Genomic DNA, 72,089 nt, shown 5'->3' on the forward strand with positions numbered 1-72,089 from the left:
GTACTGTGCTAAGAACTGAGGGAGCAGTGACAAAGACAAAAATGAAACAGTCTCTGTGCTCAGAGAATTTACATTTTATTGTGGGGGAGGGAAACATAAAATGTTCACAAATAAATAGACAGCATATACGACTCAATACAAGGTGAGTCCTAGTGGAAGAGAGTGTTAACAACTAAGGGGATCAGGCATGGCCTTATGTAGGATGTAGCACCATAAACTTGCAGAGAACCTAGGCTGGGTGCGTCCACACGGCCTAGGAGAAGCATTCCTACTGTCCCGTGCACCAGGAGAAATAGGAATACTCCCCCAGGGTGTACCAAAACACCCAACCTTGCCCTGTGGCTGGTACTTGAGTTGCATTTCCAAGAAAAAGTAAAGATTCCAAGAAGAGAAGGAAGGAAGACATGAAGATAGTGTGCTTCATAAACGTGGCTAACTGCCTGTCAGTGACATGGAGACAAGAGACAGCACTTGAACCAGTTCACCCCACTGAGGATTTTGTGTTTTGTTCCAGAAGAGATATGAAACCACTGACACTTCATGAACAGAGAAAGTGACATGATCAGGGCCCAAACTGAGACCTTTGCCCCTTATCCCAAGAATTCCCATTTGTTCGAGGGGGGAATGATGGGTTACAGGCTCTGGAAACCCTTATCTTGAACTCCATGAATTTTCCCACTTGATCAAGTAAATCTCATTATCACCTATGCCCAATTTCCCAAATCTCTGTAATCCTTAATCTAGCCCAGCCCTCCATTGTCTATTACCTTGGGATGGCCCCTGGCTACTTCCAATCCTTGATCCTATCTAGACCCCATTCTCTTGGTTCAGGTCCCTGGCATCAAGATCTTCCCTAGACCCCTCCACCAGTCACCCCAAACTACTTGACCACTTCTAGATCCCTCCCATAATCTTTCTGTATATAAGATCTATCTTCTCTCCATTAAGGGGCTCAGATTCAATCTGGCCAGTTTGCTGAGATTCAATGTGGCCCATGGCTCAGATTCAATCTAACCCTCTTATCAATACGAGCAACACAAATGTTCAGATTCCTTAAGAGTTTGGCCAATATGGTGGATCTTTAATAAACCTCATCTTTGGCTGAAAGAAGGCTTGAGTCTATTTCATTCAGGCAGGACCCATGTGTAAGTACTTCAGGATCCCAGCACCCCTAAAGCTCAACAAGACCTGTGCTTTAGAAATATCAATTTGACAATTGTTTGGAGGGCAGAGTAGAGAAGAAAGACAGTAGAAATCCTGAGATATTTCAGGAGCTACTACAATAGATCAGATGAGAAAGTGATGAGGCCCTGAATTAAAGTAGAGACCTCAGTGAAAAGAAAGTAACAGATACTAGAGGTGTTATGCATATAAAATCTACAAAACCATTGTTGTTGATAAACACTAGGTCATGACTTAGTTGTTGGGAGAGTTTATCTAAAAATCTTTTCTCTTCTTACAAGAAGATCAAGAGAAGTACAAGATGAGATGAATATCAGACCTGTTCAGATATGTGCTTAAAGACTACCATTATGATAATTATGAAGACTGAGGAACAATGAGAAACTTTTCAATCAGATAGGACTGGCACCATGCCGTGGTCAGATTTTGTCAACTACCTTGGGAGTACTAATTAACGAGTTTGGCCAAAATATTAACAGAAAACAAACACCTCAATCTTGACCATAGTGTGAGAAAACATTGTTGGTTGTATATAATTTGTTCATTTCTTGTTAAGACACTCTCTGGTAACCAAAAATACCATTTAATTTCTCTTAAAATATTATTTTATTTTCTTCTGCCACATAGACATGTGCAGAGAGATTTTCTTTGGTTTCCTTCTGCCAGCAGTTGCTAATTGGAACAGTCTCTGCCAACATAACTGCCTCCCTTCCTCTACTCAGTGGCTTAACAAGCAAGAATTAATTATGACTCCTTTTCTTTACATCCCATATTGTAACCATTTTAATTCAGTTATAAATAGATATCCGTGCTGTGGCTAATTGTTTTCAGCAGCAATTTCTCTGGAAGGCGTTTAGATAAATCCCTGTGTTGGAAGTCAGCTGTGATTGGTCCACCTCATACTTCTGGTGCACTGTTAGCAAGTCAGATGTTGGAAACCAAAACATTGATCCACCAGGAAAGAAGCTGTTTTTGTATGCCTACCCTACCTTTGCCAATCAGGTTATACTTTCCCACAAAGGAGAATAATATATCTACATACATTTCCATTCAATTGTCAATGCTCTGCAGGCTATAAATGCAATGGGTCCTTGTACTAGAATAGCTATTTATATTTATCTCATTCTAAAATTTGTAATATCCCTCATTCAAAGTCACATACAAATTTTTTTTTTTAAATCAGATCCTATCTTTCTAGTTTCTCTGGAAATATCACCCAAGCAGCCCCTGAATTTGTTAGGGGCCCCCTTTTTACTCAAGTTCTGTTTCTTTTTTGGCGGGGGGAGGCCAGAAGTGCCTGGGAAGGGGAAGAAGTGGGGCAGAAGGGCAGGTCATTGAACTCAGTTGTTAGCCTGTGACAAGCTTTAATTAGAACCGAAAACCACAGGTCTGAAAAAGAGAGCTTCCTCATTTTGAACAAAGGCTTTGGAACAACTTTGAGTCAGGGAGACAGTGTCATCAATAGTGACACTTGGGACGGTTGCCATGGTAACAAATCAAAGGAGAGACTTCACACATCTTCAGTTTGAAAAACAACTGTTGGCTCCACATTGGGCTTTTTTTCAACTTGCAGACCCACCCAGAGATCATAATTAACTGGTAAGTAGCATCAGCTTTGCAAATGCAAAGCAAGCAAAATGATAGTGACCAAGCTTGGCCCCCAAAAAGAGATAGAAGGCACCAACCTCCCTTCTTTGCAAAAGTCTAACACTCCAGGTAATGTCAGACATTTTCAATGTATTGGTTAGTTTTTATAAACTGTTGGGGTTTTTTTCCTCTCTCTTTTTTTTTTTTTGCTCAGAGAGAGGGAGGAGGTAAATATGTAAGTGCTGTAAACTCAGAAGATAGAATTTTTTTTTTAAAGGGAAAGAAATAGAGATCAATATAACGAAATTTGAACTAGGACTTAAGATAGGGGTGCAGTGAAGGGAGGAGAGTGCTACACACACACACACACACACACACACACACACACACACACACACACACACACACACACGCACTCCTAGTCCAGCCCTTCTGGAAAGTAATTTGGAACTATGCTCAAAAAGCTATTAAACTGTATATATCCCTTGACACAGTGATACCACCATTAGGTCTATACCCCAAAGAGATCAAAGAAGGATGAGCTCCTTGTCCTTCCCCCACCCATGGAGATGACAACCTCTGAGTTCTCACTAAGCTCTAAATCATAGGACCTAAAGGTCAAAGGAGAAAAAGTCAAGAAATCCCTTCACATAGCAAATTATTTATGACTTTGTCAGATAAGTCTATGGAGTTGTGTGAGGCATGGGATAGAAGTGCCACGGTAAATGGCCCAAAAAGTAAGGCATAAGCCGAAAGCAGGTTTTGGAAGGTTCTAGACAGCTGTTCTCCACTTATACTCTATTAATTTGATGGCACATTTTCCGCTCTAAAAGCAAACAATAACAATAAAACTGTCCTTTCTTTTTTTCTTCTTCTTCTTCTCCTTCTTCTCCTTCTCCTTCTTCTCCTTCTCCTTCTCCTTCTCCTTCTCCTTCTCCTTCTCCTTCTTCTTCTTCTTCTTCTTCTTCTTCTTCTTCTTCTTCTTCTTCTTCTTCTTCTTCTTCTGTCTGTTAGGGACATAATTTACCTAGACTCCCACATTCAAAAGTCTGGTGTTATAGGATCACAGACTTAGTGTTGGAAGGGTTGATTTCAGAGATCACTTTGTCCAAATCTTTTGTTTTATAAATGAGAAAATGGGTGGTCTCAGAGAAAGGAAGTGTCTGATACCTCTTAGCTTATGAGTAGCAGAGCTCAGATTCAACACTAGGTCTTTTTTGTTGTTGTTGGTTTGTTTTGTTTTTCTTATTTTAAACTTTATTTTTATTCCAAACTTAATAAATTTGAATTTAAATAAAATTAAATGTAATTTCCAAATACACAACAGAAAAAAAAAGATTGTACATGAAACTGCTGATCTCTATTATGTATAACTTATGTATATAAATTCAATCTCTAGGTTTCAAAGCTGTCCTGTTTGTCTGTGCTTCCTTCTGGCCTTCCTTCTGTTCTTTTTTTTGCATTTTGATTTTTAAAATTTTTTTTAAAGTTCAAATTCAATTCAATTAAAGTTCAATTTTATTTTCAAATTTATTTTAAAATTCTTACCCTCCTCCCTTTTCCTCCCCTATTCACTGAGAAGACAAGAAAAAATAAAATCCATTGAATATGAATAATAATAGATTTGCATTTCATGTGCTATCATTTTAAAAATTCTACTCATAAATTAAAAATAAAATAATATATAGAGACATGCAAAACAAATTTCTGCATTAGCCATGCTCCAAGAAAAAAGGAAAAAATTGAAGAAAATATTCTTCAGTCTGCATCAGTTCTCTATCTGGAGGCAGATAGCCTGTTTCATCAAGTATCCTTTGGAATTGTGTTGAGCATAGTTACTAAATATTTCAGAGGTGATAATCTTTACAATATTGTTGTTGCTGAATAAATTATTCTCCTGGTTCTGCTCACTTCACCTTGTATCGGTTCATATAAGTCTTCCCAGATATTTCTAAAATCACCTCTCTTGTTTCTTATAGAACAATAATATTCTCTCACATTCATATACCATAACTTGTTCAGCCATTCATTCTCCAATTGATGGTACCCCCTCAGTCACCAGCATAAAAAGAGATGCCGTATTTTTTATATGTATAGGGTCATTTCCCTCTTTCTATGATCACTTTGTGGTTTAGACCTAACAGTAGTTTAACTGGGTCAAAGGGTCAAACTGTTTAATAGCTTTTTGGTCATAGTTTGAAAGTGCTTCCCAGAATGGTTGGGCTAATTCAAAGCTCCACCAACAGTGCGTTAGTATCCCACATCCCCACAACCCCTCTAGCATTTATTATTTTCTTTTTTTGTCATCTTTGCCAATGTGGTAAGTGTGAGGTAACACAAACCTAAGTCTTTCAACTCTAGATTCTATATTCTTTTCACTACACCATATTGCCTTCATCTGCAATTCTGCCCACTCCCTGCCCCCTACCGGCACTTCCCACATTCAATTAGTAGCAATGACCTATCAATTTCTTGTCTACAGTATCCATCCCTTCTTTTCTATTCTCACTATACTATTCTTAGTACAAATATAACCTCCCTATACCTAACCTGGACTACAGTGTTTGAGGAGAAAAGGGGGAAACAAGCATTTATTAAACTCTCCTACTAGGTGCCAGGCACTGTACTGAGCACTTCCAAACTTTGTTTTTGCTGGGCATAATGGTGCACACTTGAAATCCCTGCTACTGCGGAAGATTGAGACTGGTAATGATAAGAATGGGAGGCAGGCCACAAAAAGGAAAAAACCCTGGACTTTCTCACATGGCCAAATCTCTAGCATTTGCCTGAGGCTATAATCCCATCAACTGGCCTTTCTTTGTGGCTACACCCAATCTCCCAATTTTCTGTTACCCTTAACCTAGCCTAGCCCTCCATTGTTTTACCTCCCTATGTCCCCCACCACCACCACCACCACTTCCCACCCTTAATCCTATCTAGGCTCCATTCTCCCTTAGCCATGTGGTTCAGGTCCCTGGAGTTCTGTTACCTCACAGACTATGAGGTCACTCCTAGATCCCTTCCATAGTCTTTCTATATATATTGTCTCCATTAAGATGCTTGGATTCTTATAATCTAGCCATGGACTTAGATTCTTATAATCTAGCCATGGGCTTAGATTCTTAAAATCTAGCCACTGCTCAGATTCTTATAATCTAGCCACTGCTCAGATTTTTACAGTCTAGCCAATAGCCCACAGATGCTTAGATTCCTTAGGAGTCTGGCTAATATGGCAGATCTTTAACAAACCTTGTTTTTGGCTGAAAGAAGGCTTAGGTCGAATTCTTTTAGGCAAGACCCACATGTTGTGATCTCGGAGTCCCAGCACCCCTAAACCTCTAGACCTCATCAGTAGATCTCTTGAGTTCTGGGTTGTAATAAGGCTATAGTTAATTGAGTGTCCCTACAATGTCTAGAACCAATGTGGTGAATCCCCAAGAGTGGGGGCCATCAGGCTGCATCTCAGATCAATGAATATGGATACAAGGGGCTAGGGAACTCTTACAAAGAAGAAAAATCTGTTATCTTTTTTAAAAAAAGATAAATATGAAATTCCTTGTTTATACTCATTCCTAGAATGGCCATAAGGAAAAGAAGTCCTTCACAGCCAGTCTAGATCAAACCCAAGCTGGGGCCAGTTCATTAGAATCATTTCCATACTCCCCAGTTTCTTTGAGAGACTTATTGAATCCTGAGGAAAACCTCTTAATTTCAGAGAGTTTGGGTTTCATAAACAACCAAACACCCAACAAATTTGGGCAGTTGATGGGCCCCAATCTAAAAAATATATGCAAATCTCTAGCATAACACCCCATTTATGGATCAGGGGAATTTATTACATATTAGATCCTCTCCAAAACTTGACATGTATTGCATGTCAGTTTTTTTGGAGAGGATCAGTATATGGGCTAAACCATGTTAAGAATAACCTACAGGCCTCAAACCTGTCAGTGAGTTAGGGGGATGTCTACCCCAAGCACGTGAAGATGTCCCCCAGCTTACTGGGCAGATGAGAACAATTTGTTCCAATGGCTGTGAAGGCAGCTAAAGCAGGAGCTTCAGCTATAATGAGCTGTGGAGCGCCTAGAGTTTGGTCAGCCATCAAAAACACCAAGGTCATTTGTTTTATCCAGGGCCGTCACCAATTATCCTGACTTTTATCTTACCACTGGACTTCAATGATTCTGGAAGAGAAAGTGTGACTGACAACTTTGTGCTACTCTGCCTCACTTAAATCCAATTCATCACATCGAGACATCGCCCATGATGTCATTGGTCCTTTTCGATAACAAAAGACTAACAACAACATGTATTACAAGCTGGGATAAGCAAGCGTTTAATCACAGAACCAAAGTCAACATGACCTGAAAGTCTATTTGCACATCCAGTCTAACTATACGAAGATCTCTAGCTTTTCAAAGGGATGGTGTTTGGCTAGCTGTTTTTCTGGTTGAAATAGAAAATTGAGATTTTTGCTCTTCATTCTCTGAGTGACAGATCATTATTATTTTAAAAAAAAACACCAATAACAACAAAAAACTAGGTTCAACTATTTCTATGCCAGCTTGAAGAGGCCTGGGCTACTCTTCACCATAGGGCTAATATACTTAATGATATATGCAATGTAGTCTATTGGGTACAGTGATGGACTTTAAGCTAAGAACATCTGGATTCAGACACTAGCTACGTGACCTTGGGAAACCTCTTTGGACCCTTATTTTTCTCATCTGTAAAATGAGGGGCATGGATGAAATGGCTTCAAAGATCCCCTCAAGTTCTAAATCTATGACCCTATGATCCCAAACACCTCTTCTCATCTCATCTCTCTATCAAACTTAATGTCCCAATATTTACATTGCTGTACTTCTGATAAGTTGTTCCCCTTGGCTATCCAGCATTATCATACCACCCTAGGGTTTAGGACTGAAAGGGAACTGACTGAGTCCAACACTCTCATTTTACTGATGAGGGACCTGAGAATTCAGGGTGCCAAGGAATGGGTCAGCATTCTGTAGGCACAGATGACTCACTCTGATATTCATTAAAACCTTTAACTTCCTGATATATTGTAGAGAATAGACTAGACCTATATTCAGGAAAGACCTGTCATGTATACTGTGGAACCATGGGTGAATCACTTATGCTTGCTGACCTTGAGTTTCCTCATCACTAAAATTGGGATGATAACACCTACCATATATATTATAGTACCTACCATATATATTATAGAGTAGGAATCCAGTGGGATAATGTGCAGGAATTATTTTGTAAACTTTAACATCCTTTATAAATGGTCAGCTTGTAACAATCCTGTCTCACCCAGACTCTTCAAATTCATCCTAGCCTCCATCGCTTCAACCCTGAAGCAATCTCTTATATCTCTTATTATTCTTTGCCAGCAATCTGGGTTGGTTTTATAAGGGTGTTACCAGGTGATGCTGTTGCTGTTCAGTCATTTTTCAATTGTTTCCAACTCTTCATGACCCTGTTTGGAGTTTTCTTGGCAGAGATACTGAAGTGGTTTGCCACTTCCTTCTCCAGCTCATTTTACAGATGAAGAAACTGAGACAAACAGGGTTAAATGACTTATCCAAGGTCACACAGCTTGGAAGTGTCTGAGGCCAGATTTGAACTCAGGAAGAAGAGTGTTCCAGACTCCAGGCCTGGCACTCTAATCACTGTTCCACCTAGTTGCCCCTGGGAGTTCCAAGTACCAACTGTTTGTTTTAAATTTCAACTTCATTTGAAATCATTTGCCTCCCAATTTGCTTAGGCTTTCTCTTTCTTGTTGTTTGATAATGGTTGGCTGTGTTTTAGCAGCTTTCAGTAAAAAATGAATTAGCAGCTCCACTGTGTTTCAGGCCACAACATGAAGGCAATTCATTCCTTAACTATAGGGGAGAAACTTTCATTTCCTAGTGTCTGAAAACATCCACATATTAAGAATAAGTGCAAATGATTTTTACAAAGGTTTGCTAGAAGATCCCTTTTTCCCCCATCTCAGTTAGAAAAGAAACACATAGACTGCGATAAAAACTTTACAAATATTATCTCATTTGATCCTCACAATGACCCTGGGAGGTAAGTGCTATTATAATCCCCATTTTACAGTAGAGGAAACTGAGGCAGAGAGTGATGAAGTGACTTGATCAGGGTTGCACAGCTAGTAAGAGTCTGAAGATGAATTTGAACTCAGCTGTTCCTTACTCCAAATCTAGCCCTTTAGCCACTGTACCAGACCAACTACCTCTCATTAGAATCACAGACTATTGGAGCTAAAGAAAGGTCATTTGGTCCATCTCTATCATTCGATCAAGGACAAAACTGAAGTGATTTGTGCAAGATCAGGCTGGGAACAGAACCTGGGTCTCCTGACCTCCTTCTACAGGGTTTCCTCCACCACACCTTCTTCCCTCCAACTAGACATACTAATTCCCTTCATGTTGGATGCATTGCTGTTCAGTCATTTTTCAGTTGTGTCCACCTCTTTGTGACTTCACTGGGCTATTGAAATTTAATTTCACTTAATTGAATAAAAAATTATTGAGTATTTCTTCAGACTCTGTGGGAAACCAGAAAAAGTAAAAGACACAGCCTTTGTCCTCTGGGAGCTTACTGTCTGACTGGCTGAAGAGACCCAATGTCCAGCTAACAAAGAACACACAACCCAGTAGATTCTGGTCCAGACATCACTCAGCCCATGGTGCATAAGTTCCATTTTAACTGGTTTTAAGAAAAGAAAGCATATGTAGCAGGAGTTTCAACAATGGCATTTCTCCCTCATTGGGAGCAGAGGGCACATGCTTCCCTCTCTCACCCTAAGCCCTGAAATTCCCAAGGGAAAAGTGATTGGTGAGACACTGGAAAGTTGTGGGCTGTAAATACAAATGTACATATTTCTACAATTTATTTCCTCTTCTGTTGTCCTGGCCATTTTTCTCAGGGTTCAGGGATATAAAGCCAGCTTGAAGAGGCCTGGGAGAGCTGACTGTTACATTTTTAGTGTGAGTATTTACACCTGGGAAATTGGCAAATATTAATCAAATCAGGGCTTGATTTATTGCTTCGTTGATTGTCTAGACTTAAAAAAAGTGATGGAATAATGCAGAAGGAGCTTAAAAGTAGGTTGTTTTTACATTTTTTTTCCTGGTAAGCCGCTTGTTAAACATTTACCAGCCTGCCCTTGGATAGATGACAGCTTAACTGGGGTTTTCTTGTCTTTTCTGTAAGAAAGAAGCAATGGGATTTGGGAGCTGAACCCTGAGTTGATGGAGACAACAGTCTGTGGCTTTCTCTTCAGTAACTGGGTGATAGCACATAGAGGTGAGACTAGGCCAGAAAGTGAGGCAAAAAGAAACCGGCATTAGGAAGTCAGAAGGAAATAGTATCCAGAAAGTGGCAGCTTTTAAAAATCCTCTGATTTGGTGAGAAGGTGAGGAAAACTGTTCTTTGTCCCACATTCTGCTTATTTTCTCTGTTCTAGTCTGGACCTGAAACCAGGGACCCAGATTCAAGCACTTTATGTTTACGATCCCAACACCGAGGCAGAGTTCAGGATACCAACCCCTCCCTTAAGCCTTCTCATGACCTACAGGGGCCAAGTGTTGGGAGATAGATAGGCAGAAACTTCCTATGTGGGGAACCTTGAAAATCATCCTCTAATTTTTACTATATCTAATAAACTATGTGACCATAGTGAATTTAGTGATTGTATCCCATGAGTGTGTGGGATAAGTGATTGAAAAGGGAAGTTCCAAGTAGAGAATTAGAGCAGAGCCATCAATTGCCTTTTTTATAAGTCTCTGATAATCATGAGCTGTATTTTGCTATCCTCTATTTCAGCACTTCTTAAACTGTGGTCACAACCCTAGATGAGGTCATGAAAAATTTGGCAAGAGTAAAAGGTTTCTGAATGTGCAAGAACCAAAATTAATTAAAAGTCAAATTTGTAATGACTCCTAGGTGTTTCTGGCAGTACTTGCCCATGTTGCATCATGCAATGCAACTTCACTGCAGCCTTGGTTCTGAACACAAATCATGCGAACTTTGCACTGTGCATGCCCTCAGGCCACGGAACACCAAGGAAGGCTGCCAGAAATGTCAAAAGGGGTGCTGAGGGGAAAAAGTTTAAGAAGCCTGAATCTAAGTTTATATTCACAATCTGATTTGAAGAGGTGGGAAACCTGTAGCCTCAATGCCACATGTGGAACTCTGTGTCCTCCAGTGAGGCCCTTTGACTAAATCCAAACTTCACAGAACAAATCCCCTTAATAAAAGGATTTTTTCTGCAAAACTTGTTCTCAGTCAAAAGGCCACACCCAAGGACCTAGAAGACCAGATATGGCCTCAAGGCCACAGGTTCCCCTACCAGAACCAACAACAAAGGAAATCAATCTTTATGCAGTTCTAGGTGACTAGAAATATGGTGATATCCTTGACAAAAATAGAGAGGTTAGGAATAGAAGTGAGTTTGGGAGAAAAAAATAATGAGTTTGGTCTTCTTGCATAGTTGAGTTTGAGATGTCTACAGTGTCTATAGTGGGATAAAAAAAAATCAGCAGCAATTTATATCCAGGACAATCTTGGAGCAGGTTGAGGCTGTATGCTCAGTTGGTCTTCATTAGTTGGCCCAGGATGCATTTTATCAGTGCCTTTTACCTGTTAACATGATAAGACTTAAAGCTGAATCTTCTACCACAAAGGTGCATTATCTATAATGGAAAATATAGTAACCTTTGATGGGACTTAAAGTTGAATCTTCAGCCATGAAAATGCATTATCTGTAATGGACAATACAATAATCTTTGTTCAGGTAGCTTGTGGCACAGTAGATAAAGTGCTGGCCTGGAGACAGTAAGCCCTGGGTTCAAATTTAGCTCAGATATTTACTAGCTGTGTAACCCTGAGCAAGTCACTTAATCTCTGTCTGCTTTAGTTTCCTCGACTGTAAAGTGAAGGTCACGATCGCACCTACCTTCCAGGAGATTGTTGTGAGGATCAAATAAAATAATTGTAAAATGCTTAGCTCAATGTCTAGCATCTAACAGGCACTTAATAAATCCTTGTCCCCATGTCCTTCGTTTTTAGGCAAACTATATGTTTTAAGAGTTTATTTTCTGAAAGAATATCTTTGATATAGAAAGTTGATAGGATTGTCAATCTTTTTAAGTGTGAACCTAGGCATCTTTCATTTCCAGTGCAGCCCTAGATCAGAGCCAGAGGAGACAATTTAAATATTTAAAGTTCAGCATTTTTCCTACTTTCTTACTTATGAGATTCACAATAGGAACAGAATACCAACAAACCACTACCTTCTAAACCCCTAAACTGAGAGGGCAAACTTGCTGAATTTTTGCTTGAATTAAGCCAGACTTTGTCATCTCAATGTATGGGGTTGTTACAGACTCCTTAAGGACAAGACAGTGCTGGGTTTTTTTCTCATGAAGATGAGTCTCCTTGACTCTAGATCCAGTACTCTATCGATGGTACCACCTAGCTGACCACCTGTTACATGGTAGGGTCTTAACTGAACCAAATGAGATGTGATCTTCTCCATCAATCATGTCACCTATGTGAAAATGAGCCTTTACTGGGGACTAGATATTTATTTTCCTGTGCCTAATGATGAGTGTCCATTAACTCTTTATTCAGGTTCTTAATTTGAGATCCATGAACGTATTTTTAAAATATTTTGATGACAGTATTTCAGTATAATTTGTTTCCAAGAGCACAATATCCAACAAATTATGCAATTATAACTTACCTATTATTAAAATAACATAATTAACCTCTAATTTTTATTTATACATAACAATACACAATTGAGAGTGAATTTGAAAAATGTACCTAGATACAAACGAAATTTGGACTGTTATTTATCACTACATCCTAATTGCCATTCTTTTTAGATAAAGAAGAAATTTTCAACTATCCTTCCATTCTGGTGCTAAATGCTTTAAGCCTCATTTAGAGTCTTCCTGCTGTTCATAGCTAGTGATTAGTACACACTTACTATTCTCTCTATGGTTGAAGCATTCCTTTTTTCTTTCAATCAGAAATGGAGAAAAGTCATGATTAGTAATTTTCTAAAGTTCTCCTAAAAATTTCATAGTTTTTTCTGTTATTTTCTATTTTTTAAGTTATTGTGACAACCATACAACCACAGCCCCACTTTTGAAGTTCATCATTTGTGTAGGAGCTACTTTGTATAGAAAGGCTTACAATTATCCTTTAAGCCAACCTAGTAACTCTCAGTTCTTTCCAGATCTTTAAAAAAAGGACTATGCTTTCTTTTTTTTCTAAACAATTCAAGGTATCATTGAACAAAATAGACAAACTTTAAGATAAAATAGTAGAGAATTTCACACACACATAGAAAAAAAATCTAAAGAAAATTAGCACAATAAAAGACCTAAAAGTTAAAGGAAGTGAATTACTTTCCTTAAAATATGAGGTGGGATAATCAATGGCTATAGTAATCTATTATTTGATAAACCCAAAGACCCCAGCTTCTGGGATAAGAACTCACTATTTGACAAAAACTGCTGAGAAAACTGGAAAACAGTATGGCAGAAACTGGACATAGACCAACATCTTATACCACATACCAAAGTAAAGTCAAAACAGGTACATGATTTAGATATAAAGGCTGATATTATAAGCAAACTGGGAGAACAAGGAATAGTTTACCTATCAGATTTATGGAGAATGGAAGAATTTATTAACAAACAAGAGATTATGAAATGCAAAATGGATAATTTTGATTACATTAAATTGAAAAGTTTTTGCACAAACAAAGCCAATGCAACCAAGATTAGGAGGAAAGCAGAAAATTGAGAAAGAATTTTTATAACCAGTGTCTCTGATAAAGGCCTCATTTCTAAAATATATAGAGAACTGAATCAAATTTATAAGAATACAAGTCACTCCCCAATTGATAAATGGTCAAAGGATATGAATAGGCAATCTTCAGATGGAGAAATTAAAGCTATCTATAATCATATGAAAAAATGCTCTAAATCACTATTGATTAGAGAAATGCAAATTAAAACAACTTTTAGGTACCAGGTCATGCATATCAGATTGGCTAATATGACAAAACAGGAAAATGATAAATGCTGGAAAACATGTGGGAAAATGGAACACTAGTATATTGTTGGTGGAGTTGTGAACTGATCCAACCATTCTGGAGAGTAATTTGGAACTATGCCCAAAGGGCTATAAAGATGTTAATAACCTTTGACCCAATAATACCACTTTTAGGGTTGTATCCCAAAGAGATAATACAAATGGGAAAAGGACCCACATGTATAAAAATATTAATAGCAGTTCTTTTTGTGGTGGGCAAGCATTGGAAATTGAGGAGATGTCCATCAACTGCGGAATATGAATGTAATGGAATACTATTGTGCTATAAGAAGTGATGAGCAGGTGGATTTCAGAAAAACCTGGAAAGACTTACATGAACTGATAATGAGTGAAGTGAGCAGAATCAGGAGAACACTGCACACAGTAACAGCAGCATTGTGTGTTTTCTTTCTTCTTTCTTGTGGTTCCTCCCATTCGTTACAACATGACTAATGTGAAAATATGTTTAATAAGAATGTATATGTAGAGCCTATATCAGATTGCATATGATCTTGGGGAGGGGAAGGGAAGGGAGGTGGAGAAAATTTAAAACTCAAAAGCTTATGGAAGTGAATGTTGAAAACTAAAAAATAAATAAACTAATTTTAAAATTTAAAAAAATATAAGATGGGAGAGAAGGGCAGAATATCTCCAACTCAATAAGCATTTATTCAATATGTTCTCTGAGCTAAACACAGTGCTAGGCTCTGGGAATACAACACATACACAAATTTCTGCCTTTGAGGAGCTTATAGTCTACTGGAGGTTGGGGGAGGGGAGGAAAGAAGTGGGCAAGAATGTATACATATGAGGAGACAGAAAAGAAGAAAGAGACTATTATTTAATCATTAATGTTAGCAATTCCAATTTTTAAATATAGGAAATTTCACAAGGGCAAAAATTTCTTCATTTTCCGTGGAAAAATACTAATCATCGTAAAGTGATAGAACTTTCTTCTCACTTGTGTAAATTACGGTTTCAATTTGCTTCAGGAGACCCCTCTGACAATTGATGTGAGTCACTTTGCAGCTGGAGTTGAAGGAGCTGGACTCTATTGACATAATCAGTTTTCACTTTCCTTGCCTTCACTAAGAAATCCAAACCCTCCAATACCCAAGACATGAAGAATTTCACCACATTAGAGCTTCCACTGTTCTCTGGGATTCCTGAAATGTTCATGTTATTTTTTTTTAGGAGAACTTCACCAGACTATTTTCTCTAGGAGAAAAATGATTTCCCTTTCTAGGTCATGCACTTGTCTGCTCCAGGGAGAATTTTCCAAGCCCACGCAGCAATGGGCTTCCTGGGTATGCTTTCCTTTACATTTGGGGCTCTCTACTCTCGGGATGTGCCACCTGCCCTTAGCGTCAGCATTTCTGCTGCTGACTGCACTGCCAGGATACCCTGGCTCATGATCACCCACATCTGTTCCAGTGGTGTAGAGTCAGGGTGGTAAGCTTCTCTGCCTAGCTAACTCATTTGGTTAGAAGCTAGGCCTTTGGGTTTCATCTCTAAAGGGATATCCGTAGGCAGCAATTGTTTGAGTCAAGTGGTACGTTGGAAAGAGGGCTGAATTTGGAATCAGAGAATCTGTGTTCAAATCCTAGTTCTGGTAACCTATCCTGGGGGTCTCAATTTCCTCATCTGTTAAACTGAAGGAACTAGACTGGATGGTCTTTGAAGTCTTTGGTCCTATGATTTGGTCCTACAGGATTCCCAGGTAGGAAGGTACTCCACTTCTGATTATTACATCCAAGAGCATAAGAATTGCCACTGAGGCTTAAAATAGCATTCTATCCAGCACATCAGGTTGCTGGGCCTTAATATCTGGAGATTGTTTATGGGATATAATAACTACTTCCCCCCAATATTGTGTGTGAAAGGAAGGACACTGCACTTAGCATCAAAAAGTCCAGATTTTTTGAAGTCCTGGCTCTGACATTAAGTAGCTAAGTGACTGCCAGCAAGCCCTTTTACCTCTCTGATTTTCAGTTCCCTCGTCTGTGTGATGGGAGTGGATAGAGCGCCAGACTTGGAATAAGAAAGACTTATCTCCCTGAGTTCAAATCTGACCTCAGACGTTTCCTAGCTATTTGACCCTGGGCAAGTCATTCAACCCTGTTTGCCTCAATTTCCTCACCTGTCAAATGAGCTGGAGAAGGAAACGGCAAACCATTCGAGTATCTTTGCCAAGAAAACCCCAAATGAGGTCATGAAAAGTTAGACACCATTGAAGAAAATGGGAGTAATATTTTCATTGCCCTTTGAATGGGGTTGTTGTACATTTTGTAAACTGTAAAATATTATATAAGAGTGAACTACGATTATGGTAACACTATCCTCAAAAGATTGGGAATGTGACTCAAATACCTTTAACTTTATCTGAATGAATTTGTTATCAGCGTCTGGTATAGGTAAGTACTTAATAAAGGCTTTTTCATCCATACGTACATCCATACATCCATACATTTATCCATCTATCCATTCATCTGTTCTGATGGATAGCTTAACAATAATAATAATTGACATTTACGTAGTGCTTTAAGGTTTGCAAAACCCTTAATATAATAACAAGATATTTAAATAGACTTAATATTACATTTATATAGCTTTAAAATTTGAAAAGCACATATAATATTTATATGTATATGTAATATATGCCTATACATATTATGTCAATTTTGTGAGGTAGGTGCTACTAGTAGCATCCCCATTTTTCAGTTGAGAAAACTGAGGCATAGAGAGATTAAATGACTTGCCTATGGTCATACAACTATTGAAAGTCTAAGGTGGGGTCTTGGTTTCCAAATCTAGCTTTTTGCTCTTTACACCAGATAGCCTTTCTCCTACCTGCCCTAGGCTGAGTCTATTACCTTTCTCACTCTTCATGAAAAGAAATAATTCCTACAGAAGGAAAGTCTACTTACCTGGGTCCCAGACAACACCTCTCACCTCACCTCTACCTTAAGTGCTACATCACTAGTACCTCCCCCACCATCAACCACCAGCAGCTTTCCTATGGGACAGTTGTATCTGTAGCTAATGGGGGGAAAGTAAGAGAGGGGAATTGGACAGACGGCAATTCTCTTCATTTACTTTTCCTCTCTCAAAACTAAGGTTGAAGAGAGGACCACAAAGAGGAAAGACGCATGAATGAGTACAATATTCCTTGGCTATAATCCTTGTATAGACTTGGCTGTCTTTATTTGTCCATGCCAACCATTACCAGAACTGCTATCTGTAAGCAAGTGCTGTGATAGAAGCAGCATGACATAACAGATTGCGCATTGGACCTGGAGTCCAGAAGATGTGGCTCAGGCAGACACTGAATAACTGATTAACCCTGGACAAGTTAACTTTTCTGTGTCTCGATTTTCTTATCTGTGAAATAGGGATGTTGGACTCTACGGCCTCTAATAGCCCTTCCAGTTCTAAATTTTGTGAATCATAAGCTAAGGTTTTGTTAGCCATTTTGTTAGGCCACTTCCTTAAGGAACAGCTTCTAAATATTGTGGCCGGCTGGGTCTTTTGAACCAAGATAGTGGGAATTTTATTGTAGAGTTGGATTTCTTAGCAATCTGGTAAACAATGGCTATGTCTATATAATGTTGTGTCACTGAATGACAATTATGCAGATATTTGCATTAATATAGATAGCCAAACTGGATAAATGCTATCAAGAAGAAGAATAAAATAAAAACCTCAAACTCTCACTAGGTTGGTCAGATGACCAGATAACAGCAACCCCATCCCTACACACACCCGTACACACACACACACACACACACACACACACAGAGAGCTCTACGTGGTGTAGGTGCAGCCAGGATTTGTGGGACACTTAACATTCCCATGAGTCTATTTTGGAGCACTCCGTCGAAGTCTCGAGAGCCAAAGAAGCAGGATGCACATTCACCTCCACTTTGGAGCAGGTTTCTTCTGGCAAAGGGATGACTTCATTATAGAAATGGCACCTTTTTCATTTATTGGAATTTCCCGACAACAGGTTTCTCACTTGGACTTTTGTAAATGTTGGCTGAATTGGACACTGAGAAGGCTACGCTAGCTGTTGGCAATGGCAGAAAAATTACCCCTGATCAAATAAGTGGAGTCTTGTGAAAACATGAGATTTTATACAGGAATATACCCATGAAGCAAAAAGTGTTTGTGTCACATGGTCCTTTAATCTAGGGCCAAATTTATGGGGAAATAAACCCAATGCAAGCAGGTATGTTCTTGACTCTGCGGATGTGGCTTATGAAACACTCTCTGCTTCATAAATAAGACTGTTCGGATACTCAGCAACTTTAGCCTGCATTCGTTAAGCAGACATCAGGCTATGGACTGGTCCAACGCTCCAGTGCTGGTGCTCAACAATATGCTTCATTGTGAAACATCTTTGGCCCATGGTTATGACAGAGAGCCATGTGGCACTGTGTGCCATGGGCTTAAACCTCCCTTCATTCCCTTTCTTAATGTAAATAATAATAATCTGGGCAAAAGGTGTGATGATGTGTTGAGAAGCACCATCAAAATAGCTCCTCTGAGGAGAGACTGATCCAATACCCGTTGTCTGATTAATCTACACCCAATAGTTTACAAAGTGTGGTTTGTGGATTGGGGGGTTCTCCCAGTTTTAGGGGGGTCCACAAGGTCAAAACTATTTTCATAATAATGCCAAGAGATTATTTACCTATTAAAATACTCTTCTTCATTCCAACTACATACCTGGATGAGGCCAGGCTTTCTGCATGTATTTCAACCAAAACAACACATCATCAACAGATTGAATGCAGAAGCAGATATAAGCATCCATCTGTCTTCCATTATGTCAGACATAAAAGAGATTTGCAAAAGAGTGTAAAACAAGTACACTCTTCTCACTAATTTTTTTGCCTTTGGAAAATAGATTTCATTTATGAGAATACATTAGGTACTGAGAAGGCTACATTAACTGTTGGCAATGGCAAAAAGTCATCCTTGTATTTCATAAATAATATTTTATTTATATTGACACACAATGGATTTGTTATGGTTGTTTTAAATGAATGAATAAATAAGTAATTTAAAGTTATCAGTTTTAATTTATATTATGGTAAATGCTGACAGATACAACCCACATAAACAAAAGCTCTTTGGCGTCTTCAATCATTTTTAAGAGTATCAAGGGGTCCTGAGACCAAAAGTTTGAGAACTGCCTCTCTGTATTCATGAAAAGTCTCTCTTTATTCAATTCTTGTGAAAAGAAACATAACATGTACATGGGAAGAAGGACTCTTCAACCCTGTCAGACTCAAAGAGAACATATTTTCCCCCCAGTTTGGGGGATCTCCAAATTATGGCTTTCCAATTGAATCTGAAATATCTCTTGTTTGATCCAAACGGAAGAATAAAACCATAGCCTAAAGGGAGCCTTGAATAAAGACAGCAAAGAGTTCTGTCAAGGTAATTAGGTTGAAAAGTTAAGTGTGAATTGGCATCATACAGCTTAAATTTCTCTCCTAATAAATGTAAGTTGAAATGGACAAAGCACTTAGCAAAACATTTGGGGAGGGTGGCTGAACCCCCAAATTAGAAAAACAGTGTGAGGCATTTTGCCAAATACAGGGCACTGCAGAGCTCAAATTCCCTTGACTTTTCCCATACTTCTTGTCCTCACTAACCCACAAATGCTCCATTCTGGCTGGGCGTGTGTGTGTGTGTGTGTGTGTGTGTGTGTGTGTGTGTGCACGCGCGCACACGCATGCCCACCATCTGCATGTTGGAACACTTTTCTGTCTGACATCACATCATATCCCTACTTCAGTCAGATAGAGATGATGCCCATTTAGGTAAAACTGAAGAAGAAACCTGAGCCATGGCAGGCACAATGTAGAACGTTCTCAATGACACCCTATGTAGAACATCATGGAGGAAACATGTATGTTCTACCTTGTAAATCAAGTTGACAGCCTGACCAAACTTTTCCAAAAGGCTTGGAGATTAAGGAGACAGAGCCAAGCCAAAGCTGTCAGGTTTGTCCAGCAGCTATTCCGTTTTCTCACTGTTGTGAGTGTCCAGGCCTGACACTCTCTTTGTGCTTTACAAGCTTCTGTCCACCCCTCTTTAGTCTCCATTCTTCTGCGTCATCTACATCTTGTCAAGAAGGCCCCTGATTGCTTCACTGCCTTTCCTTTTCTGCATGGCCAAATGCAGGGGCTAATAATAAGGCGCTAGCTTGTGAATTATAGCTTGTTAACATTGTACATCCAGGGCTGGGGAACCTGCGGCCTGCAAGCCACACGTGGCTCTCTAGATCCTCAAGTGAGGCCTTTGACTGAATCCAAAGGGCCACATGTGGCCTAGAGGCCCCAGGTTCCCCACCCCTGATCTAGAAGAAAAAAAGACAAACACACACGTAAATAGTGCTCCCTAGGCTTCAGGCTTCATCTACTCAGGAGCTTGCTGAGTTAAAAGAGAGTCAGAGTAAGGTGCTGCCTCCTATTACCTCGACCATCCTTTCAAAGCTAGTCCCATCTCCCCACTGTCTCCACCTGCACTTTCTTCTCTGAATTCTTTGCTGTCAGGTTGAGTTATTGTTTTTTGCTTGTTTGTTTTTGTCAGATTGTGATGTCACCAAGTGGAGGGAGCTCCAGGCAAGGGAACTTCCTCTAATAAATAATGCAAACTTACAATTTTTTTTTGGTAACTTGGTCTTTGAGAGCCTCCTGAGGGCACTGAGGGTCTAAGTGGCTTGCCCAGTATCACACAACCCATGTGTCAGAGGCAGCACCTGAACCCAGGTCTTCCTAACATCAATGCCAGCTGCCTAGCTGCTACACCTACACGGCCTCTCTCTAATGTCAAAATATAATACAATTATCTATATGATGTCTTCTGTCATGTCCCATTCACTGATTCTTAGAGGTGTGTTCATTTTGTCTCCTTCACTGAAATAAAAATTTCCTGAGTGCAGGGACCTTTATGTTACACCAATTTCCCATCCCACACAGTGTGTGGCCAGAACAGTGCTAGATGAGGTTAAATTAGGTCATTATTTAATTAAGCTAATAGTGATGCGTTTTAAAAAAAAAATGTTTTCACATGCAACTGGGAAATAAAAAATACAGGAAATGGGGTACAGAAGTCTATCCTGCTCTACAGGAAAATAGAAGGGGAAGGGGATAAGAGAAGGGAGGGGGGAGAGAGAGAAGAGAAGGCAGACCAAGGGAAGGGGTATTCAGAATGCATGCCATCTTGGGGTGGGGGGAGAAATTTGGAACTCAAAGACTTGTGGAGGTGAATATTGAAAACTAAACATAAATAAAATAAAAGCTAATCGTGATGGCAAGCCACAAGGAACAGACTATTTGCTAGATGGTTCTCCTTGGAGAATGTGTTTTCTCCCATATTTACAATTTTAGTTCAAATGATGCCATGTGTGACCAGATACTTTTACTCCCGAATGGCAGTTGTGTTGTGGACCTCATCATGGCCCAACCTCATGGGAAGAGAAATACAGGAAGTTCTCTCCTTTTCTCTTCATGGATTCTGTGAGTATCCTATGCTTTCAGGAAAATCCAATTCATTTTCAGAGGCTTCAAATGTAGTCAAACTGTGTCAGGTTATGAGATTTGTTTTGGGTTGTTATTTCTTTTTTGGTTTTGTTTTGTTTTTTCAGGAAAGCTATTGAAGGAACATTTGCTTCCTCAAAATATTTAGTTCCATATTTTGCTTTTTACCCTCAGTCCATTTACTTACTCACAAATTTATCATTTCATGTGCTTTGGCTGCCCAGATGTTAATGCAGGCACGGATTTCAAATAAAGTCATGGCCAATGCTATTTCTTTTCCATGTAAACTTTTTTGGACAGAATCGTTGGTTTTCATTGTGCCAAAAACATTCGATTTGATCTTCCTCATGCCTCGTTTCCAGTGACACTTCTGAAGCTGGGAAAGCTGAAAGTGCTGTTCCCTCCAATTGGAGCAGAGCACCGTTTGCTCGTTCTTTTTTCCTGTGTCGTGGAGATTTTTCTAAGAAAACTCTCCCAGGTTAAATCCACTCCTCTCCTCACTCCTACCTTTGCTTGATCTACATAGAAAATTAAATATTCTACCAGAACGGCTCATTTTGATTTAAATTTGAAAAGAGTATGACTCATGTAGCAAAATCCTATCAAATTAGAAAGCTGGTGTTCACTGGTTTGCAATGTCTTCAATGTTTCTATAGAGTGCATTTTTGCTATTCTTTGGTTTTTGAACTGTTCCTGTACCTGCACAATGAGTGGAGAGCTAATGCATTATCTGGAGAAATGAGGACACACCACAGCACACTCACCTCATTTAACACATTAACTCATTATGGCTAAGGTACTCTAGGACCTGGGCATAGAAAGATTTTTTTAAAAAATCAATCAAAAAATTTTATTAAGAGCATACTACGTTCTAGGCACTGTGCCAAGTTCTGGGTATATAAAGGAAAAGCAAAAACAATCCTTGTCATTGAAGGACTTTACATTCTGCTGAGAGAAGCGAGATGTAGGTGAATTGTTCTATACAAGATACATACCTAATCAATGGAAGGTAATCTTACAAAGAGAGGCAGTAGCACCTGGAAGGTGACAGCTGCTCTTAGTCTTGAAAAAATCCAGGGATTCTAAGAGGCAGAAATAAGGAAGGAGAACATTCCAGGCATAGGGGGCAAACAGCCTGGGCAAAGATACAGAGATGGGAGGTAGAATCCTATGTTTAAGGAGCAATGAGTAGGCCAGTATGACTAGGTTGTAGATTACATAAAGAGGAATATTGTGTAAGAAGACTGGAAAGGTAGGAAGCAACTAGGTGGGGAAGAACTTTATATGCTAAGCAGAGTTCATTTTTGATCCTAGAGGCAATAGGGAGCCATTCAAGTTTATTGAGTAGGGGAGTCATGTGGTCAGACAGAGGCTTTAGAAAAATCACTTCGGCAGTGAGCAATTTAATTTGGAGTTGGGGAGACAGCTAGACCACCTAGGAGGATATTGTTATAATCTAGGCAAGAACTGATGAGGGCTTGAGCTAGAATGTTACCTAAGCAAGCATAGAGAAAGGGAGTTAATGGAGAAATGTCATGCAGAAAGAATGGACAAAATCTGACAACTGATTAAATATGTGTAATGTTACAATTCTGCTCTCGAGGGGCTTGTTATCTAGAAAAAGATTAGGATAAACATAGAAAAATTGTAATTTAGTTGAAGGAATCCAAAGAAACTTCATGGACAAGGTGGCATCTGAGCTTGGCTTTGGAGAACAGGTCATATTTCACCAGGCAGAAATGCAAGAGGAATCCAGTATAGGCATGAAGAATAACATTTTTTTTTTTTTGGCAAGGCAATTGGGGTTAAGTGATTTGTCCAGGATCACACAGCTAGTAAGTGTCAAGTGTCTGGTCTGGTCTGAGACCAGATTTGAACTAAGGTCTTCCTAACTGCAGGGTCCGTTCTCTATCCACTGTGCACACCTAGCTGCCCCTAAGAATAACATTCTTCACTTGAGACAGAGGACAGGATGAGATCAAGGAATGACTAGTAGCCCAGTTTGACCGAAACCAGCGTACATGAAGGGGAACATTGTGATATAGGATAGGAAAGGTAGATTAGAGCCACATGAAATTTCCTCCATCAGTTTTTAAAATTGTTCTTCTAATCATGAGTTTAATGAATATTAGTGAACATTTTAATATCTAAAAGAAAAAAAAGTACTATGTATACACTATGAACTTTTTGTGTACCATTTATTTTAAATTACATATTATAATTAGCATGGTAATAATAAAATTGCCTTTTTTTGTCTCCTTCTGAAGTTTTTGTCTTCTTTTGTGCACTTAAAAAAATGCTTTGTTGATATTTTTCTTTTTTTTCTTCCTTTTTTCCTTTGCTTCTTTATCCCTACCCACAAACTTCCCTCCTCCCTTCTCCAAAGGTCTCCTTTGGAACAAATAAGTTCAGTCAAGCAAAGCATATCAAAATGGTGCCAAGAAGTGGGTGGGTGGGAAGTGGGGTTCATCAAACAGCCTCCTGATGATTGATTACTACATCGAACAGATTGCTGAAATCTTTCAAAGTTGTTTTCTTTTACATGATGGGGGTCATCCTATAAATTATTCTCCGGTTTTGTTCATTTCACTCTGTATCAGGTCATGTAAGTCTACCCAGGTTTCTCCAAACCCATAGTAGTCTTCATTTTAATGGCACAAAAATATTCCTTACATTCATATGCCAATCTCATTTTTTTTTCTTTTTGCACAAATTTTTTCTAACTTTAACAAGACAAGCTAGCAGTGGACCAGGAAAAGGCAAGGATTTGAGATGGAGGTATGGTGTACATGCATGGTGGCAGGCAGATGGCCTGGGCAGACAGACAGTTGGATGAGACATGAAGTAGATACCTGCTCTAAGGTCTAGTGTCATCCAGATGTAATGCTCTAAATGAGTCAGGTCGTATTTCACTGATTAAGAAGGCTGGGCCCTAGTGAGGGAGTTCTGGATATGAAAGGGTTCACTTCCTCAGGGATGAGGAGCATGGATTTTGGTGCTTCAGAATGGAAACATCCAATTCCACCATTGAGGGTGCTGGTCCAGGTGGGAAGAAGATCCTCAACTGCCTATTGGATACCTCCAACTGAATATCCATAGGCATCTCAAACTCAAAAAGAACTCCATGTTTTCTCCAAATGCCCCTGCTTCCTAACTCCCCTGTTTCTGTTATAAATACCACAACTCTTCCATAGGTCTGAAATGTCAGTCAGCCTCAATTCTATCTTTTCTCTCATCCCTGACAAACAATCAGCTGTTAAACCTTGTCAATTCTACTTTCACAGTCCAGTTTACATCAATACCCTCCTCTTCACTCACATGGCCACCACCCTAAGTCAGGCCCCTGTTACTCCTCGACTGACCCTCTGCAATAGCTTCTTAAATGATTGCCCAGTTTCTCTTCTCTGTTCTCTAATCTGTCCTCCACCCAGCTGCCAAACTGAGTTTCCTAAACTGACCATGTCATTCCCGAACTCAAGAAGTTGCAGTGTTCATTCTTGCCTCCCCAATAAAATACAAATTCCTCTTTTTGGCTTCTAAAGCCATTCATAACCTGGCTCCAGTCTACCTCTCCTGGCTTATTACTCTCCTTCATCCTCTCTGCCTTCCATCCAAACTGGCCCATTTGTCAATCCCGCTGCATAGCGTTCCATGTTCTATCTCAAGTGTGTGGTGAAGGTTGTCCTCCCCTCATTTAGAATGCATATTCTACTCATCTCTTATTTTCCTTCAAAGTTTGACTCATGTGCCACTTCCTGAGACAAAGTCCCATCCTGACCCTTCCCCATTCCACTCTTCCACTGCCTTCTCCACATAAATTTTTGTCCACTCGTTTCCAGTCATGTCTGACTCTTGGTGACCCCATTTGGGATTTTATTGGCAAAGATACTGGAGTGGTTTGCCATTTTTTCCTCCAGCTGATTTTACAGATGAGGAAACTGAGGTAACCAGGGTTAAGTGACTTGCCCGGGGTCACACAGCTCATAAGTATCTGACACCAGATTTGAACCAGGGTCTTCCTGACTTCTGGGCAACTAGGCAGCGCAGTGGATAGATAACTGGGTGCTGGGCCTGGAGTCAGAACTTCTCTGTCACTCAGATCCTTAGAGAGTTGCCTAGGTCATAAGCATTTTAGCAACTTGTCTGGAGTTACACAGCCACTATTTATCAGAGCTAAGCTTTGAATGTAGGTCTTTGGGACTCTTAGACTGGCTCTCTATCCCCTACACCAAGCTGCCTTTCATGAACTTCACTATAAAACCTTATACTGTTCTATTATTTCTAAATACATTATACCCAACTAGATTGTGGCTGTTGCTGTTTTTGTCCTTTGTTCTCAAGAAGGGCTAATGACATGCTGTCCCAAAGGATAGGGATTATGTCTTCCCTATGGTGTCAGGAGTGCGGAACCTGTGGCCTTCTAGGTCCTCAAGTGCGACCCTTTGACTGAATCCAAACTTCTCAGAACAAATCCCCTTAATAAAGGATTTGTTCTGTAAAACTTGGACTCAATCAAAAGGCCACACCTGAGGACCTAGAAGGCCACATGTGGCCTGGAGGCCATAGGTTCCCCACATAGGTAAAGAGCATTTGCTCTGGAATTGAAGGACCTGGGTTTAAATTCTGCCCCTGATTCTAACTACCTGTTAAACCTCAATCAAAAAACATTTATTGAACTACACTAAGCACGGGGGCAAGAAATACAAAGAATAAAATTAATCTATCCAAGCTTCACTTTCCTCACTTGTGAAATGTGGAGGTTGGAGTAAATGACCTCTAAAGTGTTTTCTAACTCTAAATCTATGACTCTTCAATTTCTCCTGTAACTCCCACAGTGTCTAGCACAGTACCATGCATCTAGTAGACAGTAAGTACTTTTTGAGTGAATGGTTTTATTTTTGTTAGGTTAAGACAGCCAGAGGCTTGGAGAATAGGTGTCAAGAAATTAAGGTTGATTGGCAGGCCTTTATTTAAAGTCCGAAATAAACAGTACGTGTGATTGATGTCCATAGAGTAAATACATTCTATAAGGAGGGCCCACCACTGCTGCCCCTGCACATCTGGAGCTGTGAAGACATGATGTTCTAATTATCTGGTGTAGCAAGAAGAAAATGGTTTCAAACATTTTTCCTTTTTGGGCTGCCCCCCCTGCATCAGAGTAAAAGTTCTGAGAGCAAAGAGCAGACATCTTTACAAGCCAAGTCATTTCTAATATACCTTTTAACAGATCCTTTCTACTTCTTTCTCAATCAGTTCCCAGTTAGAATTAAAAGCTGTTTTGGGGTAGTGTCTATACTCAGCGAACTTGAAAACTGAAGGAATGACCTGGAAAATTCAGACCAAAAAGGATCTTACTTATTTGGTTTTTGAAAAAGAAAAAAAAAATCCCCCTTTTGGGGGCTTGAATAATGTAATAATCATCTCAATTTACTAACTGACATTTTTTTAGATGGAGTCTCAGACAAGGAGTTGGCAACATCCATGGGAGTTTGAGGTTTTTACTTTCTCCCTTTCTCTAAAACGGAACAGGAGGTTGTTGCTAATTTGGACTATTTCTTCTTCATTCTTCTTGTCAGTAGCCTAAAAATGAAAAGGGAACGAAATAATATTTCACAAATATGGCTGACAGGGAAATCCTTAACCAAATTAGATCACAAAAGACAACATAGATTTTAATTACATGCAATTGGAAAACCTTTGCATGAATAAAATTAACGCATGCAGTTAGGATAAAGAAAACTACCAATTGGGGGTAGGAATGGAATGTCTGAATGAATTACCTCAAAGAAGTGGTCGATATCCAAATATACAGAATAAATAGAAATACATAAGCTTTAATTCATGGTCAGATGATGCCAACAAATGGTTCTTAAGATAATTCCAAATAGTTCATAATTATACGAAACATTGCCCCAAAACACTAAACATAGGAGAAATGTGAAGTTTTATCTCAACTAATCAATAAGAATCTATTAAGTGGCAGCTTCAGTGTTAGGCACTGGGGCCACAAAGACAAAAATTAAATAGTTGCTGCTCTTAGGGAGCTTATATCCTATTAGAAGAGACAACATGCATGTAAGAAAGGATATCACAGCCAACAAATTGGCAAAGATGGCAAAGGACGGAAATAGTGAGCAACGGAGACAGGCACATAATGGTACAGTTGTGAGTTTGTCTGGCCATGCTACAAAACACCTTGGTGTTTATGCTAAAAAAAAAAGTTACTAAAAATGCTTCTGCCCTTTGACCCAGAGATCTCAATGCTAGCCATATACCCCAAGGAGGAAAAAGAAAAGAAAGGTTCCATATATACCACAATATTCAGAACAGCCCTTTTTACGTTAATGAAGAGCCACAAAGTAGGTACTTAGAAAATGTCTAAACAACTTGTGGTACGTGGATGTGATGAAAAATTACCATATTGTAAGAAAAAATATAAAGGGCAGCTAGGTGATGCAGTGAATAGAGGCTTGGAGTCAGGAAGACTTATCTTCATGAGTTCAAATCTGGCCTCAGACACTAGCTGTGTAACCCTGGGCAAGTCACTTAACCCTGTTTGCCCCAGTTTCCTCATCTGTAAAATGAGCTGGAGAAGGAAATGGCCAACCACTCCAGTGTCTTTGCCAAGAAAACCCCAAATGGGGTCACGAAGAGTCAGATATGATTGAAAAACAACTGAACAACAACAAAGAAATAATATGAAGGGTTAAGATCCAGCCTTAGAGCCAGTCTGATCTGGGTTCAAGTCCCTTGTATATAACCTTAAGCAAGGCATTTAATCTCTATAGACAAATCTCTAAGATTACAAACTGCAGAGGAGGTGCCAATGTGCATTGGCAGAGGGAGTTTCCCAATACTAATTCAGTTCCTTATGCTAATGAAATTATAGGTCTAGACCTTGCCCCCTAGCCTATGACTTATATATACTGATGTGGAATGATATAAACAGAACCAGATACAAGCAAAACAACAGATACAATTACTACAACAATGAAAATTGGAAGAACAAAAAGCTAAAAGTGAATGTTATGTATTATATCAAACTTTATCTCAGAGAAGAACTCAAGAAAGTCATGTATTTGATGAAGAGGTGGAAAATTATGGGGATGGAACACTGCCTATCATATATGGTCATTCTATGACCATTCTATGTTTGGTTGAATGTGTTTTTCCTCCTTTTTCCTTTTAAATATTTGTTACATAGGATGTTTTACATAGATTATATAAATATATAAATAAATAAAATATGAAAAGAAAAGGCATAACTGCATGTTTTTAATGATCCAGAGAATTGTACTATAGCATAACCTCATTAATTCACATGAATTCAATTAATTCAAGGGCTGGAGTACAATTAATTTTTGCAGCACCCATTAATAAAATATATGCTAAAGTCTCTGCTTAAACCCCTATCCTTTTTTCTGGGCCTGCCAACTGTTACTCCTTCCCTTCTGAGATTACCCTTTACCTTCTGTGTGTGTGTGTGTGTGTGTGTGTGTGTGTGTGTGTGTATACACATATATATTTATGCATTATACGTATATAATTTTCTACATATTCTCCCCCATTAGACTGTGAGCTCCTTTAAGGCAGGGACTACATTTTTGCCTTTTTTAAAATATCACTTTAGGTTAGCATAGTGTCTGGAATATAGTAAACACCTAATAAATGCTTCTTGATTGATTACTGCTAAGCCAATTAGTAGTTTGGATGAGGGGGATATTTTAGCTACAAAAGATAAACTGCATTAAAGTATTTCAGTACCATTTGACAGCTACTCACATCATCATTATCTGTACGTCTTGTTGAATGATAAAAATGTTCCATAATTCAATCTTAGCCTTGCTTTCTCCCTTCATTTTTTCAGGTTTTACACTCTGCTCTGAATGCAAGGCTATGTCTGTGTTAGTGAAGTGGATATGTGGGAAAGAATTATAAGGGTTTATCTGCAAAAGTCACAGAGAGAAAACAAGTCACATGGCCCAGAATGAACCAGCATACCTTGCAGATATATCTTTTCTACTTTTTGAGGTTCTCTTCAGTTCTAAGACAGGGGATTTTTCCGATTTAAATACCATTTCTAAAAACTATGCCTTAATCCTTCTAGAATAGAAATGTAACTGGAATTGGGTCCGTGTACTCAAGTTAAAGTGGGGAAAATAAACAATGACCTAAATAATCCAAGAAAAAGAAACAGCTTGACCTAAATACTCAAATAATGGGGGCAAAAGCAAGGGTTATCTGGACAATTATTTGAGTTCTTAACTTCTAATCTATCGAGAGCCATAATGGACCCAAACCAAAGATCCAGCTGGACCAGGGCTCCAGAATAAAGGCAGCTTCAGGGAAAAGAGTAAGCACTTCTTGGCTTTAGGGAGAATCCTGGGGTCACAAAACTACTGTACAATTTCCCAAAAGGCAATCTGGCCTGCCCTCTTCTTCCTTTTCAACTCTGGACCCAGTTCTGAGTTCAGTGTATGTCCAAGACGACTAAGCCTACGAGTTGTCCATCCAAGTGCACAGACCAGATGATAAGCATTTTTATAGCTACATTATTTTTCCTGGGTGGATGGTTAGGCAAACGTTTTATGGTTTTTTGAGTAATTACAGATTTCATTTAGGAGGCACTGCGTTGTACTAGGGCTTGATGTGATCAGTGCAATGTCATGTGCAAATAGGAGAATCTAGACACCTTTACCATCTATAGGAAATGATTCTTTCATTTGTACCCCAAGCTGATTATCACCAGTGATAATGGCACACACCTTTCCTGAAAGGCTAATTTAAAAAAAATGAATACCCTAAAGCTAATACATAAATGTTATTCTAACCAATTAAAAACAAAACTGTGAACGTCGTCTCTATTTTATGCCTTACTCAGATGCTCAGAGAGATCTTTCATCTCATCGATTTGAGAGTTCCCTCCCAAAATGCTGATAACACTCAATCCACACCTACGAAACCTGTGTGACTCAGCCATGTCCTCCCCTATGTTTGTTTGCCCCAGGAGTCCACCTAATATCTCAGAGGTCTTTTCTGATTTCTCTCAATGTTGTGAGAGAACCAGTGGTGAACTTGGAATGTTCACTTGTCATCTCTCACCCTTGTCACATGACCAACTCTTCTTCTCTTCCTATCATATATTTATTGGATCATACATCTATCATCGGGCAGCTAGCTGGTGCAGACGATAGAGCGCTGGGCCTAGAATAAGGAGGGCCTAAGTTCAAATGTGGCCACAGACACTTACTAGCCCTGTGACCCTGGGTAAGTCACTTAACCTCTGTTTGCTTCAGTTTCCTTAGCATCTGTAAAATGGGGATAATAATCACACCTACCTTCTGGGGTGGTTGTGAAGATCACACGAGATCATAGCTGTAAAGCATTTAACACAATGCCTGGTGCATAGCAGGTACTACGTAAAGGTGAGTTATGATGATGATGATGATGATGATGATGATGATTAGACATCTTATATTGCAGCCTGCTCTTTCCCACCATGTGTCTTCCCATTGCCCTCTGTGTGATATTGATTTTTAATTCTTCTGAGATTTTTGTATCACATGTATAACGATGCACAGCAATGCTAGGAAAATGTTGTTATGCAAACAACGAGCCTTCCTTCTCCTCCAGGCTCTGATTCTGACTTCCTAGAGTTTGAAACCACGCTTCACTTACCCTGGAATTCCCTGCAGTGGCTAGAGCCCACTCATTCTGGAACATCGATCTTCCCCTGAGATCTTCTCACCCTACACCCACCCTCCTCCATGCTGAATCAAACCAGTCAAAAGGTCGCACCTGAGGACCTAGAGGGCTACATGGGGCCTTGAGGCTGCAGGTTCCTCACTTCGGCTCTAGACAATAGACATAGGGTCATCAGGTCAAAAGGCACCTCTTTCATTATATCTTTCACTTTCTAATATATTGCGTCAGTTAAACTTCTCTAGCAAACAGTGCTAGAATCAATGCCTTTACTTTTGCCCACTTCCCATTGTTTGTTATAGTTTGTTTAAACAGCCTGGGAAGTCCAACATACCTTTCACTATTCTTTTTTTTTTTTTTTTGGTCTAGGCAATGGAGTTAAGTGATTTGCCCAGGATCACACAGCTAGTGTTATTTGTCTGGGGCTGGATTTGAACTCAGGTCCTCCTGAATCCAGGGCCAGTGCTCTATCCACTGCGCCACCTAGCTGCTCCCACCTTTCACTATTTCTACAGATATTAAGTCAACAGTTATCAAGGTACATGCTGACTTAGTTTGGAGGATCTTGTCACATTATTCATTTAATTTCCTTGATCCTTCATACTTCCTAATAGAAGTTGGTCCATAAACTGCAATTATTATCATGGTGGCCTTCTTACTCACATGCTTTGGTAGAGGGAGTTTACTGATCCTATACCTGTCTTAGGGTTGATTGGATTCCCTATGGAGCACATTAATAAGAATAAGTAGAAGACTTATTATTATTATTACTATTATTATTATTCTTCCTTCCACAATGCAAGCTCTAACCATGACATGAAAGTATCTCTGAATTCTCAAAGACTATGCCAAAAAAGTACTCAGAAGGTAATTAAAATAGCCTGTACTTTTTACCTCACTTTCCCCTGTGTATCTTCAGTTGGCTTGGATTGATGTGGCAGTGCCTTTAATTATTTTATTTGCTGTCCACCTGAATTTTCTGTCCCCTGTTGCAGGTCTCATCACTTGAACACTTAACCAATTTTGCTACCCTTCTTATGTTATATTGTTCCATTGACCAAACAAAATTCTATGAAGAATATGAGAAAACAGAGTCCCATGGAGCTCCCTAAAAGAGGATAGGAGTCTATTTGATAGTCTTCAAATACGATATTGCATCTCTCAATTCTGCACTTTTGTACCAGCTGCCTCCCATTCTGGGAGATGCTACCCACTCTCATCCTACCTCCTAGAATCCTCGTTGCCTTCAAAATTCTACCTAAGAAGCACCTCAGTTAATAGTCAGTCTGCAAGGATTTATTAAGCTCCTATTACATACCATGTACTGTGCAAAGTGCTGGGGGTAGCAAAAAAAAGGCAAAAAACCCCACAATTCCTGTTCTCAAGGAATTCCCAAGCTAATGGAGGAAATGACATGCAAACAATGCACGTATATGCAAGATATATGCGGGGTAAATGGAAGGTATTCTCATAGGCGTGCACTTTCTCCATGGAAGTGCACCTTGATTTTTTTATTTCTCTCTCAAGACTTCCCCAGTTACTACTGGCTTCTCCATTAAAAAAAAACACTTTATATTTATTCTTATGTATTTATTTATGTTAATTTTATTTCCCCTTCTTTAGGGTTGAGACTATATTATTGTTGGTCTTTGTATCCACAGCACCTAAGCATAGCACCTAATATATAGTAGGTATTTAAAACATTATTGCTGATTGATTGATTGATTGATACAAATAGTCCTTAGCATGGGTGAAATTTTGGCACTTAAAAAAATACATTATCTTCCGCCAGTGTCCAGAGGCTTCATTTGAAGACAATTGGCTCCAAACTGCTGGTCAGAAGTTTAGTGGTTTAGATTACAATCTTTACCCAATATAACCAAAGCTACACCTTAGCCCAATTAAAACCACTGGTCAGGAGGGTATAGTTTGAGCATTAAAGCACTTGACTGGAACTGCTCTGTTTTATTTCATTTTCAAATAGTTTTGGATATACATGAAAAAGAAAACCAGAGGGGAGAGAGAGGGCCTAGAAAATTGTTCGGGGTCTTACCAGTTTTCAATTTGAGAAATTAATTAGGGTAAGTGAAAATAGAATTGCTGAAACATGAGTTGAAACCCAATTAACATTTTGCAAGGATTAAGAGCTTTGCAGATGTTTAAAATCTCATAACATGATCAAGTCAGAGCAATTCAAGAAAACAACTGAAGAAAATGTCTCTAATTACGAAACTCTATATTTAGATGTCATCACTGGATATGAAGTTTTGCCAAAAAAGTTGAAGATAAAGAGACAGACCACACATCTGGTTCCACTAGTAAATAGTTTAATGGACCTCATGGGTTGAATGAAATGCAGTGGTATGGGAAATATGTATCAGCCTCAATCATTGACTCTCCCCATTTCTAGTACTTTGAACCCATAGATCTCTCTACTTAGGCATGTGTATCTGGGGGGTAGAGGTCTGTTAGGGGAGCAAAAATAGTGTTATGGTATATATAAGCATGTGTTCTCAAACAGTGGAAAAAAAGTGCACTCTCAAGCTAAGCTGAATAAACTCAGTAAATTAATTAGCTTATAACATAAAGATAAAGGACTAAATGTAAAATCATGAGATAAACAATGCACTTTTGTTTTAGGTACACTGAGTCAGCCCTTCTCAGCCTCTTATTAGCCAATCACTCTAGACAATTTATCTAATTTGGGGGAAAAATAAACAAAACTGTGGAATAGTCTCAAAGGTTGCTGATGAGTGAATGGGCAAAAAATTATTAGAAAGCACTTTGAAAGTGTAAATACTGAACATAACAATATGGTGATAATGATGATAAATGATCTCCCCTTAAAGTCCTTTCTTGTGCCATAGAGGAAGGTCCTACCAACCTATAAAGGCTTTAAGGATATGCCCAAGGGTGGCTTTTGTGGCCATTGTCTCTAGGCTTGGAGATGTCTCATCACCAGAAGGCTAGCCACCAGGTGATGAATTTTTAGAACCAGGATGACTTTCTATTAAGGCATTGAGGGATTATGATCAGTGAAGGTAGGGATAGAATTTATATTGAGGAAATCACAGATCTTTTTTAGACTATTGAAGTAAAGTATTTGGTTCCAAAGACTATCATAAAATCTGAAAAATCTAGGCCTTACCCAACACAAAACTCAGTGGATGTATTTTTATATACATATCTCTAATTATGTGTAATTATATAACTGTGCATATGTGTATATATAATTTGTTTGCATGTTGTCTCCCTTCTTATTTTCCTTTACATAATTGACTAAGTCTACCTACTTCTCATATCTCAGGACATGCCAATTATTTCATTTTACATTATATAGAAGTAACTAGGGGTAACAAACTTTAACATGTTTGATAGTCCAAAAAGTTCATGGAAATTAGATGGACTACTAGAATCTGGACAATCTACAACTTAGATTTGGGTACTTCATTAAGTGTATTCATAGTAGTATTGGTTCTACCCTTTCTGGTTTTAATATGGTACAGCTCCAAGTTTTATGGCTAGATAACAACCAAAGGGTTGCTTTTATTCAGGTGTAGAGAGAAAGCTGATGCATGGTGCCTGGAATGTAGTAAGCACTCGGTAACTGCTTGTCGACTGACTGTTGACTGATTAGTGGCAAGCTGCAAGTTGACTCTTTCATGTGTGTGTGTGTGTGTGTGTGTGTGTGTGTGTGTGTGTGTGTGTGTGTATCATCCAATATCTTTATAGAGATTTCTGAGGCTTCAGATCTGGAGTGGCTTAGGAAAATGGAGTTTAGAGTTTTAATCTGTGGCCGAGACCTTTGCAACATGTCTTTATGTATACCCTTCTCTTCTCTGACAAAGCTGCCACCCTGGTGCAGGCCCTCATCACCTCATGCCTACAGTACTACAATAACCTCCTTGACTCCAGGGGATACTCCACCCATGTACCAAAGTGTCCTCCTTAAAGCACCATGTCATTCCTGTATGCATTAAGCTCCAATGCTCCCTATCACCTTCAGGATCAAATATAAAATCCTGTTTGGTTTTTAAAGCCCTTTGTAACCTGGACCCTTCCTGCCTTTTCAGCATCCTTCACTTTACATCCCTCTACATTCTCAGTAATCCAGTGACACAAGCCTCCTTGTGGTTCATCTCACAAGCCACTCCATCTCCCAATTCTGGGCATCTTTGCTGGTTTTCTCCCATGTTTGGAAAGTTCTCTGTCCTCATTTCTTCTTCCTAGATTCCTTAAGGACTTAAATAAAATGTGATGTTCTATAAGAGGCTTTTCTGGGTTCCTATTTAATGTTAAGGCTTTCCTTCTGAGATTGCCTTCAATTTAACAAGTGTATATACACACATACATATATAGATATACATATACAAGTACATACAAGCATATGTCTCTATGCATATGTAATTCATATATATAATTCATATATGTGGCATACATATATAGTCAGTCCTCAGCATCCACACATTTAACTTGCAACTTCAAGCATTCATGTGATTGTATTAGCAACTTGATTTCGCTTTCACATTGGCAACCAACACATTCAGGGCTATGCATAAGAGAGGAAAAAAAAGAGGCATAATGCATGCAAATTTGTGGAGTGGCTGGTATCCTACTAGGTGCTTCACTGATCTTGTTCACCCTAGCATTGTAAAGAGTTTCCCCAGTATTCATTGCATATTTTCATTGTTTGCCTTTAAAACTAAAGTTTTGTTGTAATTATGCCCCTAAAGAGTTGGTTCCAAGCCCAATTGTGCAAAGTCAGTGATGTAGCATTAGTGAGAAAATAAAGGTCTTAGATAAACTTTGGGCCTGAATGTCTGTAGCCAATGGGTTCTTATATTCACCTGAAGGAGGAAAATATGGTACTGTAGATTTTACATATTATGAAAAGTAAATATTGCCTGAAATAATTTTTTTTTCAATTAAGATGTTAGTGCAAAAGGCCACAGAATTCTAAGGAATTCCTAATAAGAAAAATGTTTTGCCAGTTTTATTTTGTGTGCTACCTTTTTGGGGTTATTTCATGATTACTGTGTTAGGAAAAGTGAATATTATCAGAATTGATGTTTTGTTATAAAGAATTGTATTCAGAAAAGTGTGTTTTCAGTAATCTCTAGCAAAAAAGCAGTTTTGGGTAGTCATGAGAACCTAACCCCCTATTTCTAACAGGTTCAATGTATCAATATACATGTTTTTTACTTTCATGCTGTTTTCTAAGAATGTTACCCCTGCAAAAGTTGAGGCTTGACTGTATACATTACATATATATGTATATGTGTATGTAGGTACATATATTCACATGTATATACATAATATATGTACCTATACATGCATACACACATACCCTTAATATCCACTATATATAAAATTGTATTCTTATATACATATCTCTAATTATGTATATTTATATAACTGTGCATATGTGTATATATAATTTGTTTGCATGCTGTCTCCCTTCTTATTTTTCTTTATGTACTTCACAATCCAGTGACAATGACCTCCTTGTTGTTCCTCACTCCTGACACTATGACTCCCATTTTCACTAACTAACCTTCATGCCTAGAATTCTATGCCTTTTCATTTCTACCTGGCTTCCTTGAATTCTTTCAAGTCTCAGCTAAAGTCCTGCCTTCTGCAAGAAGCCTTTGTCAGTCCTCTTTAATCTTAGTACTTTTCCTCTGAGATTATCCCCAATTTATCCTGTATATATCCTATTTTTACAGAGTTGATTACATGTTGTCTCACAGCAAACAATGACTAAAACAACAAGGCAAAGTCTCCAAGAAGAGCTACTAAAAAGCACACAAGAAAAATTTAAATCAGCCAGAAGTTTTAAACCAGGTAAGCAGAACTTTTTTTTTCAAATTCTACAGAGCAATTGAATCAATTAGATGAAATACCAGAAGCAACAGAGATGGCAAAGGAAACTTCTAGAGAGATCCCAAGAGCTGTTCTCAAATGGATAAATGGCACATTCAAAGAAATTAGGCAAGGATTGGCAATGCTAATAAAACCACAAACCTAAATTAAAAAAGAATTTGAAGAAAGTAAAATCACAGGAGAAAAGAAGCTAAAATTAAAAGAAACCTTTAAAAATCTATATAAGGAGGAAACAACTAAGAAAATGACCAACAAAGAGAACATAATAGAAATACTTCTAAAAGTATGTACAATAAACAACAGACATTACAGAAGAAAGCAAAATTGCACACAGTACAAAGCAATTAGAAATAGAGGCTTGAATGGTTACAGAACTATGCAAATTATTGGAAAACATGCAGACCCAAGTGACAGGCCTGGAGGATAGATCAAGACAAAGCAATCTCAGGATTACAGACATCCCACAAATTTTTTTGTAAAAGCAATATAAACTCTAAATTCCAAGAAATCATCAAAGAAAATTTCCCAGAATTGACAAAAACAACTGGCAAAATACAGAGGAAGAACCCACATGACCCCAAAAAGAAAGAACCCAAGATTTAACACTCCTGGATGCATCATAGTTAAACTCTTAACATTACAATTATAAAGAAAAAAAATACTCCAAGTTGTCAGAAAAATAACTTGCCAAATAAAAACAATCATGATCTCAGTGGACTTTTCAAGGAAGATAAGGGAAGATCAAAGAAATTTTAATATGTCATTTTAAAAAATTAATATATGTGGGTCATGAACTAATAATGATCTGCCCAGAAAAAATTCAGTATGTTCTTTGAAGGCTAGAGAAGTATATTTGTGAAACCGACTTCAAAAAGTTTTAAAAGAGACACATGTCACTTTAAGGAAGTGGTCCAAAAAAATATAAGTCTCCATCTAAAACAATTCCAAACATTCTGAAAAGCAGTTTGGAGTTAGGAAATGATTAAAATATCCATACCTTTGATCCATACATCCCACTGCTAAGAACAAGCCTGAAGGAGATCAATCCTAAGGGAGTTACAACGTACTCCAAACTATTCTGTTAATAGCATTGTTTTTGAGTGGTAACAAAAAGAAATTGGAAAGAGCGTTAAAGTCCATTGATTCTAGTATGGCTAAACAAATTGCGGTGCATGAATGGGATGGATTAGTACTGCCTCTAACACAAAATATAAATTTCTTTGGCTTTTGAAACAAGTCTGATAGAGTTGGGAATATGTAATTCATCCACTTATGGTGATAGATGTGTACTCTGGTCTCTTATTGAAGGGACTGTTCAACCAGAAGCTTCTGGCTGGTTGTTTTCTTCGCTCTTTTCTGGTGGGGTGGAAAAGTTTGGCTCTCTCAAACTGACACATAAGTGAGAAGTTGCCCACTTGGGAAACTTCAAAGGAGAAACTCTCTCTCTCTCTCTCTCTCTCTCTCTCTCTCTCTCTCTCTCTCTCTCTCTCTCTCTCTCTCTCTCTTTCTCTCTGCATGTGTGGTGTGTGTGTGTGTGTGTGTGTGTGTGTGTGTTTTCTCTCCTCTCTGTTCTCTCTCCTCTCTCTCACTCTCCCGTCTCTCTCCTTTCTCTCTCTCCTCTGTCCTTGGGGTCATGACAAGTACTGATATTTTCCAAATGCAATCCAAACCATCCTTTTCCTCCTATTTAATTCTGGGCCCAGTTCATTGTCCACGTACAATGCAGTCCAAGATACATTTAAAACTAGACCAGCTCTATTGGCTTTACATGCAGATAATCTGTAGAATAAGATTTTTCATCTATTTGTTTGTTTGGTTGTTTTTCCATATGGATAGTTAGGCTATATTCTTTTAAGTCCCAGTATATGATGTCATCTACCCCCAGAGTCTTCTGAAGAATCTCACCATCTCTGGGCTATTTTTCCTCCATTTGGATTCTGTACTGAACAGCTTCTTTGACAGGGACAAACCCCTTTAGTGAGCTTCTACCTCCCTATTTATATTCCTTGATTGATATTAATTATCAGAGGGTCATTGAGGTTAGTGGCACTATCCTTGTTACAAAGAAAAGAGTTTCTTATAGAAATGTTGATGGACCTGTACATTTTTCACCTGCTTATTATGTTATTTTGATCACTATGAGTTCTAGGTATCACACGGCCTAGCTAGGTCTCTTGCCAAACTTTCTGTAAACATGTTTTTGCCTTTCATCACCACTTCTGACAGTTTTATGAAGCAACACTGCTCGTAATCTTCATCAGTACGATTTTACAAACAAGTTCTTATTATAAACCATTGCAGCTCTTAGTTGACAAATTGCTTTGGTTGATGAGGAAATCAAATGATTACTAACTGGGGTGATTTTTAGGTTCTGCTTTTGTTGTCTTGAATGGTTTATATTAGTCAACCTTCCTTAGAAAATGGTAATAACCTGTGTTGATATTTGTTCTTTTATCTTTTCCCCATTTTTCAGAGTTGTTTTTAATTGTATGACAAATCCTCCAACTTTTAGTTTTTTTCTAATTTGAAATTGATTTTTATCTTTGTTTTAATTTTTGGCTACACAGATAGCTGAATTGTAAATTACTTCAATGCTACTAACTAGCCATTTCCCATCTAATATAGTCAGTTTCTTTATGTGATGTTATTCAATACTTAACCATGTCCAGTTTTTCCATCTCTCAGATGGAAAGCCTCCATGATACAGAGATATGACTTCTGAGTAGTCTACAAGTCTTTCAGACATAGGATTTCTTAATTCTGACCTATATTTCCTAAAATATTTTTCATCATCCTTCTTATTTCTACCTTTTCATTGAAGTCACCAAGTATTATACAGCTGGTGTCCTTTGAGGTGAGAATATCAAGACTGATATAATTGCACTCCAATGCAGTGGAATATTATGTTACATAAGAGTTACTTTCTAAAATCAGCACACAATGCAGAAGTTGAATAGTCAAAATTACCCTTGAAAAATCCCACAGTATCTTTAAACAGTTGTAACTAGGAAGGACTTAAAGAAGTCTGTTTGTATCAGAAAACAGAGATGGTTGCTATGGAAATAACTCTATGTAAATGTTGCATAACTGCTTCTTTCTTGATTCACCATGAGGCAAGTAAGGACAAAAATGCCAGGTGTGGTGGCCTCTAATTTCTGCTAGTGGGGAAGCTGAGGCTCCCCAGTCTCCTGAACTCAAGAGTTGTGAGCCACAGCAGAGCTAAAGTGTATGGAGTGTCCACAGTAAATCAAGCACCAATATGATGACCCTCTGGTAGCAGACTGGAGAAAGGAGAAGCTTTTAGACTGCCTAAGGAGGGACAGATTGACTCAGGTTAAAAACAGAGCAGGTCAGTGCTTCCCTGACAGCCAGCAGTGATACTGGGCCAATGAGTACCGTTGTACTTCAGATGTGGACGGGGAGACCTAGTCTCAAAAAGAGAAAAGGAGGGGAGAAGAAAGGAGAAGAAACAAGAGGAAAGGAAAGGAAAGTCAACAAGTATTTATTAAGTACCTACTAAGTGCTAGGCACTTTGCTAAGTGCTAGGAATACAAAGAAAGAAAAAAAAAAAAAAGTCCTGACTCTCAATTTGAATTGTGCCCTAATGGTAATTAAGCTGCTTATATACTCTTTGGCCTAGCAATACCACTACTAAGTCTATTTCCAAAGGTAATTAGGGAAAAAGGAAAAGAACCCACGTGTTCTAAAATATTTATAGCAGCTCTCTTTGAGGTAGCAAAAAAACCTGGAAATTGTAGTGATGCCCATGAATTGGGAAATGGCTGAACAACTTGTGGTACATGATTGTGATGGAATATTACTGTGCTATATGAAATGATAAGTTCCATGATCTTAGGAAAACATGGGAAGATTTGCATGAGATAATAAGAGCAAAATGAGCAGAGCCAAGAGAACATTGTATACGCTAACAGCAATATTGTCTTAGGAACCATTTTGAGAGACTAATTAATTTTGACTACTATAAATACTCAAATTAACTACCAAAGATCTATGAAAAAAGATGTCATCTGCATCCGGGAAAGAACTGATAAATAAAAGTATGTATAGAACGATTGTACATGTGTGTCTCTGCTTATGTCTAATGGTAATCATCTCTAGGATGGAGGGGGAGGGAAGGGAAAAAAGGAAAGAAAGAAATTTACACAATAATTTTATTATCTATTTAAAAGGAGTAGCATGTTGTATATAACATATTTGCTGTTCCATGTGCAATCATCTTTTTTTATTATACTATGTTACAGAAATGTTTGTTTTATTCTATAAATTAAAAATAAAATAAACTTAAATTTAAAAAATATTACTGGTTCTCAAGGAACTAATAGTTTAATAGGGAGATAACTTGCAAATAACTGTGTACAAACAAAATATATACAGGATACATATCAAATTGCTTACTGTCTCAGGGAGGAGGGAGGGAAAGGAGGGAGAGAGAAAAATTTGGACCTCAAAATCTTATAAAAACAAATGTTAAAAATCTCTTTACATGTAATTGGAAAAAATAAAATTATATTTAAAAAAAAGATATATACAGGGTAAATTGGGAATAATATCAGAGGTAAAGCACTATGATTAAGAAAAACAGAATGATTTCTTGCAGAAGGTAGAACTTTAGCCGAAACTAAAAGGAAAGCAAGGAATCCAGGAGGAAGAGATGAAGAGGAAGAAAGGCATGGAGACAGGCAGTGAAAGTGCTTGGAGTCAGGGGATGGAGAGCTTTGTGTGAAGGACAGCAAGGAGGGCAGTGGAACTGGACTGCAGAGCATATGGAGAAAGCAAGATGTAAGAAGGCCACAAAGGTAGGAAACAAAAGGGAACATGTGGCAGGAGCCTTCCGGAGGACTAGAAAGGTCAGCTAAAGCTGTTCCTCTCATTAACTTGAGCAATCTAAACAAAGTGAATAGACTGTGGATATGATAAAGATAGGCAAGATGCTCATACTATAAGAAGCACATCAACTGAGGAAATAATAAGTATATCTTATATTCAGGGCACGTGTACATTTATTGGGTGTGGAATGGCAATTATAATTATTGCACTATGTAAATTATTCTCTCTATATATACATATATATATATATATATATATATATATATATATATATATATCCCTCCCTCTTTCTCTTTCTCTCTCTCCCTCCGTCCCTTCTCCTTTTTCTCTCTTTCTTTCTGTTTTTCTGTCTGTACCTCTCTTTCTCTGTCTCTTTATCTATTGTTGTCTCTTTCTTTCTCTCCCCCTAAAAATATAGAATTAAATTAGTTTCATTTCACATCATGGGAATCAAAAGGTTAAAAAATGCAGATTTGTGTGACAGCTGCATCTCCTCTGGCTTATAACACTAAAGAAATGTTGAACCCTTCCTATGCAGCACCCTTCTAGGGAAGCGTTCCACAGCCCTTGCTGCAGGAAGTCTTCCAGCCTGATTTGAGATCAAGAGAGAAGGTATTTAACCTGTAACCAGAAGTGCCCTGAAGTGATAGCAGGTATGAAGTCCCAAGAACTAAAGTTTTAAGAGTCCCTGAAAGACCTAAGGGTAGACAACATAAGGCCTCTCCCTGACAGAGCCTTATCTCCAGGATAATCACTCCAAGCTCCTTCAGCTGAGCCTTGTTTGGCATGCTTTCCAGTCTCCTCACTCTCCTGTTTTCATTCCAGCTCGCAAATGTCTGCCTAAAATGCCATACCTAGCATTGGACACAACAGCCCAAATGTGGTCTAATGAAGGCATAGTATAGCAGACAAAAATGGCAGGGCTTTAACAGAAGCAGAAGAGATTAAGAAGTGGCAAGAGTACACAAAAGAGCTATACAAGAAAGATATCGATATCACCAATAACCACAATGGTGTCCTCATTGATCTAGAGCCAGACATCCTGGAGAATGAAGTCAAGTGGGCCTTAGGAAACATTGCTAACATTAAAGCTAGTGGAGGTTGGAGAATTCCAGATGAGCTATTTAAAACCCTGAAAGATGATGCTGTTAAAGTGCTGCATTCAGTGTGCTGACAAATTTAGAATACTCAATAGTGTCCAACGGATTGGAAAAGGTCAGTTTATGTTCCAATCCTAAAGAAAGGGCAATACCAAAGAATTTTCAAACTATTGAATAATTGTGCTCATTTCACACACCAGAAAGGCTATGCTTAAGATTCCACAAGCTAGGCTTCAGCTATATGTGAACTGAGAATCACCAGAAGAGCGGACTGGTTTTCAAAAGGCAGAGGAACTAGAAACCAGATTTCCAGCATTCACTGGATTATGGAGAAGGCAAGGGAGTTCCAGAAAAGCATCTACTTCTGCTTCATTGACTACACTAAAGCCTTTGAATGTGTGAATCACAATGAATTGTGATAAGTCCTCAAAAAGATGGGGGTACAAGATCATCTTACTTGTCTCCTGAGGAACCTTGTATGCAGGTTAAGAAGCAACAGTTAGAACCAAAATGTAACAACCAATTGGTTCACAATTGGGAAAGGAGTAGAACAAGGCTCTATATTGTCAACTTATTTATTTAACTCATACACAGAGTATATCATGCATTTCACCAGGCTGGATGGATCAAAAGCTGGAATTAAGGTTGCCAGGAGAAACATCAACAATCTCAGATATACTGACAATACCATTCTGGAGGCAGAAAGTGAAGAAGACTTAAGAAGCCTCTTGATGAGGGTGAAAGAGGAGAGTGTAAAGTTGGCTTGAGGCTTAACAATGAAAAAAAAAACCCAAGGTCTTGGCAACTGGTCCCATTACTTCCTGGCAAATAGAGAGAGAAAATTGGAAGCAGTGTCAGATTTTATATTCTTGGGCTCAAAGATCACTGCAGACAGTGACTACAGCCATGAAATTAAAAAAATGCTTATTTCTTAGAAGGAAAACTATGGCCAATCTGGACAGAATACTAAAAAGCAGAGACATCATCTTGCCAACAAGGGTCCATCCAATCAAAGCTATGGTTTCTCCAGTAGTAACGTATAGCTGTGAGAGTTGGACTACAAGGAAAGCTGAGCATGGCAGAATCAATGCTTTTGAACTGTGGTGCTGGAGAAAACTTTTAAGAGTCTCTTGGACAGCAAGGAGATCAAATCAGCCAATACTTAAAGAAATTAACTCTGACTATTCATTGAAAGGTCAAATACTGAAGTTAAAGCTTAAATGCTTTGGCCACATAATAGAAGAGGGTACTTATTGGAAAAGATTCCAATGCTGGGAAAGATGGAAGGCAAAAGCTTTGATAAGAGAAAGACAGAGGATGATTGGATGAATAGTGCCATGGAAGCAACAAACATGACCTTGGACAGACTTTGGGAGATAGTTGAGGACGGAAGGGCCAGGTATGCTATGGTCCTTGGGGTCATGAAGAGTCAGACACAACTGAACGACTGGAGCGCAACAGCAGGACTATCACACCCACTCCTGTCACCCCGCTTGCTCTAGATACTATATTTCTATTACTACAGTCTACTAATACCGCTAAGATAACATTAAATTTTTTCATTCCCATCTGACAGTGTTGATTCATATTAACCATTTAGAAATGAACTGCTTTCTGGCCATACCTACTCCATCCCGCACTTTCATCTTTACCAAGGCTGGTATTTTATATTATGTTTTATAATATCCTTATTGCATTTCGTATTTTTAGCTTAAACCTACCATTGCAGCCCACTGAGGTCTTTAAAATTTGATCATCTAACATATTAAGATCTGTCTTCTAGTTTCAAGTGATCTACACATCCGTGAACTCTCTTCAAAGTTACATTGTTCAACACTCTTTGATTTATATCAGTCAAGCTATTCCAAGTCCACCAAATTGGACTATCTTTCCATCTGTGGTATCCATCCATCCAATCAGCACCTCTCTATCTTGTCCATAATAATACTTCAGGAGACTCTGTGACGTGCTTTACTCAACTATAGATATTCTATGTACATAGTATTTTCCTGATCCATTAGTCTAGTATTCACATCAAAAAATGGAAATGATTTGTGCTTAATGAATCCATACTGGTTCTGGTGATTATATCTTCCTAAGTGCTCACAAACCATCCCTTGAATAATCTGTTCTAGAATTTGACTAAGAAACATTGCCAGATGTATAAGCCTCTAACCTAAAGTATCAACCTTTTTAAAATTCTTTTTTAAAAACCCAGGACATTAGCTCACCTTCAGTCCTATGTGCCAGGATCCTCAAATATTGCAGAGTTCAGCAATCACATCTGCAAGCTGTTTGGCATGGTGTCCATCTGGGACTGGGCTTTAGGCTCATTTACATCAGCTAGATACCTTCTAATCACCTCCTTACCTATTTTGAGTTATAATTTGAGTTATGATTTCCTATTATATTAGCAGTAAAGGAGACTTGGCTTCAATATTGTGCCTTCAAGTGACATATGTGGCCAATTTCAGTAGCATCCAATTTTTATCTCAAGGAATACCTCCTAAGCATCCATTCCCCAATTCCGCCAAAGGTCCTGGTACCCAACCTGGACTCCCACATATTATTCTCATGAATGCCCAACATTTCAAATGGAAAACAATTTCCCTTCCCCATTCCTGGAGTAGCGAGGCAATGTGCCCATGAGCCAATGTTCCATTTCTATACCTGAAAGCGGAGAGGGAATTCTAGGGCTCCTCAGAGTAGCCAGCATCTCTGAGACTTCACCGATTTTCTGACCCAACCACAAGAAACTCTTGGTTTGCTCCCCATATTTGAGAAGGTGCCACAATGAGGAGAAATCAGCACCCCACATCTTTCTGCCCTCATTGCTTACTCTAAAGCTCCTCATTCCTTCTGCTGTGCTTTCTTCAAACTGGTTTTCCAGATGTTGAACCATTTGGAATTTAATGACAAATGCCAAAACCCTTCATAATAAGGAAGCATAGTTGAAGTTTGACTCATTAAGAGGTTTCGTCCTTTTTCTTGCTTCCAAAACAGACATTTCACACATGCTTCTTAAGATGCCCAGTAAACAAGGGGGAAATGACCAGTTCCTTGAGGATCACAAATACTTCACTGTGTTTCAATCAGCTTCACTGAGCTCATGCTTCACTCAGCCACTTTCATCATTTCCTTTGCTCTCTTTTTACTTCCTTACAAAAATTCTTATCCTTTGTGCAACTGATTTCTTTGAACTAAGATTCCAGCTCAGTCAGACGCCCAGCTGCCCAAGATGATTTCTATCAATAAGCTCACTGGTGAATTGGGTGGAGGAATATTTACAAGTACCTTTTTTACATCTGTCTCCTCATCCTTTCAACTATAATTGCTTGAAGTACAGGCTCTCTATTTGGCCACTGATCCCATAGAATGCCTTCAAAGAACAACAGTCTGACATAAACTTCTTATTTTCTTGTACTGCAAAGACAGAATGCTCAATTCTTACAGCTTCTTCAAGGTTATGGAATGATAATAATAATAATAATAATAATAATAATAATAATAATAACTAGCATTCATATGGTGTAGGGTTTGCAAAGTGCTTTACAAATAAGATTATCCCATTTTAGCCATACAAAAACCCTGGAAGTAGGTATCATTATTATTCCCATTTTACAGATGAAAAATCTGAGGCTGAGAAAAGTTAAGTTAATTGCCCAGGATCACACAGCTAGTAAGTATCTGAGGAAGGATCTGAACTCAGGTATTCCCGATGCCGAGTCTCAAACCCTATCTACTGTGCCACCTACATGCCTCAAGTTATGGAATGTGTATCATTTCTAAATAATGGCAGTGACCCTCTTTTCATAAGGAAATTTAAGATCAACCGTAAAGTACTGAAACTTCTGACTCTCTCAACCAGAAAAAGAAAATAATGATTTTTATAAAATTGGTTTTTCTACTTTTAAGGCAAATCATTCTAGCTATTGGTAACTCCAATGGGGAAAGTGATAGAAGTGCCTCTAACTTTACTTTGAAGGAAGGCGGTGTTCAACATGATGACAAAATAATGATGATCCCTTACGTTTTTCTAGAGCTTTATACAATACAGTATATAATGTCATTTGACATTAGGGGCAATAGGTGGTTTACTAATTCAACAAATATCTGAGTGCTTCCTACCTTTATCGTGACAACCTGAAATATTGATAATAATAGCTAATGTTTATAAAGTACTTAACTGTGCACCAGGTACTGTGCTGTCACTTTACTATTATCTTAACTGAGCTTCACAACAATCCTGGGAGGTAGGTGCTATTTTTATCTCCATTTTACAGATGAGGAAACTGAGACAAACAGAGGTTACATCACTTGCCTAGGGTCACACAGCTAGTATGTTTCTGAGGCTGGATTCGGACTATGGTCTTCCTGGCTATAGGCTAGCGCTCTATCCACTGTGCCACCTAACTGCCTCTGTTATTATAATTTCTATCATATCAGTTAGTTAATATTATGGTTTGCTTGTGTGGAAAGTCAGAGTGAGTAAAATACTATTAAATTGTTAGATGCACTTTTTGAATCAAAGTTAATTTATGCCTTATAGTCACCAAAATTCCCTTTAGAAAATAATTCCTTCTAGGGGCAGCTAGATGGCGCAGTGAATAGAGCTCTGGCCTTGGAGTCAGGAGGACCTGAGTTCAAATGCAGCCTCAGACACTGAACACTTACTAGCTGTGTGACTCTGGACAAGTCACTTAACCCCAATCACCTCACCAAAAAAATAATAATAATAATTCCTTCTAAAGGATGAAGAAATGAAAAGAACATTAGACTTGGAGTGAAAAGGCTTGGGTCGGACAGAATCCAAACTCTGGTCCTTACTAGCTATGTGATGTGAAACAAGTTGGATAATTTCTCTGGGCTTCATCAGTCTCCTCATCTGTGAAGCGGGAAAGATAATATTTGTATAGCTAATGTCACAGAGTGTGCTATACGGAGCTTTTGCTAGTCATATAAGCTTTATGGTTTTCAAGAGACTTTCATACGTACTATCTCACTGCATCCTCATAACCTTCTGTGATAATAATGACAAAGTTAATATACCCATTTTCACAGGTGCAGAAATTCAGTCTTGAAGAAATTGATAGACTTGCCTGAGCTAAGAGAACCTCAACTCCAACCCGTGTTCGGACCACTAATTCAGCATTCTTTCCACTAATCCATTACCTCCCAACTTGGTTTATTTCATATTAGTGAGATTTCTTTCTAGAAAAAAAAATGTTTATTTACTCACTGGAATCAGGTCTCACTATCAGAGCCACGGCTGTTATCATCACTGCTCCTTTTCTAACTGTCCTTTCCTCGTCCATGCCACTCCATTTCTTGAATCCATACTTTGGCAATGGTTGTCAATTATGCATAGAACACAATCCCTCCCAAGCTCCATCTGAGATCCTTCAAACATCAGTGGGGATGCAAGCTTCTGTATGACACCCTTTCTCTGCTGCTCCCCTCCCTCCTCCCATGCCCTTACAAAGTACCTTGGGTTTATTATATAAGTATATAGGAATATGCTGTTCCTCACCACCACCACCACCCCCAGCCTTGAACTATGACCTCCTTAAATACATTGCCTGCTTCATTATGTCATCTCCATAACACCTAGCACACTAAGGACTTAGTATTGCTTGTTGATCGATACATTAATAACACAGCTTCGCAAAGTTCATGGCACCTAGTAAGTGCTTAATGAATGAATTGATTGATATGCAGAATATAAGTTCCTTGAGGGCAACAGCTATTTCCAAATGTTGTCTTTGAGCCCTTCAAGCACAGAGGCATATTGTAACTACTTAAGAATGCTTCTTAAAGTGAATTGATGCAAAGCAATGTTTCATTTGGGCTGGTTAACAGAATACTTGTAAAGTTGGATTTCATGAAGGCCTCTGTATTCTTGAATGTTTAGGAAATAAGAGCCTTGATCTAATGGTTTTGTTATTAATTATAGCAATAGCAGCAACTCTTTTCCTGCCCTAAGCTACTAGACTTGAGTCTGGATCTTCAAACTTCAGTTTGCAGACCACTTTAGTGGTTCTGTAAGATCCTTCAATACACCTTTCTCACCTGACCCCCCCCCCAGGAAAGAGGCTGTGCTACATGCACCATGGAAAGAATAATGAATTTGGAGTCAGAGGGCCCTAGGATCCCCTGATTCTGCTACGTATTCCTTGCGTGACCCTCGACAAGTCACTAAGCTCCTCACAGCCTCAGTTTCCTCAACTGTAAAATGAGGAAAATAGTAAGACTCACCTCACAGTGCTATTGCAAGTCTCAAGCAAGATAACATATGGAAAGAGTTTTGTAAATCTTGTACATAAATGCCAGCTCTCATTGTTATAGCTACTAAATAATTTGTTGTTGTTGTTTGGTCATTTCAAATGTATTCAACTCTTTGTGACCCCATTTGGGGTTTTCAAGACAAAGATAATGGAGTGGTTTGCTATTTCCCTCTCCAGCTCATTTTACAGATGAAGAAACTGAGGCAAACTGAGTTAAGTGACTTGCCAGGTTCACACAGATAATAAGTGTCTGAGGCTAGATTTGAACTCAGGAAGATGAGTCTTCCTAATTCCAAGCCTAGTGCTCTATCTATGCTGCTACCTAGCTGCCCGATATTCTATAATAATGATCACTATTATTAAGGGACTCAGGAACACTAGAGAAAGGAGAACCATGAAGTTAAGAAGACAAGGAATAGTTGGAGCAGAAATGAGGCTTGTGCTGAGTGAGTGTGATTCTCTATGATTATAGTACTATGAAGGTAGATATGATTAAGAATATGTAAATGTGTGAGGCAACTAGGTGGCATAGTGGACAGAGCACCAGCCCTGGAGTCAGGAGGACCTGAGTTCAAATCCAGCCTCAGACACTTTGCCTAGTCAAAAAATAAATAAATAAAATAAAAGAATATATAAATGTGAATGTGAGAAAGTGAGGAGATGAAAGGACCACATGAAAGGAGAAGTTGAGTTTTTTTCCACTTATTTTTGTTCTTTCTACTTCGGCCTCTGAATGCATGTCCATCTTGAACCTTATTAATAATAGCTAGCATTTGCTTATCAGTAATATTGTATTAATAATATTACAGTACATATTAATATATTATTATTTAGCATACAAGCCAGAAGCAGCAGTAACAGGTGAGAAAGTAGACAGGAGCAGATTGTGCAATATTGCTACTTGCTGTTTGTGAATCATGTGCCTAGGATGAGGCCAAGATCTTTACAAAGATTATCTCTTTTGATCCTTGCAACCACCATTAGAGGTAGGTGCTATTATTATCTCCATTTGACGGATAAGGAAATTGAGGCAAACAGAAGTTAAGCCTAGGGTCATACAGCTAGTACATATCTGAAGTCAGTTTGAGCTCAGGCCTTCCTGACTCCAGGTCCAGTGCTCTATCAACTGTACTAACTGGCTGCCTCTTTATGTAACTAATAGCCCCAGGCTCTGGAGTTTTTTTCATTAGAGCTCAGCTTTGGGGGAAATCCTCCAAATCATAACTGTTCGTCTTACTTTGCCCTCACTCACTCTAGAGTTTTTGCTGAGAAAATATCTGAATGCAACTTATATCTAGGCCTCTGTAGATGCAGGCTAAAAGATTCCCCAGGTCCCATATAAGCTCTGAAAGTAGCAATGTACAATCTTTATTTCATTCCACAGCAAATGGGGGGAAATGAATAAAGGACTCACAGTACTCTATAAATAGGTGAAATTCCTTTTCTGCTAAGTCCATTCAGCCCCAGGGCCCACATGATCCTTCAGATTCCTTGTGCCACCCTGCACTTTCTATTTGTATCAGAAAGGAAATGAACTTTGAGTTATGGGAGGGCAACCACACACATACACATACAAACACACATACACACACACACACACACACACACACACACACACACACCCCATTCTAGTGAATCCCTTTGTTGCCCAAGAAATCCCTAAAGCAGGGGTTGGGAACCTGTAGCCTCCAGGCCACATATGGCCTTCTATGTCCTCAAGGGTGGCCCTTTGCATGAATCCAACCTTCACAGAGGGATTCAGTCAAAGGGCTGCCCTGAAGGATCCAGAGGGCCAAATGTGGCCTGGAGGCCGCAGATTCCCTGCCTCTGCCTAAAGTATCCCAGACTTATGGGACTATACCAAGGGCTTGTACTCTACCCTGACCCATATGCTAAGGGAAAACAAAGTGGGGGGTTCCTAGAAGGGCAACCCCCTTCCTATCAGATCTATAGTATGTGAACAGCTCACAGCAATAGGAGAGAGCAAAGACTTCAGTTACTTTCCTGTAGGATGGCAGCAAGGAGGCACAGTGGAGAGATTGCCTGGCCTGAAGACTCATCTTCCTGGGCTCAAATCTACCCTTAGTGACTTATTAGCTGTGTGACCCTGGGCAAGTCACTTAATGTTGTTTGCCTCAGTTTCCTCATCTGTAACATGAGCTGGAGAAGGAAATGGCAAAGTACTCTTCTTTACCAAGAAAACCCCAAAGGGGTCACAAAGAGTCAGACACAACTGAAAAAAAAAATGACTGAGCAACAATGATGGCTTAGGATTCTCTGCTGCTTCTCCAGCTCTGAGGGCCCCAAGAGCCTGGATCTGCCCAGGACCTCCCTTTCTCTTGATTCCAGATCTCTCAAAATTAGATTGTTAGAGAGGGAGGCCCAAGGTTGGTGCTTCCCAAGAAGCCCCTTTCCCCTCTCCAGGAGGCTAGAGTTCAGGAACTTCCACCATTTTGGCCATGAGACTCTCATCTTCATGTTGGCCATTACTCAGGCTGAAAGGTTCAAGTTACTGCCTATCCAAGACTGGGACCAGGACCTTAGGGTCCAAAAACTCTCTGCTTTGGTTGCATAGATGAGAGAACATGCAACTGCCATGTACTTCTCTGCTCTACAGTTCTAGCAAAGGGCAAGGGATGATTCTCTCTCCTCCCCCGTCTATACACATATATAGTGGCCCAAATCTGGTGTTAATTTACTGCCTTCTGTTCTAACCTATGAGAGTGGAAAGAACAAACAATGTAAAAGAGACAAAGATTAAAAAAAAAACCAGGTCTGTCAATGTCTTTTTATAGGCCCAGAATAAAATGGTGGCCCTAGCTGACAACAAAACTATCAAAGCCAAACAATTTATTTATTCCATACTGATACATCCTCTTGCAATTGGTTGAAATTAACTTATTTGCTGTGGTTGTTTTTGTCCTTCATTCTCAAAGAGGATGAATGACACCAGGAAGGTGATGTCTTGACTTGTAAGTGAATTGGATTTAAGTGAGGCAGAGCTATGCAAAGTCATCACCTTACTCTTTCCTCTGGGGTCATCTGAGTCCAGTGGCAAGACATAGATTAGGATGGTTGAAGATGACCCCAGATGTAGTGGGAGACCTTAACCTTTTTAAGGTAAGATCTTTCCCAGGTCTCAGTTTGTCAAAGGCCACGCTCATTTAGTGATTTAAGGCTAGATAAGAAATGAAGCAAAAGATGCCTACTAGTTTGCCTACTCAGAAAAAAAAAATAGATCTGGGAGAGGAAGATCCTCAGGGTCTCTGGCCAGAATAGAAACAATCGCTATTTACTCTCACTCTGAGCCATCAAAACCCAAATAATGACCAAGTAAAGCTTGGGCTGGGACCCATTGTTGCCCAATCAATGAGAGCTGAAGTGATTAGGTTTAAGGCATGGTCAAGTTGCTCCATTTGAATCCCAATGGACTTTATCAAAGCCTGGTTTTCTAGAGCTATTTCAAGAAATCATAAACAAAACCACATAGGTCATTGTCCCAGTTATTGGGGGTTTTTTTTATGATAGAATAAATAAGTAGGAAAGAGGAAAAAAATCTGGTCTCCAAACCCCAAGATTCCTTGCAAGGTTTCAGTGATTAAAATTTATATTCTTTTGGGCAGAATACCCACATGTAAGGGTATGATTCTCCATGTGGACAGAGGGAGGGATGGAAGGATAGAAAGAGCATTGCCCAACCAGAACTGGCCAGTTGGGTCCCTAGTTGGGGCAGCTACTCCCATTCACATATTGTTGTTTGTCCTTTGTTATTTTTTTTTCCATCTTATCACTTTATTCAACTCTATGGCAATAAAGAAGAAGTAGAGGTAAATAAATATCTACATCTTTTCAATTTTTGACACAGCTAATAAAGTGGTTCTTGAAGAGGACCAATGACATCAAGAGGGTGATATCTTGACTTGCAAATCAATTGGATTTAAGTGAGGCAAAGCTGTGCAAAGTCATCAGCTTCACTCTCTCCAGGGTCTTCTGAATCCAGTGGCCATAAGATAGGAAGACTGGAGATGACCCTAGATATAGTAGGAGACCTTGACCTTTTTAAGCTGTCTTTCCTAGGTCTCAGCTTGTCTGAGGTAACACCCATTCAGTGATTTCCAACTTATTTGTACTCTTCATAGGAAAATACAGTCAAAATCCTAAACACACCCTTACCTCTCCATGAGTTTATAGAGTACATCAGGGAATTCTTTGATCAATCCCTTATATGTACACTATTACATGATAGAACACAGACCCAATAGGCATAAAATTATTCTGTCCCATGAGCAATATGAACACATATGGAAAAGGACAATTTCTACCACAGCTTATAAGGGGAGTTACCAGGAGAAGCCACAAAGTACTACAATTCATTGTGAGACATATGAAATATGCCTCTGAGGGATCTATTCCAGGGATCTGTAGGGTACGAAGTATATTTGTTTTCCTGAATGAAGTAGTCATTAATTATGGGTTTTGCAAATGCAAGTTGGTTTTCCTGCTATAGAATAAGGTGAACGGTCTGGACAGAACACCTTTCTCCCTCTAGTTTATAAAGGGAAAGAAAGGCTCCTAGGCATAAGAGAAGAAATAATCCAGGAAGGAAGAAAAGTAGAAAAAGAAAATTTAGATGAGGTTATAGGGGAATTTAATCTGATGTCAGGAGAATGGATGGAAGTGTTGAGGTTTAGAGGTTTAGGGGTGCTGGGACTCCAAAATCACAACATATAGGTCCTGCCCAAATGAATTTGATCCAAGCCTTCTTTCAGCCAAAGACAAGGTTTATAAGAACATCGCCATCTGAACATTTGTGAGCTATTGGCTAGATTTTAAGAATCTGAGCATTTGACTAGATTTTAAGATTTTATTGGCTAGATTTTTAAGAATCTGAGCACCTTAATGGAGGCCAGATGGACCTTATATGCAGAAAGACTGTGGGAGGGATGTAGGAGTGGCCAAGTAGTCTGGGGTGACTGGAGGAGGGGCCTAAGGAGGATCTGGATAGGAATGGCCAGTAAGCTGGGGTGAACAGAATGCCAGGGACCTGGACCAAGTGGCCAAGGGAGAATGGAGTGTAGATAGGATTAAGGATGGGAAGTGGCCAGAGGCAATCAGGAGGTAACACAACAGAACTGGGAGATTGGACATAGCCACAATGAAAAGTCAGTTGAGTGGATTACAGCCTCAGGTAAACACCAGGGATTTTGGAAAGTTCAGGGATTTTCCTTTTTGGGGTCCAGATCCCATCCCCATCAGAAGGATATGAAGGAGAAAAAGAGGAAAAGAGCTCTGACACCATTGGAGCCAGTCAACAGCATACAAGCTATAAATGAATGTGAGTACATCCCATGAAATAGGAATCTTGACTTTCTGAAGAATAGTTGTTCATGTTCAATGGTACCAAAAAGAAGACACATGGGCAAAAGAAGACAGGAAAAATCTCTTGACTGTTACTAAAAGTGATCCATCATGGTGATTGATGATTCCTTCCCTGAGGAAGACAGCTATAGATGTGGGGCATGGTTAATGAGATGAGCCTTTCCTATAGAATTTCACAAATGAGGAAACAAGTAAAGAAAGATAAAATGATTTGCCCTGGGTCACACAGCTAATAAGTATCTGAGGCAGTGTTTAAATTCAGTCTTCCTGGTAGCTTAGGACGCTATCTACTATGCCACCTATCTCTCTCTTGGAGTATATAGCCAACATCTGATAGAAAGCCTGCTAGAATCCAACCATTCCACTGTCCAGTTCAGTTGATTCATAAGGAAATGAATGATATAATAAAAAAAATAAATAAACAAAATAAAAATCTGTGTATGTCTAGTTACTCCATAGGCATCAGCAGAAAATTGAAAACCTTGGAGGCATGTGTAATATTTTCATCTCTTCTAAGGCTTTCGTAAGTCCAGATTACAGCAGACATTTGGACAGATAACCTATATATAGCACTTGTACATCAGTATATCCACCTGGGACAGACAGTAGAGATGGACAGTGGGGTTTGTTCCAGAGAGGAACAAGAGATGGAAAGCAAGGTGGACTGCTTTCAGGAAATCATAAAACATTAATGATGCCAGCCTTTTCATTAAAGCAGAGGTCCATCTTTTTAATTCTCTCATTCTACCAGTTTTGCTGTATATCATCCAGGCATGACATATAACAGGTTTCAAAGAATTAAAAATGAGTATCACACAGAGAATAATAGGTATATGGATGGTAGGTGTAAGCCTACCATTTTTTTTCTTTTGTAGTGCTCATATATATTGTCAGTGATTTTTTTTTTAAAGTGAAGCTTCTGGACTTTGAATTCTCATCCTTTTACCTCCCCCATTCCCATTTTAACAACCACAAAAAATGACCCTATCCATTCACCTCTCCCTTCCCCAACACCTCTAAATGATACATCAGTAAGAGTCAAAGTTGACACAATGCTGTGGGATAAAAATGAAGAGTTAACAACACTATGTAGAAGATCTTTGAGAAGTTGTAGTCACTTTTTGGTCGCCCACACACCTAACTCTGCAAGTTTTGCTTTTCAAGGAAGAGTCTTTGCTACTCCGCTCAGCAAAGTACAAAAAATTCCTGCCTAAATCACTTTCTCCCTCACTTGGCATGGACAGGGAAACTTCTTCAGCCCAAAAAATGTTTAATGTACTTGGGATGCCACAGGACACAAGCAAAGCACCAGCTCCTTTGTCTAAGGACATCTCAAGCCACCTCTGTGGCTTCAAAACAAACACAGCCTCTTTTCCCCTCATCTGTTTCAAATCCATTGACCCAAACCCTAGAGGCTGGCTGAAGATAGAAGTAGTTCTGGTTACCATTCTAGTCCGCTGGCTACTTCCAACTCAGCCTCTCCTCGTAGAAGCTAATAACCAGCTGGGGCCACTTGATATTGGCCTCCTTGGCAGGAACAAGGTCAACTTTATCACTGTTTTTTCATTTCACCAACAACTTCAGCCACTCATCGGTTTTTTGAGCACCAATAATCTTCTCTGCCTCCAACTCTTGGGCCAAATCCTGTGGCTTTTTGGACTTCGCCTTCTTGCTTTTTGATATGCTCTCCTGTCTTGTGCCTGTTAAGCAAGTTCTCTTTGCTTCTGACTTCCTTGGGTTCGTCTGTCTCGTGGGCTACCTGGGATCTCAAGAACTCCTCAACGAGGTCAGAGCACTCTAGGTTCTCCTCTGGTTCCCAAGAACTCTCTTTCTGCAAGTAGCCTTTCCACTTCACAAGGTACTCTACGTGGCCCTTCACCAGTCAATGGTCAAGGACTTTTTCTGGCTCATATTCTTTATCTTGCAGTTTTTCTACTTTCTTCTTAGTTTTCTTTTTTGCCATTGCCCCTAACAGGTTTCTGATGTGAAAGCATTTATAAAGCACCTACTGCATACAGCAGTCTCCGCATGCAGAACTGGATTGCCTCACCATCTGTTTCTTCCTTTTAAGCTCCCTTTCTTACAATTGATGATCAGACTCGTTATCCTTAAGCAGATGGGCTCATCATACAAGTTCAAAATGCATATCTCCTCAGGGAAATGAAATTGCTCTTTGCAAAATTCAGGCAATTAGACGTTGGTCCCTGAACATCAGTGGTCTCTTAAGCAGGTGTTATTGTAAGTGAAGGAGTTGATTAAAGGGACAAGTAACTTTTTTTCTTAGTTATATATCAGACATTAGGGTTATAACCAATTAGGAATTCAAAGAAGAACAAAAATAAAGGTTATTGACAAGGAATTATAGTATGGGAAAAGATGATTGACTGGTTACTTGGTGAGTATAAGGGATGATGGGTTAACATCCATACTACCCTCTACCTAGTATCCTCTGGTATTTGTGACATGAGTATCGCTCATGAAGTAAAGAGAAAGTGAAGTAAGCCTCCCACTCATTGGGTGGGTTTCCTCTGGTGAATTTATGGAAAGTCATGAACAGGAACTGTACAAATGAGCAGGAATGAATGTGATGGAAGTGCATCATCTCAGGGAACTTCCACAGATCCATTTGGGAGTCTAGATTAAGGTGAAAAAAAAAACAATTACACCACATTCTGAATGGGTCAAACCACATCTGAAATTTCCATGTCTGGGCATAAAATGTTAAGAGGTGCAATGACAAACTATATCTAGAGCAGGACAACCACAATGGTAAATGAGGGGGCCAAGAAACCAACACAAGGACTAATTGAGAAACTTGAGATACTTATCCTGAAGAAGAAAAATTAAGAAGTCATTTTTCCCTCATCTTCTTTTCTTTAAGCTAAACATCTCCTTCAAACTGAATATCTTCAAACATTTGAGGAACTAATGCATGGAGAAGTAAATAAGTGTTTTACACTGTTCCAGAGGTTAGAATCATGACCAATGGTTAAAAGTCACAAGAAATCAATTTTTAGCATGGCATATGGTGCAACTTTCTAAAAGTAGAACTCTTCAACAATATTATAGGTTGCCTCAAAAAGGAGTGACTTTTCTGGTCAAATAAAGCAGAGGTGACCACCTACTGATGCTATGGAGACTATAATTCTTACCTCATTTGGAGGATCGATCTAAATACCCTCCAAGATCCATTCCAATTCGTCTCCACAAGTTAATAATATTCTAATGTGACAAACAATTTTCTAAGAAAATAAAACACACACACACACACACACACACACACACACACATACACATCGTTAACTTAGCCTGACAGACAAGAAACAAACACAGCAAAATAATGGCAATACCCTCAGGAAATATACTTGATGGCATCTAGATGTAGAATTATAAAGTAGATTAAGGGATTCTTATAGCATGGAATAAGACATGTGAGCAACTCAGAGCCTGAGGGCTGAGAAAGGCAATGAATGGTATGTTTCACCAATGACTCTGAATCGATGAAGAAAAGAGGTGATGACAAATATGAAGAAAGAAAAAGGAGGGGTGGCAAAAGCTGACCATTGTATATTCCAGGATATGTACTGAATCCTGGTTAGACTTAAGACAAAGAAAAAACCCTATGATTTTTTTTCTTTATATGATTTCACTTTTAAGCAATTAGACAAATTATTGTGAGAGGACATTTAGCATCTGTCCTAAGATACTGTTGAGGCTCTCAAACATGACCTCTCACTGCTGCAATTAATCTAGTACAATGATTCATACTTTCCATGGCAAAGAAATGCATTATACTCAGCCCAAAAAGTGTGTGCCTCATTATGGTATCAAAATAACTGTGGGTTCTTGAATCCTATACCAAGTAGAGTGCAAAGTCTGGCAGGTTCTACCAAGCCAAGAAGACTTTAGGTACTGATCTGATAATTGATAGTGTCTATTGTCAAAGTACAGAAAGCTAATTATATGATGATTGGCCACCGGGTGATGGGGTTTTATTGTTGTTTGCTTATCTGTTTGTTTTTGCCAAAGGAACATAAAAAATAGACAAAAATACAATTAAAATGATGATTGTTGGGGAGGTTACAGGACAGCATTATCGGTGGAGTTGTGGATTAGCTGGTCCAAACATTCTGGAAAGCTATTCAGAATGATGCTCTTAAAGTCACGAAACTGTGCATGCCTTTTGACCCAGAAATACCCCAACTAATTTCATATATATCCCCAAAGATGAAAGAGATGAGAGAAAGAGGAAATGATCCACACGTACACAAATATTTTTAATATCAATTGTATTATAGTCAAAAACTGGGTGGGAAAAGCAGGGAGCAAGTGGGTGCCCATCAATTGAAGAATAGCTGAAGAAATTATGTTGTATGAATGCTTTTTGGATTTTATTTCTTTCATTGAATTTTTAAAATTCTAAGTGTAACAAACACCAAAAATATCCCACAAAACAAAACCTCACAAGTGCTTTCATGTGCAAAACAAAACACAAAAAAGGATAGCACAACCATGAATCTCAGTTCCAAACTGTCATTTTAAAAAAGTAAATAATAATACATTCTACCTCTTAGTTTCAAAATGGTACCACTTGTTTATACCAACCTCTGAAATTCCTCTGATACTACTTTGTACTTTATAAAATGTTTCAATGGCCCTCCTATTTTTCCTTTTTTTTTTTAAGCATCGCCATTGTCACCCACTTTCTTCTTCCTCGCATCTTGTGTGAGCCTCATTGTGATTCCTTGGTACTTGAATTCTTTTTTAAAAAAATTTTTTTTGGCTGCTTGAAGCATTTTTTATTTTATATAGAAACTCTGGATTTTGGTTATCACATTCCTGAGATCTTTTGTGGTTTCTTTCAGGAGTAATTGGTGAATTCTTTCTGTATTTCACTTCGCTCTCTGATTCTAATAGGTCTGGGCAGTTTTCATTTGTGATTTCTTTAAATATGATATTCAAATCTTTTTAATTACGGTTTTCAGGGAATCTAATGATGCTTAAATTATCTGTCCTTGAACTATCTTCCAGGCCTGTTTTTTCTTTAAATAATAGGTATCTTATTTTTCTTCTTTTTTTTTAATCTATTGATTTTTTTTTCTGATATTTCTTGCTGTTTCATGGCATCATTGATTTGCGTTTGGACTAGTCTAGTTTTCAGGGAGTCTGTTATTTGTGTAAGGCTTTCCATTTTTTTCTAAGCTCCCTGCTCTCCTTCTAATTTTTGCTCTAGACTTTTAATTTCATTTTTGAAAATCACTTACTTCCTTTCTCCTAGGTATTCATGTAGCCCCTGTGGAAAATTTGTTTTTTTGCTTTGAGTCTCTATTTGCAGTTGCTATAGAATTACTCTCTCTAGGTTGGATTTTGAGGCATCTCTATATCTGTTACAATAATTCTTTATAGTGGTTTATATTTTCTTGTATTTACTCACTGCTCCAGTCATTTCCTAACCTGGGGTTTTGTGCTAGGGTCGGGTTCCAGCTCTTGCTGCTCTTACCAAACAACAGAAATAATAATGTTCAATGATTCACTGGGTATTGATATCAAGTAAAATGTGAAAGAAAGAGCTATGATCTCCCTGAGACTTGGAAAAGGTCTTATGCATAGTCCAAATTTAATATGCACATATATCTGTGTGTATGTATATATTCTTTCTTTAGGTTGGAATTTTCTAAATATTCCTATTCCTATATGACTTTGCATTCATTGAATTGTCTTTGAACACTAAAAAGCTTCCCTAGTAAAATCTATCATAAAATGAAAAATGAAGCTTACCATCAATTCTGGAAATAGAAAGTAGATATGCAAATTCCAAATGGAAATATAATCAAAATGGAGATACATATATGCAGATAGATAGTTCACTGTCAAATTGGTCCCTCAATATATATATCTTGGACAGGCATTCCTGACATACAATGAGCTGAGCCCAAGGTTGATTAAAAATGGGATGCTATATGACTTTGCATTCATTGAATTGTCTTTGAACACTAAAAAGCTTCCCTAGTAAAATCTATTATAAAATGAAAAATGAAGCTTACCATCAATTCTGGAAATAGAAAGTAGATATGCAAATTCCAAATGGAAATATAATCAAAATGGAGATACATATATGCAGATAGATAGCTCCCTGTCAAATTGGTCCCTCAATATATATATCTTGGACAGGCATTCCTGACATACAATGAGCTGAGCCCAAGGTTGATTAAAAATGGGATGAAATTTGAGGAATTGTTCAGTGCTTTAAGTGATCTCAAACTGATTGCTTCTATATTCATTTCTTTTTTTTCTTTTCTTTTTTTTTTTTTTGCTTTTAGGCAACTGGGTTAAGTGACTTGCCCAGGGTCACACAGCTAGTAAGTGTCAAGTGTTTGATCTGAGGCCAGATTTGAACTCAGGTCCTCCTGACTTCAGGGCTGGTGCTCTATGCACTGCACCACCTAGCTGCCCCTTCTATATTCATTTCTATCTTTATACCAGTATTGACCCTGTAAGCCATATATGACTGCTAAGCATAAAACATAATCCAGGATAATAAAAATAAATAAAGCCCTTCAGGCACACCTCAGTGAGAAAGTGGGGATCAGTAAATTATAGCATGTTACCAGCAAAGATTTATATTGGAGGATTAGCATAAAGACTGTTCTAGGCCAGACCTGACTTGGGCCAGTCCCTTGGTAATTTAGGTTCCATATTGGTGTGGCAGATAGAGTACCAGGCTTGGAGTTGGGAAGACTCATCTTACTGAGTTCAAATCTGGCCTCAGACACTTAGGAGCTGTGACTGTGGGCAAGTCACTTAACCCTGTTTGCTTCAGTTGCCTCATCTGTAAAATGAGCTGGAGAAGGACATACCAAACAAATCCAGTATCTTTGCCAAGTAATCCCCAAATGGGGTCGCAAAGAGTCAGTCACAACTCTAATGACTCAACAACAACAATGGCAAATTAAAACAAAAGAAGACACTCATTGGTTATTCAACAATTAACAAAAGGAGATCTATAGGTATCCCTTCCACATTGCAACTTTCTCCATCATGGTTTCAATATATCACGTCTGCATAAGAAATTATATGGGAATTTGGGGGGAGTTTTGTGGAAGCCACAGATAACTCACAAAGGCCAACAGATGACACAGAAAAAGTTTAGAAACTCAGAAATGTATAAAATATATGTGTGTGTATATATATATATATGTATGTGTGTGTGTATATATATATGTATATATATATATATGTATATATATATATGTATATATATATATATATATATGTATATGGAGAGAGAGTGAGAGAGAGAGAGAGAGAGAGAGAGAGAGAGAGAGAGAGAGAGAGAGTATTATATAATAACCCAGATTTTACAATAAGGAACAGTAAACACCCCACAAAAACAGAAAAAATTCAGACTTCTTCTTTGGGATGAAGGAAAGGCCAACAAATTTTATGTGGATTTTCCAGATCGTGAGGGTGCCATGACCCTAACCTCCATGATGTAGAAGGGATAACTATACTTAGTTACCACAGGAGAAGAACATTCAGCAAGCTGGACGTTGAGAAGTCCTAGAGGTGATTTAGCTGAGCAAAGATCCCATTAGTGATCCGCTAGCTAAACAACTGAGAACCCCTCATAACTGCTTCTTCCCCACCCAGTCAATGAGGTTAGTGCACTGAGCCAATCAAGTTTCAGGGAATGTCTCAATACCTTTTAAGGGAAAAATAGACCTAACCTGCACAGGGAGGATAGAGTGGGGGGTAAGGACGTTGCTCCTACCACAAGGACATTATCAAGGACATGTATGATGACAGATTGATTATGTAGTAAGAATGAAAGGTAACATATGACCTATATATACTGGTGCCTGCAAGATATTAGTCAACAGGGTCAGTCAATAACCATTTATTAAGAGCCTACTATATGCCAGGCACTGTACTAAGCACTATGAAAAGAAATAGAAGGTAATATTTACGGTATTGGTTAGATCTTCTATAGGGGTTTAAGGAAATACAAGGGGTGGGGGGGAAATGCACAGCTTGAGAGGATATGGAGAAGTAATCTGAACCAGTGACAGGAATACCCACATGGAGGATATCATTGATCCACTCAAGTGCAGAGAATGTAATTACAGCCCCCAAAATGTTTGTTAAGTATGTGAATGGCACAAACATTTTCCATACTTAAAAGGCCAATTTAGGTACACAAAGGCTTCTACTAAATAATCTCCTAATGGCAAATGATGTTTTTTTTTTAATTTATTAAATTAAGTAATTCCCCAAAGTATGCAGCTTTAATGAGGAACTACTTTAATGTTACTCTCACTTAAGGGAATATTGAAATGTTAAGCATGTTATAAACCTCAAAGCACTATACAAATGTGATTAGACTGATTCTCAACTACTTAACAAGTCCAAAATCATGCTTGGAATGATACTATTGTAAGTAGAAACAGGCACACAGAGTCAGTAGAAGTTTATTGTTCACCTCCTCAAAGGTCAACGACACTGCAGAGAGAAAGAGAAATGGACAGATTTCGTTCATTTTGTGGATTTGTTAAACACCCAAAATGACTATTTGATGAAACCCTAATGTATTTGGCCAAGTCCATTTCCCCATATTTTAAACATGTGCATCTTAGGAGAAATGTGATACATATGTTTTTGATTCATTTACACTTAACTCAATAAAATGCTCTTTGGTAACAGTTATTTGATATCCAAGGAGTTTTAAGTGCCTTTTCTTTGGCCCTTTCCCCAACTTGTTTAAGAAAAGGAAGTTATACTTTGCCAAGGGTAAACATCACAGTCAAATGCTAAGGGCTTCAATTAGTGAATATTTGGGACAGGTAGTTTGTAGAGTTTGACTACTTTAAGGACTAGGAGAGTAAACCACTGTTTTGGTGGAAATTGTTATTGTCACTGTGTATAAAAAGTATTTTTTTTTAATGTGAAAGGATATGATTCTTTGGGAGGGGAGGGAATGCCCTTGGGGCACACCTCAGTGAGTCATCAAAGAAAATTTGAGGAAGTGGGTAAGGCTGGTAACCTGAGCCAGGAAAAGGGTGATCAGTCATTGGACTCAGGGTATGTTAGTCATCTCTATCTTAAAGGCATCTCTCAGTTCCAAACAGGACCCTAGTGGGAGGTCCAACGGAGGTATGAACTTTTCAGCAGGAAGAGACAGTCCCATGCTGGATACCAGAAGGATCAAATGAGCTTCAAACAGGTCATAGGCACGATAGTACCTTCCACCAAAGCCCCATAACCACCCGTGGCTAAGATACTAACTCAGAACCAGACATGAAGATGTCAGACTTGGGAAGAACTGGCCATATCAATAGGTGAAAATGCTTCCAGTAAATGGATTAGGCCAGACAGGAATGAATGGGTTAAGTGTGATGGGATGTCTTCTAAGAGCTAAATCCATAAATAGCTACAAGAAGGATCAAGGAGGTAACATCAACATCAGAGCAGCTAGCCTAAAACTCATTTATTTTAAAGGAAATGTAAGAGTGTCTTCACCCATTGGACAGAAACCATGGCAGGATCCAAAACTGAGTTTTCAGGACAGATATAAAGTGAAGCAACTTGGTGTCTAGAAGAGATAATCTAGAAAGCCTTTATAGAGAGAAGGTTTTGAGAGAGTCTGAGAATCTCACCAGACATAAGCAAGTGACTTTGGGTTTGCAGGCTGAGTAAATTGGTCATGTGTCCAATCCAGACTGAGTTGAGATGATGAATAGGAATGGAGACTATCCCCTAAGCCAATGGTCTCCAAAGTAAGTTATGGGGACCTCTATGGGACTGGCTTGACCCTAAAGGGCATGTGGTCCAACGATCTGTGAGCGGAAAGATGATTCACATCCAATACCCAAGTCATGGATCTTGTCTCCAACACAACCACAACAATACTTTATGCATTATTGCCCAATATTTTCCCATCCCTTGCAAGCTACACAAGTTCTCAATGTTCTCCTTTTTGAGCTTGGCATTGGTGGCCCCAGGCAGTTATCACCTAACTCTGACCACACTGTCTGTGAACATTAGAAAAATCTTTCACCCTTGCCCCACTCCCACCATCATGCCCACTAGGGATTACTGATAGGGTTATGTGATGAAAAAAATGGAGACCACTGACTTAAGCTGTGCCAGCCAAGCCCATCTGTGGGTAGGCTTGAGTTACCTTAATATTCCAAAGGTCTTTTAGTCTATTGATAAGGAATCACAGCGTCACCCACAGAAACATCACATCACCCCTCCTATGACTTAGATCAGTTGTGCCAAATCCAAATAGAAACAGGGGCCACTAAACCATATATAAAGATCCTTGCTGGCAACATATTGACTTTTTTAAAACCACATATTAATATTATCTATGTTTTATTATATTTCCATTTATTTTGTTAAATATTTCTCATTCTTACTTTACTCTGTTTCAGACTACACTCAGGAGGGTTATGGGCCATGTTTAACACCTTTGACTTAGATAGTCTTTGAGAATTGTTGTGGCTAAAAAATTTCATCATCTGTCAACCATGTTGGTGATGAGTCTCCTATCTTTGCTAAGATGGTCCAAGTTCAACTTATACAGCCAGTACTGGGGCCCATAGTTCAAACCTTTCCAGGTAGGTAAGTTTTACTGGAGCTTGGATCTTCACTTATAACCTTCAATCACCCAGAGTTGTTTCTATACCATGAGGAAACATCCAGAGATACCTTTAGGGGAGAAGTTTTTTACTAATGGATCATAGGAAACCTGTGCTCCATCAAGTTCCTCTTAGCTTGTACTCTTTCCTCCCTCACAAAAAGAGTGTGAAATGCTGTATAAAACTGACTCGAACCAGAGAGGTGTTCTGTGGGAAAGCCTTGGGAAGCTGTGTGCCACATTTTCAGGAGATATTACTCTTGATTGAGAAAATGATGAGAACACCACATATTTTTATGAGTAGAGAAGGAAATTCTTCAGATTGTGGGAGAATTTTGAAGGACTTCTAAGAGATATAATTATAAGAGACAAGCATAAGCACAAAATTTTTTAATGGCTCCCAGGACCCTCAGACTCACTGACATTTAAGGGAAAGCCTCCCCAACCCCCACACCTGCCAATGTCTCTTGACTTCCAGCATTTGCAACCCTCAAGACTATGGAGAGGAATTTCTTCTCAATGAGATCAGTGAGATCATTTTTTATCCTTGGTTGGTTGAGCTGAGGTGTTTTATCTCATTTCCAGTCAAAGACTTCTTTGTTATTGTATATTCTTTGGTCTACTCTTATCTGAGTAACAACTTTGACTTCTATTTACTGTTTTGCTTAAGTAAATGGATTTATTCACTAATTTTCTATTCATGAATTCAAATTCTGGCCTCAGACACTTACTAGCTATGTGACCCTGTGGAAGTCACTTAATCTCTGTCTACCTCAGTTTCTTCATCTTTAAAATGGGATAATAATAGCATCTACTTCTCAGGGTTGTGAAGGTAAAACGAGATAATATTTGTAAAGTACCTTGCAAACTTTAAAGTACTATATAATTGTTGCCTATTATTATTTTTATTATTATGTTAGCATAATCATCATTTGGCATGAGGGAGTTAAGATGGTGAACATAAACTAAGTGATAACCTCCACCTGAGCGAAACAAGGAAAGTGCCCTTTATTCTGAATCTATTATCCCCTCCTTGATTACAGATATTTGAAGTGTAGTGGAGAGATATAATTGTAGCCCAACATCCCCCTTAGAAAGAGGCAAGGGAAAGAGCAGGCACCCAGCTACAGCCTTCCTCTTGCTCCCCATATAGGTGGTCATTGAAGTCTTCCTCAAAGAGCAGTGGGCCAGCCCCAGATAATATATCTATCCATAACACTCATAAATCAAACTTATTTTTATATGTTTAGGCAACAACTACATATATATATGTATGTATGTATGTATGTATATGTACATACACACATATATGCACATAAACATATATACATATATAGTTGCTGCCTAAATATATATATACTTATATATTATATCAAATATATAATAATTATGTAGTATAGTAAATATAGAAATATATACTTACATATTAAATACTAGTATATTTTATATAATATATAATAGTATATGAATAATATAAATTATAGTGCATATATAATTATTACACATACATATTATACATATTTTATTAACATAATTGAGTAGATCTTCCCTTTCTCTTACTAAGGGAAGTGACCCTGGGCAAGTCGCTTAACCCTGCTTTCCTCAGTTTCTTCATCTGTAAAATGAGCTGGAGAAGGAAATGGCAAACCACTCCAGTATCTGCCAAGAAAATCCCAAATAGGGTCACAAAGGGTTGGACATGATTATAACAACTGAACAACAAACAGCAACAATATGTGTATATACACATGTGTGCATGTATATACATACATACACGTATATGTGTGCATACATAGACCCATACACATAGATAGATAGATAGATAGATAGATAGATAGATAGATAGATAGATAGATAGACAGGTAGATGATAGATCATCTTAAAAATGGAAATGATAGTTTTGATACTGGCTTTGTTATTCCCAAGCTTTGCATAAATCACTCTGGGTATCAGTTTATCATCTATATAAAACAAGGAGTTTGTCATATGCTAGATGACATTGAAATTCCAATTTAATTAAAAATCCTATGATCTTAAGTCTGATTTCAGCATACCTAATCTTAATTACCATTCAAGACCAAAGATACTGTTTTTTTATTTTAGACTTTTAAGACCTGTAACTTCATAACCCTTTCTGATTCTTGCCTGTATTTTATTTTTTTAGACCAAGAAGCAGGTGGTTGTGTTGTTCCCCTTCCCCCCATTTCTCTCACATCCCCCTAACTAGAGCTGATTTTCATGACAGCCACTTGTAGTGAAAAACAAGACCAAAACTAAAACCGACAAACAAAAACCCTTAGTAAGCCTAAGGAAGGACCACCTGTTTATTTCAGGGCGTAGGGTAGGGAAGAAGCTGCACATAAATTCAGCAGAGGACTTAGGTAAATAAGAACCAAAGTGGAAAGCTGGTTGGCCACAGTGGACCAATTCTTGGGCCCTGGGAGAGAAGAAAAGGAAGAGTGACACATAGCCAAGGAAACAGAGGAGGATCCCTTTGCGAGTTAAGTTGGCAGGACTTCTTCCTCTAAGATAAAGACCCATTTAAAAATTTTCCTGTGATCTTAATATAAGCAAGCTCTACTCGGCTCTTGTCTTGTGTCCCCAGCTAGCATCTGGCATCATGCCTGACACATAGTAGGTATTAATAAAATCTTGTTAAATGAATCAGGGGCAAATAAGCAAGGATTTTTGTTGTACATCCTCTCAATCAGTAGATACAAATAGTATAACTGTTATGCTTGTGGGGGTCCTCTCAAATGTTTGAAATTAATTTAAAAAAGAAAAAGACTGTCATACTTGAAAAGGTTGGGAATCATTGTGTGTGAGAATACATGAATCAACCAAGTTGTAGAGACAAATTATTCTACTGCATGGGCTATAGCTTCCCTCGAGGGACCAATCAGCTAAAACATGTGACATCTCAGTTCCTGGATCATTGTAGGAGTACAGAGGGGGAGGAGATAGAAGTTATTTACTTTGTTTTGCTTTGTCCAGAAATTCTGTCTTCCTTTCCGTTCTGGTGGTATAATTTGAAGCAGGTGGGTTTCACCCAGATTTTCCTGAGGTGTATAAAATATTTAAGAGGGCCAGATGTTTATTTGCATGTGGCTGCATATGGTCTAATTAGATGGTGCAAGTTTCTTCTTGGACAAATTTCACATTAAAATCATTTTCTGTCTACCCAAGAAGGGTTCATTTCTTTGCTATTGGGCCTTCTCTATTTTTTTTTCTTAGTTAGATACTATTATTGGCTTAGGACTGCTATGCCAGAAGTCAACAGTAGAAAATGTAGGAACAGAGAAAAAAGAAATTTTGAAGATGAGCAATGAGGATCTTGGAAATATTGGTCATGTCTTGGAGATAACTATGTTAAAGGCACCTAGCTTCTGGGATAACTACTCAAAGAATGCTTTATATAGTAGGTGGTCCAAGTCTGGGGAAATTACGTACTTCCTTGATGCTTTGTGGTTTAGAACCTCATCAGATGACCTCTGTAGTTCTGTGAATCTATGATTCACCAGCAGCAAAATAATTGGGTAGATCCTCCCTTTCTTTTACCGAGGAAATAAGCTAATTTTGAGTAATGGTTAAAAAAAACTAACATAAAAAGTTGATTCCAGCTAAAAATATTGATTTCCAAAATTTCAAAATCCATGTGATTCCACAACAATAATTATTGGGGAATTAAACAGAGCACACAGAAAGCAAAATGAGATAGTGAAATGAGCTTGGATTGGGCCTCACAATCCCATTTGTGGGCTCAAATCTCAGTTCCTGCCCTTCCCTTACCAAATGTTACAATGAACAAACTGATTCATGTCTCTAAACTTCACTTTCTTCACCTTTGAAATGAGTCTAATAATGCTCACATTTACCAACTGACAGAGTAGCTATGAAGAAAGCATTGTGTAAACCTTAAAGTGCTACATAAATGTAAATTATTATCTGTGTAATAATCATCAGTTACATGCATGATAAAATGTTATGTCTTACAAAGTATTTCAGGTACATCAACTCATCTGACCCCCAAAACAACACTGTACATTAGGGAGCACAAGTATTATTATTCCTATTTCACAGAAACTGAAGGTCAGACAGATTCAATGACTCAGTGAAGATCATATATGTCTACTAACAAGTCTTCTGACTCTGTCCAATGATCTCTGACTTTGTCCTTCCTCTTGGAAGGGTCATGCCTCACCAATTGTCAATACCCCTTCCTTCCTATCTGACAAAGTCTCTCATGTTTTCATTCAGTCATTGAGTATTTATGAAGCACTTCCTAAGTTTCAGTCATTATACTAAATGCTAGAGATACAAAGAAAAAGCAAAATCAGCTCCTTTCCCTAAGGTGTTTGCATCCTGATGGGACATCATGGAGACATGATGGAGAGAAGGGGATGGAATGATGGTACAGTAAATAAATAAGATTGGAAACTGCCTAAATTATCAGACCCCCAAACGGGTCAATGTCAGCTTAGAGGAAGGTTATAGGATCATATATCTAGAGTGGGAAGGGATTTCAAAGCCCTCATTTAAGTGATTCTCCATCGGGATTTATGCTTGGCCCATTGCCGTTTAATATTTTATTAAAGATAGATAAAAACAGAGAAAACATGTCTATTTTATGTGCCAAGATACTAGGATGATAGTCAGGATCCCCAAAGATCTCTACAGGCTAGAATACTAGGATGATCTAATAAAATGAAATTTAATAGGAATATGTAAGGATTCAGACATGTACTTGGATTCAAAAATGAATTTCACAAGTTCAAGATGAGAAAGCCATAGCTACAGAGCAATTTGTCAGGGAAAAAAAAGGATCTTGGAGTTTTAGCAAACTCAAGATGAGTCAGTCCATGGTGTAATATGGTGGCCAAAAAAAAATTAATGTGATCTTGGGCTGCATTACGAGAAGAAGGGTGTCCAGAACAAGACCAGCGACGATCACAATATATTCTGCCTGGGTCAAAACACATCTGGAGCATCGTGTTCCATTCAGGATGTCTCATTTTCAGAAGGATTTTGAAAATCTGGAGAATGTCCAAAGGACAATTTTGCATTATAAAAGGAAATAAAAGGATGCCTTCTCCATTCTGGGATGTTTCATGTTTGGCGTTGGTGCATATCTACATAGACCCAAAGATATGTTTCTGGGGAATCTGAGCAAGCTTGTATGGCTAGCATAGGGGGGAGGGGAGAAGGAAAAATGGGGAGGTGGCTGAGGGAGAAAGTGGGGGAGATGACTAGTTCATAGTCAGCTCTAGGACAGACTAGATTTAATTTTTTTTAAAAGATATTACTCAATAAAAGTGGAACCCAGGACATTTAAGTATATGTTGCAATGTTTCAGTCCTCGGGGGAGCATTGTACTGGTACACTGGTACAGCTTTTGAAGGTGGAAGGGTCTGAATATTGAACTCACCTTGGAAGAACTTGACATTGGACTTGTCTTTTGCCCAAATGCTCTGAACTCGATTCTTGCCATCTTAATAATATATATTAAATATATATAGAGAGAGATTATTTAACCATCTCAACTCTGGAACTCCTGCCCTAGGCCCTTTCTGTTCTCATTGATTAGTACTTTACACAACCCACTATCTTTCTATCCAGGCATGCTCCATTTTATACCTTGGCCATCTTCTTGCCATCTACACTCCTGCCACACTCCTACCCTCAACTTACCCCATTTCTAGATCAATTGAATCAATATTGCCATTGCTATTGGAAAAGGTATGTCAATCTCCCAATCATGACCCCAGTATATGGCTAAACCAAATGATCCTCCCTGACCATTATTTTTCTGTGCATGTTGCTTCCCTCTATTAGAATGTAAGCTCCTTGAGAGCAGGCACTGTCTCTTTTTTTACATTTGTATTTTCAGTGCTCAGTGCAGTACTTGACACATAAGAGATAGGAACTAGACCTGTGGTTTCATTGGTATATATGTGCTTGCCACATATTAAGTCCTTACTAACTTTTAATTCATTCATTAATGATTATAAATTATAGATTTTTAAAAAATGAACAAATCATCTAAATTTCCCAAAGTATTCTCTCATTCCCATTCGGGCAGCTAGGTGACACAACGGATAGAGTGCCAGGGCTGGAGTCAGGAAGACCTGAGTTCAAATCCAACCTCAGGTGCTTACTAGATGTGTGACCCTGGGCAAGTCACTTAACCCTTAGTTTCCTCATCTGGAAATGAGCTGGAGATGAAAATGGCAAACCACTCCAGTAGCTTTGCCAAGAAATCCCCACAAGGAGTCACCAAGAGTTGGACCTGACTAAAAATGACTAAACAATAACAATAACTCCTTCCCATTTCCAGAGAGCACTCCCATATTAAAAAAAAATAGTTTTTGAATTTAATTATTAATTTAATTTCATTGCCAAATTAAATTAATTTAATAATAAAAAAAAACCTAGTTCAAAAAACTGACTGATAATATTGAAAAGAGCTGACATGTGTAATGTCCCCCACCTCTGCAAAAAGGAAGGAGGTGGCCTATCTGTCCTATCTCTTCTTTAGGGACCAGCAAGGTCATTATAATTACATAACCTTCATTTTTCTTTGTCCTTCCCATTTACATTGTTGTAGTCACGGTGTATTATTTTTTCCTGCTTCTGCTCATTCCAGGTTGCAGCAGTTCGTTTAGAATTCCCACAATTCTCTGTATCCATTATATCCATTATTACTTTTCACAAGATTATATTTCACTATATTCGTGTATCACAAATTGTTTTTAGTCATCTCCGAATCGACGGGCATGTTGACATTACTTATAATGAGGTTCTTTAG

This window comes from Phascolarctos cinereus, unplaced genomic scaffold (genome assembly GCF_003287225.1).
Source record: "Phascolarctos cinereus isolate Bilbo 61053 unplaced genomic scaffold, phaCin_HiC Scaffold_4;HRSCAF=312, whole genome shotgun sequence".
NCBI classification, from domain to species: Eukaryota; Metazoa; Chordata; class Mammalia; order Diprotodontia; family Phascolarctidae; genus Phascolarctos; species Phascolarctos cinereus.